This window comes from Eschscholzia californica, unplaced genomic scaffold, assembly GCF_041429995.1.
Source record: "Eschscholzia californica isolate CP2 unplaced genomic scaffold, dmEscCali1.0.p SCAF_1, whole genome shotgun sequence".
In the NCBI taxonomy this organism is placed as follows: Eukaryota; Viridiplantae; Streptophyta; class Magnoliopsida; order Ranunculales; family Papaveraceae; genus Eschscholzia; species Eschscholzia californica.
In genome coordinates this window covers 63387798-63459886 of record NW_028238198.1, presented here as the reverse complement: position 1 = coordinate 63459886, position 72089 = coordinate 63387798, and the positions used below count along the sequence as shown (strand labels likewise).

General features: G+C 36.1%; 2 protein-coding genes, 1 long non-coding RNA gene and 1 pseudogene across 4 annotated transcripts; all 4 read left to right on the top strand.

Annotated features, from left to right (window-relative positions):
* Nucleotides 1-36386: 36386 nt before the first annotated feature.
* On the top strand, nucleotides 36387-38803 carry LOC147568151 (uncharacterized). Its single transcript, XR_015230974.1, has 3 exons — nucleotides 36387-36454; nucleotides 38234-38296; nucleotides 38484-38803. It is a non-coding gene; the product is annotated as an uncharacterized LOC147568151 (long non-coding RNA).
* A 4043-nt stretch (nucleotides 38804-42846) lies between these two features.
* On the top strand, nucleotides 42847-43990 carry LOC147568150 (uncharacterized). Its single transcript, XM_086670587.1, has 4 exons — nucleotides 42847-43168; nucleotides 43271-43468; nucleotides 43578-43642; nucleotides 43719-43990. Exons 1-4 carry the CDS (start codon nucleotides 42917-42919, stop codon nucleotides 43795-43797), a joined length of 594 nt encoding a protein of 197 aa, XP_086526713.1. The 5' UTR covers nucleotides 42847-42916; the 3' UTR covers nucleotides 43798-43990.
* Nucleotides 43991-46116: 2126 nt separating this feature from the next.
* Nucleotides 46117-47007, top strand: LOC147568149 (serpin-Z1A-like). Its single transcript, XM_086659092.1, has 2 exons — nucleotides 46117-46615; nucleotides 46925-47007. Exons 1-2 carry the CDS (start codon nucleotides 46117-46119, stop codon nucleotides 47005-47007), a joined length of 582 nt encoding a protein of 193 aa, XP_086515218.1.
* A 17627-nt stretch (nucleotides 47008-64634) lies between these two features.
* LOC147568148 (serpin-Z1 pseudogene) lies at nucleotides 64635-66579 on the top strand (annotated as a pseudogene). The gene is made up of 2 exons (XR_015234150.1): nucleotides 64635-65000; nucleotides 65202-66579. The product of XR_015234150.1 is annotated as a serpin-Z1 pseudogene (transcript).
* Nucleotides 66580-72089: the final 5510 nt, after the last annotated feature.

The following is a 72089-nucleotide window of genomic DNA, read 5'->3' as shown; positions in this document are numbered from 1 at the left end:
GGAGAGATTCCGTAAACATGAGTACCCCACTCATCTTATGTAAGGAATGTCGAACTTTGGTACCGTCAAACGCCGCGCCGTAAAAGGAGGTTATAAAGGCAGCATACTGGAGGAGACAGGATAGACATGAAGTTAAGTGGGAGTACAAGACTGGATGATGTCCTCCTATTAATTTAGGAATAAGTATCTCCGGGCCACTTGAGGAGAAGCAACTGGAAAATGTGTCATGTACACATTCCTTTGCTAGTAACAGATCATTATGGTCATGCTCTGGGAAACACCAATGTTTCCCTCCTTGTCTGTTTTTCACTTTGAAAAACCTATTTGGACTTAACAGGAACCCTTCCTTTAAGCAAAATAGACCAAGTTCCAAACTTGATTTCAGACATGGATACCATTTTGATCATATGGCTCCAAGCCATGTTTCGGAGTGATTCCGTCACAGCTTCTGTGTAGCTAGCTCATTTTCTTCTTCAGCCGGATCTCCATCATCTGAGACAGATTTATGAGCTTTCAAGGTCTATACGGGGTTTGAACAACTTTGAGACGCTCTCAACTCCTTGAGAGTTCTCCTGCGAATCTAATTCGCTTTATGCGGGAGGATCTTCGAGATCTTCCATCTCTACCTCTATTTCCTTGTCTATAGGCTCTGAATAGATAGGAACCGCAATTTTTGACATTCGTACACCACTGTCAGTTTTGTTGCTCAAATCGAATTTCTTCGATATCTAATATTTCTCCCACTTGTCTTCTTGAAATAACTCTTATTTCAAGGAAGACACCACCACGAGCAACAACCTCCTTGTTCTCTGATGTGGAAGAATCCCTAATATTTATTTATCCCATAAATAGATATTATTTCTTTGATATGCAAACTTGGTTCTCGGAAACCATTTACGTTTCATATCTATAGACCTTCAGAAAAGACCACTTTTGGAACCCTTCCAAAACCCATACTCTTATGGTGTCTTTTCAGCTTTTGACGGAATATGGTTAGCTAGGAAGAACGACCGTGTTTGAGAATATATCCTAGAAAGTGTTCAGAAGATTGGCCTTAATCCATCATGGATCGACTCATGTCTCACATGTTCGATTACTCCCACTAGACTCATCATCCATATGATGTGTTTGTGGAGCAAGGTGAGAAACTATTTCTCAACTTCCTTTTGATGGTTATCAAATTTCTGATTTCAAATATTTATCATCTCGATCCAATCGAATGACTTATATTTTCGTCAAGTGGATTCAGGTTAACTCTTTGAATCCTTTGATTATAGCCTATAGTATCAGTGTTAACGCTCTTGGTTCTCTAAGAACCTTTTGTTAATTTAGCACTATTTTAAAACATCTGATGTTTTAGAAGAACATAATAACGCTTATTAAGTTCTACCTATATTAGTGTCTAAAAGAAGACTTTGATCCCTTTCAGCATCCTTAGCAACTCTTTGCTTCTGCTCCCTCTTGGATCCTTTCTTCTTTTAGTCAAGTATGTAATTCCCTTGGGCTCCCACTAAGCCTCACATCCGGTCTTAAATACCTGATGAAGGGAGTCTACAATATTTGCTAGATTAACTCAGTTAACAAGGATATAAGAATCGGAATTCATAATTCCTTTTCTTTTCTTTTCCAGGTACTCAGGGTAGTTTCCTTGTATGGCCTAGCCAAACTTTTACGTCGACCCTTTAACCTTTTTAATCATAAGAACTCTTCTTATATTCTTTCGGTAACTGAATCTTAAGAACGTTTCTTAGATTCACTTTTCCTCAATGTTCTTTTCAGGACGACTTTCTTAGAGGCACCGTCCTCTCCATTCACGACTTCTAGTGGAACTCTTCCTTTAGTTGTCGAATGGTTGTGTATGCATCCATATCATTAATCTCTACGTGAGAGAAGAATTTTATGGATGTTCACAAAAGACTTTGGATAATCATATCCTCAGTCGTCTGAAGAAACAATGAACATTAGGAATGATATATTCTCGGACGTTTTCTTTATTTCGAATTCGAGAACGCTTCTCGGATTCCTTTCCAATCATGAAAATAATTTTCGTTTAATTCCTTCTGAAGGAATGAATGAAGGTTGGAAAACTATTTTCTAATATTCATATATCCTCTACTTTAAAAAGAAAATAAAACAAAATCCTAAAACTTATTATCATTGCAAAAACAAACAAAATCCATATAGATTTGATCTATTAACTAAACTGTCACCTTTTACTAAGTATGGAGGTAATACTAAGGTCATAGGCATTAAGCTTTCCTGAAAAGCTTAGACTGGTAAACTTGAGGGTGTAAGGAGTTACACGGGAAGGCTCAAGATTTACAAACTCTTATTATCAGAAATAAGTTAGTTATTTCGTCGTTAAATCATGGTTTAGTGTTTAATGACAGTCCAAAAATAATGAGGAATTCCAGGTACGTTTATCAGATACGTGATCTGGTAAATGGAATCCTACTAAGTGAACATGGAATAGATTCATTATTTAGTCCCTAGTCCAGGTCATTGCCTGGACAACAATGACTCAAGAAGACTAGCATGGGAATTGACTGATAGCGCAGTTCCATGGGCTATAGGAATACGGTATTTAAGTCAATTACATGGGTGTAGATTGGGGAATCTACACTGGATAACCCAAAGATGAGAGTTTTTCAAGGAGTTGAAAAAGCGTCACAAGCTCTCATAGGCAAGATTGGAGAGATTCCGTAAACATGAGTGCTCCACTCATCTTATGTAAGGAATGTCGAACTTTGGTACTGTCAAACGCCGCGCCGTAAAAGGAGGTTATAAAGGCAGCATACTAGGGGAGACAGGATAGACATGAAGCTAAGTGGGAGTACAAGACTGGATGATGTTCTCCTATTAAGTTAGGAATAAGTATCTCCGGGCCACTTGAGGAGAAGCAACTGGAAAATGTGTGGCCGCACTCAAATGGATTAAGAGTTAATCTTTTGAATTGACAGTTGTTCTCCAGATCAAGAAAGTCTGAACGGTGTGACGTATCAGATGAGATACTAAGCGACATGGGAATCGAGCATTGCACTTGTTCTAAGTACAAGTGGGAGATTGAAGGATTTATCCGTTCGGTCTGAAGGGGATGTCCTTCTGAAGGAGTGTCCTTCGACCAAGGTGGCAATGCGATCAATTTGTCAGTTAAATAACGATGACCACACGTAAAGATCATCTAGTCCGGTCCAATTAGGGGTCGTAATGCTTTGCTAGAAGCCAACTACAATCGTCGGATCAAGGAGTTGATTCGCGGCTAACATAGACCGGATCCTACAACGGGTTACACATAAGAGTGGTAGCTTGATCGGAGAGAATTGACTAGACGGGAACTGGCTAAAGTTGGATGGGATTCAACTGGAAAGGCCGAAAGGGTCCGAATGGAGATTCGGGACAAGATAGAAGGAAGGCTCATTGGGCCGGCCATGAGATGGCCGACTAAAGTAAGTGGGCCGGCCATGAGATGGCCGACTAGAGTAAGTGGGCCGGCCATATAAGGCCCATGGTGGGCTGCCCTGGCCGGCCACACTTAAGGGATTATCAAAATACCCTAAAAGCGTATTTTGGTAATTATCTTTTCTGTGACCCGAAAATAGAAAACCTAATCTGAATGAGATTCTAATTAGGGTTTGTCTATATATTGGGTCAGTTGAAAACAGAAAAGGTGTGGATTTTTCTCTAGTGGAAAAATATACAGCTCTCTCTCTCTCTGAATATACAACTATTGGAGAGAGAGGAATATAGAGAAAAAGCTCCCGTTCTATCAATCTAATCAAGAAGAAGAGTTCTTCTTAACCTTCTAGTAAGTCCTAGCAGTCTGAAAGGAAGGGAGATCAAGTCTATTCACTCGGTGTCTCAAGTAGAGGAGCTACAATTGGAGCTCTCGATCTTTGCATGCGATTGGAATGGTTCGAGGGAAAAAACGCGTTAAGGTATTTATCCCTCTCTAGTTCATTGATTAGTTTATGCATAATGATCCTGAGCAATCTAGTGTTAAACATGTGATGTTTGAGATTCCGCTTAGAACACTAGTTAGTGTATAGGATACACAAAACCCTACAGAAAATTTTGAGTTTTTGAAAAGAGTTTTCAAAAGAAAATTTTAAAGTGGATGGCTTTTTGAAAAGAGTTTTCAAAATTGCTGGTTTTGGATGAAGATTCATCAAAAACAACAGCAACAGGTGGGAAGAAATCGAAAATTGGATGGGAAGATGGTGCTGTCCAGGAGCCTGACTGACCAGGACGCGTCTGGCCAGTTGCGGACGCTCAGGTCGCAACCCAGTCCTTCCCAGACTGGGAATCCGAGAGCGTCTCGGATAAGGACGCGTCCGAGTTTTTCTCGGACAGGAAGACGCGTCCGAGAGCGTCTCGGACAGGGATCCCGGGAGATCCGCGTCAGGCACTTGAGGCCGCGTCTTCAGGACGCGACCACAGAGAAGTCCGGACGCGTCTCGGATTGAGAATCCGGACGCGACCGAGACTGTTCCTTCCAGAACGCGTCTGGGACGCGTCTGGTGAAACCAGTAGCTGTCTCGGACTGGGAGTCCGAGAGGCATATGCTTGGACAGAGCATCTAGGACGCGTCTGTGGGGCTGGGAAGCGTCTGGCCTAGGGCCAGGACGCGTCCACCCGAGGGACTTGGCACGGCATGGAACGTGCCAATCCGGGTCCGACCTTGGTTCGGACCTTGACCGTGACTTGACTGGGTCTAGTCAAAGGGTTCCTTGACCAAGTTTGACTTAAGTCTTTGGAGTTAGACTCGGGTCTTTTGGGCCTTGACTTAAGTGGGAGGTTTCTATTTTCTTCTTCCAACTTTGACCATATTTTTTCCGAAAGCGACCCAGGCCAACCAAAGCCTGAATCGGAGTTTTTCCAAAACGATTTCAAAATGTTTTAAGATAAAACCAAACGAGCCATTAGTTAGACTTAAGGCAAGTTAGACATAGAGATGTCGGTAGTATCTCCCGAATAGCTATCTAGAACATAGCAAACCTAGATTCGACCTAAGGAAGCGAATCTCATACATACTTGGATGTTTTATGAGTGTCATATTATTATGTATGTATGGATGTGAATGCGAGTTCTAGTATGGCCATAGAATTGTTCTATCTTGTTTTTAAGCACGGATGGGTGCCCGATGTAATTAATTTAATTTCAAGTTTTATACGATCTGCGAATCGTTGAGTCTTGTAATTAGAGTTAAGGGTACAAAAGAGTCCATTGAAGAGCCAAAGGATGAGATCATGGTTCGAGTGGGAGAATTCAATGGATGTTCGAGGATGGAGATCCAGGCGAACGGAGCCTAAACAAGCAAAGAACCTAAGAAGATTAGATCTTTTAGGTTAGGGGCCATACTAGGATCATGTCTGCTTGATTTATTTTCTTGCGCGCATTTACTTATTTACGTTTTGTGTGGTGTATGATTATGTTAGAGTTCACAGTAATGCATGCAAACAAAAACGTAAGAGTCCTCAAAAAGAATTTTGAGTAATGCCTACCCAGATTAAGACACCTGTTGCGCCCTTGTTCATCGATGGTGGGTCATGCCAAAGCAGGGTGCCATCTTTTACCTCGGGACAATACGGGTAGACCTATGAAGAGGTCTACATGTCTAAATGGTTATTCTCAACGAGTCAGCAAAAGGGTTTTGGATTTCGAGGCAAAAGGATGAATTGAACACATAAGTGTTATTCATCAACCAAGAGTCATATGAGATATGATCAGTAAGGAGTTACTCACCCAGGAGGGTGGAGTTAAGGGCAGTGCCAAAGTACGCTTAACTTCACAGGAATGGGATCTTGGAATCGTATTATTCAAAGGGGGACGGTTTTCATTGAATAATATGGCAAAAACTGTTTTTGCAATGATAATAAGTTTTAGGATTTTGTTTTATTTTCTTTTAAAAGTAGAGGATATATGACTATTAGAAAATAGTTTTCCAACCTTCGTTCGTTCCTTCGGAAGGAATTAAACGAAAATTATTTTCTTGATTGGAAAGGAATCCGAGAAAGGTTCTCGAATTCGAAATAAAGAAAACGTCCGAGAATATGTCATTCCTAATGTACATTGGTTCTTCAGACGACTGAGGATATGATTATCCAAAGTCTTTTGTGAACATCCATAAAATTTTTCTCTCACGTAGAGAATAATGATATGGATGCATAAACAACCATTCGACATCTAAAGGAAGAGTTCCACTAGAAGTCGTGAATGGAGAGGATGGTGCCTCTAAGAAAGTCGTCTTGAAAAGAACATTGAGGAAAAGTGAATCTAAGAAACGTTCTTAAGATTCAGTTACCGAAAGAATATAAGAAGAGTTCTTATGATTCAAAAGGTTAAAGGGTCGATGAAAAGTTTGGCTAGGCCATTCAAGGAAACTACCCTGAGTACCTGGAAGACGAAAGAAAAGGAATTACGAATTCCGATTCTTATATCCTTGTTAACTAAGTTAATCTAGCAAGTATTGTAGACTCCCTTCATCAGGTATTTAAGACCGGATGGGAGGCTCAGTAGGAGCGCAAGAGAATTACATACTTGACTAAAAGAAGTGAGGATCCAAGAGGGAGCAGAAGCAAGAGTTGCTAAGGATGCTGAAAGGGATCAAAGTCTTCTTTTAGACACTAATCTAGGTAGAACTTAATAAGAGTTATTATGTTCTTCTAAAAACATCAGATGTTTTAAAATAGTGTTAAATTAACGAAAGGTTCTTAGAGCATTAACAATGATACGATAGGCTATAATCAAAGGATTCGGAGAGGTCAACTCATGTTTTGTCATTGGTCAAATTGACATAAAACACATGAAGAAGATCCAATGGTATGGATTTCTAAGTCTAATGATTTTGAATCATACGACACATGTGAATTTTGTTCAACGTGGCCATTTGACAAAGTCACCTTTTAGAAAGGAAGAAAGGGCTAGTAAACTAATAGTTTTTGTACATACAGATGTACGTAAAACTATTGGTACACTAACTAGAGTCAACCTGAATCCACTTGGCGAAAATATAAGTCATTCGATTGGATCGAGATGATGAATATTTGAATCAGAAATTTGATGACCATCAAAAGAAGTTGAGAAATAGTTTCTCACCTTGCTCCATAAACACATCATATGGATGATGAGTCTAGTGGGAGTAGTCGAACATGTGAGACATGAGTCGATCAGTGATGGGTTAAGGCCAATCTTCCGAACACTTTTTAGGATATATTCTCAAACACGGTCGTTCATCCTAGCTAACCATATTCCGTCAAAAGCTGAAAAGACACCATAAGAGTATGGGTTTGGAAGGGTTCCAAAAGTGGTCTTTTCTTCTATAGATATGAAACGTAAATGGTTTCCGAGAACTAAGTTTGCATATCAAGAAAGAATATTTATTTATGGGATAAATAAATATTGGGGATTCTTCCACAAGCAATCAGAGAACAAGGAGGTTGTTGCTCGTGGTGGTGTCTTCCTTGAAATAAGAGTTATTTCAAGAAGACAAGTGGGAGAAATATTACATATCGAAGAAATTCGATTTGAGCAACAAAACTGACAGTGGTGTACGGATGTCAGAAATTGCGGTTCCTATCTATTCAGAGCCTATAGACATGGAAACAGAGGAAGAGATGGTAGATCTCGGAGATCCTCCCGCGCAGAGCAAATGTGATTCGCAGGAGAACTTTCAAGGAGTTGAGAGTGTCTCAAAGTTGCTCACACCCCTTATAGACCTTGAAAGCTCAAAAATCTGTCTCAGAGGATGGAGATCCGGCTGGAGAAGAAAATGAGCTAGCTACACAGAAGCTGTGACGGAATCACTCCGAAACATGGCTTGGAGCCATATGGTCAGAATGGAATCCATGTCCGAAATCAAGTTTGGAAGTTGGTCTATTTACTTAAAGGAAGGGTTCCTGTTAAGTTCAAATAGGTTTTTCAAGGAGTTGAAAACAGACAAGGATGGAAACATTGGTGTTTCCCAGAGCATGACCCTCGTGGTATGGACCAGAAAAGACCGACCCTCGTGTCACAATGCTCAAGACCATAATGATCTATTACTAGCAAAGGAATGTGTACATGACACATTCAGGAGGAAGTTAACTCTTCTAAAGCTAGTGAGAATGCAAGCTACAAAATCCATCAAGGGATTAAAGCAAGCAAGTTGGAGTTGAAATCTTCGATTCAGCAAAGAATACAAGAGTTGTTTTCTTTGGGAATAAAGAGAAATCTTGAATTTAAGAAGTTCAAGAAGGTTAGTGGGAGTGACCCAGTTTTCTTTGGTCCGGTATGTAGATGACATACTAGAGATTGAGAACAACATTCTGATGTTGAAAACAGTTTAGAACTGACTCAATAAAAGGACCACATAAAGGTGAAATGCTTTTGGGCACCAAAGATCTATGGAGATGGATCGAGAAGGTGATAAGACTTGTTCGAGAAAAGGTCTTGAAAAGTCTAATGTGAAAAACTCAAACGGAGTATTTCTACCCAAGTCTCATGGCACACAGCTTAGCAAGATTTAGAATCTGAAGGATTCTGATGAGCAAGCACGCATGAGAAAGATGGTTATGCAAAAGGCATAAGATCGGTCATGTGAGACATGATTAGCATTCACCTCGACGTCGCAAAGTACTTGGAGTATTTATGGTCGTCACCAATCAAATCCAGATTAGTTGATCTGGATCACACAATGTACTTGAGAAGAACTTGTGAGGTCTCGGTATGAAAATAAAAGGTTCAAAAGTCATATGTTGCAGACTTCTAGAATAAGATGACAATCTTGACTTGGAAGAACAGTAAGCTGGAAGGGTTCCAGGCAGAGACTGTTGCAAACTTTACAAATAAAAGAAAGTAGTTAAAACTTGGGAAGTTTTAATTCGGTATGGCGATACTGAAGATTATCATCGGATGATAACCAGCAAAATCCATATAGATTTGATCTATTAACTAAACTGTCACCTTCGACTAAGTATGGTGGTAATACTAAGCTCTTAGGCATTAAGCTTTAAGCTTAGACTGGTAAACTTGAGGGTGTAAGGAGTTACACGGGAAGGCTCAAGATTTACAAACTCTTATTATCAGAAATAAGTTAATTATTTCGTCGTTAAATCAGGGTTTAGTATTTAATGACAGTCCAAAAATAATGAGGAATTCCAGGTAGGTTTATCAGATACGTGATCTGGTAAATGGAACCCTACTAAGTGAACATGGAATAGATTCATTATTGAGTCCCTAGTCCAAGTCATTGCATGGACAACAATGACTCAAGAAGACTAGCATGGGAATTGACTGATAGCGCAGTTCCATGGGCTATAGGAATATGGTATTTAAGTCAATTACATGGGTGTAGATTGGGGAATCTACACTGGATAACCCAAAGATGAGAGTTTTTCAAGGAGTTGAAAAACGTCACAAACTCTCATAGGCAAGATTGGAGAGATTCCGTAAACATGAGTGCTCCACTCATCTTATGTAAGGAATGTCGAACTTTGGTACCGTCAAACGCCGCGCCGTAAAAGGAGGTTATAAAGCCGGCATACTGGGGGAGACAGAATAGACATGAAGTTGAGTGGGAGTACAAGACTGGATGATGTCCTCCTATTAAATTAGGAATAAGTATCTCCGGGCCACTTGAGGAGAAGCAACTGGAAAATGTGTGGCCACACTCAAATGGATTAAGAGTTAATCATTTGAATTGACAGTTGTTCTCCAGATCAAGAAAGTCTGAACGGTGTGACGTATCAGATGAGATACTAAGCGACATGGGAATCGAGCATTGCACTTGTTCTAAGTACAAGTGGGAGACTGAAGGATTTATCCGTTCGGTCTGAAGGAGATGTCCTTCCGAAGGAGTGTCCTTCGACCAAGGTGGCAATGCGATCAATTTGTCAGTTAGGATAACGATGACCACACGTAAAGATCATCTAGTCCGGTCCTATTAGGGGTCGTAATGCTTTGTTAGAAGCCAACTACGATCGTCGGATCAAGGAGTTGATTCGCGGCTAACATAGACCGGATCCTACAACGGGTTACACATAAGAGTGGTAGCTTGATCGGAGAGAATTGACTAGCCGAGAACTGGCTAAAGTTGGATGGGATTCAACTGGAAAGGCCGAAAGGGTCCGAATGGAGATTCGGGACAAGATAGAAGGAAGGCTCATTGGGCCGGCCATGAGATGGCCGACCAGAGTAAGTGGGCCGGCCATATAAGAGGCCCATGGTGGGCTTCCCTGGCCGGCCACACTTAAGGGATTATCTAAATACCCCAAAAGGGTATTTTGGTAATTATCTTTTCTGTGACCCGAAAATAAAAAACCTAATCTAAATGAGATTCTAATTAGGGTTTGTCTATATATTGGGTCAGTTGAAAACAGAAAAGGTGTGGATTTTTCTGTAGTGGAAAAATATACAGCTCTCTCTCTCTCTGAATATACAGCTATTGGAGAGAACGGAATATAGAGAAAAAGCTCCCGTTCTATCAATCTAGTCAAGAAGAAGAGTTCTTCTCAACCTTTTCGTAAGTCCTAGCAGTCTGAAAGGAAGGGAGATCAAGTCTATTCACTCGGTGTCTCAAGTAGAGGAGCTACAATTGGAGCTCTCGATCTTTGCATGCGATTGGAATGGTTCGAGGGAAAAAACGCGTTAAGGTATTTATCCCTCTTTAGTTCATTGATTAGTTTATGCATAATGATCCTGGGAAATCTAGTGTTAAACATGTGATGTTTGAGATTCCGCTTAGAACACTAGTTAGTGTATAGGATACACAAAACCCTACACGTGGAAGTGCAGTGATGCTGGTGGAAGTACAATGATGGTGATGGTTGTGGTGAAGTGTGGTGGAGGTTTAAGTTGTATAGGTGAAGCTGAGGTAAGCAAGAAATAAAAAGGTGGGCAATACGTGGACAACCAATTTTCTTATATGGACAACTATTTTATGTGAACAACTAGAAAAATTAAAAATTTTATATGGACGACAGTTTTTAAGGGGACAACGCTCTATAATTTTTCACTATAGTCGTCCAAGAATTAGAACTTTATTTTTACTCCTCACTCATTTTTTCATAAACCCTAACTTTAGTCTTCTTCTACTACTTCTTCATCACCACCAACAAATTTTTAGAGAGAGAAAATCTTTTGAGCAATATTGTTGATTATGGCTTCAAAAAAAGGGAAGTAACTTGTTTAAGGATCTTCCCAAAGAGAATAAGAACATATATGTTCAAATCGGTAAGGGTAGTTGAGCAGTGATCAGAGACTACATGTTCCTGCTTCGTACTTATTCCTCCTTGAACATGTTCTCCTGTTCAAAAAACTGAGGAGACATCGGTGAGATATTTGCTTCGCCCAAAATTTGGTCAAAAAATTGAAATGAGAAGTTGATATACGAAGAACATATTTGGTAGAAGAAGAATGATTTTTTGGTGTAACAGACAATTCCAAGACTGGATCTATCTATCTATGAGTCTTTCGGGAACACACAGTTACATGTTTACTAGCCTGGGGAAGAACCGTCTAATCAAATGTCTTTTGGAATATATATGTTCCTTTAAGTCTTTTGGAATTTTATGAAGAAGTTGATGATGAGAGAGAATAGAAGACGCAGATGACGCCATCTCTCTCTCTCTCTCTCTCTCCAAACTGAGAGTGAAAATTGCTTGGGTTTGGTAAGATCAAATTATCATCAACTTGATAAGATCCAAATCAGAGTAGTTTATGAAGAAGTTAGTGTAAGGAATTTTATGAAGAAGTTGGTGTAAGGAATTTTATGAAGAAGTTGATGATGATCATATTACTGATCTTCTGTTAATAGATTATCTTCATTAATAAGATCCAAATGATCATCAATGTGTACCTTGGGTAAACTCGTTGTTGTTTTCTTGATGGAAAATGATGAGCCAATCTCACATGAAGGTTTATTGGCTTTACTTGCCAAAATAGATAACTCATGTTCTCCATCATAACAACCGGGCAATAGAAGAAGAAGATGATGAAGATGACAATTAGTTTGTTTAATTATTGTTTTTGTTGCTCCACAATTTAGTAACTGTTAATATTTAAGGCCTTGTGAAGTTGTCCCCCTATTAAATCAAAGTCAACTAAGTCAAACATAATTGACTAGTACCGGACCCGAAAATGTTGTCCATATAAGAAAATCGGTTTTCCACGTAATGGCCACCAATAAAAATTACTACTAAAATTTGTGTACATATTGAACTTTGGTAATTCAATTTTAATTCAAAAGCAAGAAAATTGAATTTTAAAAGCATATCAAATTGGATTTTTGAGTGAATAGCCCAAAAAGTAGGGGATAAATAAGTTTTATCCCCAGCCCAATACATAAATAAGAACCCAGTCCAAATTGTCACTTTTTTGTTGGGCCCGAGAAAACAAGTACAAAAAAAAAATGTGCCTTTTTTTATCTTACTACCATTAATGCCATTTTTTCTTTATTTTCATTACGTTCTCTATCTCTCTAAAAAAATTTCAGAAGCTCTTTTCTTTCTCTCTCTAAGAAATTTCTTGAACAAATTTAGTGAAGAAATATTGGAATAGTTTAGGGTTTTGGAGTAGTCAGATTCGGTTTGATTTCTTGAACAAATTTGGTGAAAGTTTAATGGTGAAGAAATATTTTGGAAAAACCAGATCTGGAAATATTTTGGAATGGTTTAGGGTTTTGGAGGAGACAGATTCGGTGAAGAAATATTGGTGAAAGTTTAATGGCGAAGAAATTTGGTGAAGAAAGTTTAATGGTAAAGAAATTGGCACAAGAGAGTGCAGTGGCCTGAGAGGCGTTCTTGAACAAATTATGTGAAAGTTTAATGGTGAAGAAATATTTTGAAAAAATCAGATCTGGAAATCTTTTGGAATGGTTTAACGTTTTGGAGAAGTCAGATTCGATTTCAAATTTAATGGGGAAGAAATTTTTCTTTTGAACAGAGATTGATGGGTTTTAGAGAAACTATATCCAGATTTGACGAGATCTAAAGCAACAAATCTGAATCTGAAGCAACTATATCCGGATTTGGCGAGATCTCTTAGTTCTCTTAGATATTGTACCATTTTTGTTATATTTAACGTCATAGATATACGTTTACGTGTTGAAATGTAATTTACATTCCTCAGTTCCCGCTACATTTTATCGTTCTCAATCAATTCCCACGGTTCCTTGTTTTGTGGAAGTTTATTGTACATTTTATAGTTTCCTACATTCAGAAAATCATGTATATTTAAATCAGATCGAAGATCTGTTAGTTTGGTCTACTATTTGTGATCAAACTTGGGTTTCTTTGTAAGAGGTTTGTAAGGTATGTTATTTTGATTTGTATTTCTATCTCACTCTTTGTCTTTACACAATCTTAATCTAAATAGGAAACTATATCCGGATTTGACGAAATCTAAAACAACAAATCTGGATCTAAAGCAACTATATCTGGATTTGGCGATATCTCCCAGTTCTCTTAGATATTGTACCATTTTTTGTTATATTTAACGTTATAGATATACGTTTACGTGTTGAAATGTAGTGTACATTTCTCAGTTCCCGCTACCTATAAAGTTATTCTTAACCTGATCTGCTTTGACTATTTTATTTTTTTACTATAAAATTCCCGGTGCACTAAACACTTCCTGGTACAGAAGTAAATTCCCGGTTCCTAACATCTTAAAGTTTCCTTCGTTTTTTTTTAGTTTCTAGTACATAACCAAATGGCTAGTACATAAGATAATTCCTGGTACACAAGAAAATTCCCAATACAAAAAGTGTCTAGTACATAACCAAATGCTGGAAAATAAAACAATTTCCTACATACACAAGAAAATTCCCAGTACAAAAGTGTCTAGTATATAACCAAATGAGTATTACATAAAACAATTCCAGATACACAAAAAACTTTCCAGTACAAAAGTGTCTAGTACATATAACCAAATGGCTTGTACATAAAATAATTTCCGGTAGACAAGGTAATTCCCAGTACAAAAGTGTCTAGTAAATAAAAAAGGTACAATAAAAGAAAGAGTCCATGGGTATATAGTCCAAAATAATGTTCAAAAAGGGTTTAGGATCCAATCTTTCAAAAAATGGATTTTTAGTCCTTTTACCATATGGACATAAAAACCCTCACTTTCTAAAACAGAGTCCCGTCAATGTCCCACCTTCATATTTGACGGGTTTTTAATTTAGGGGCGGAAAAAATCTGGAAATGCAAGATTTGGATGTGATTTGGGGTTTTAATAGGAAGTAACGGATCAAGGATATTGCCAACAACCCTTGGCTCAAGTGGTAAGAGGTAAGTCTTCCAACTTAAAGTTCAAGGGTTCGAGGCACGCGCTTACCAATTTAAAAAAAAACGGATCAAGGATATTTTCCAAAACAGATTTTCTCTCTCATCCTTTCAGATTTGGAAACCAAATCTATATATCACTTTCTCTCACTTAACTTTCAGATTTGGAAAGAGTATATTTTCTGAGATCAATTAGCGTGATTTGAGGGTTAATATTCAAAACATATATATCAACTTTCTCTCACTTAACTTTCGTTTTTACTCATACATAAACACAAATCGAATACAAATTATGAAACAAGTTCGTAAATTATGTGTTATTTATGACGAGGAAACCATCATTTGTCATGTATACAACGTAATTTATCATATGTATGTGTGTCATGTCCATTATGTACCATTGAATACGTAGATTATTTTCTGACATAAATTACTTATTTTTTACGCGTACATTTCCATTATCTATCATATAAAACAGAAGGGAATACGATGACTGGGACAAACATCCCTTTTTAATAATGAATATTGTTTAGAAACCCTTCTCAAAATTTAAAATATAGTCCTTCGTAGAAATAAAGTTACCTATTTAAAAAACAATAATTGTTTCCTTCTTAGAAATAAATATTCTAATGTAAGAAAAAAAAAGAAATAAAATAAATTTCAAGGGTTAAGAAAAGAAATAAAAATCTCTCTCTCTCTCAATAAAATAATAACTAATTTAAGAGAAAAGAAACAAAAATAAAGAAATTAAAATCTCTCTTTCTCTCAATAAAATAATAACTAATTTAAGAGAAAAGAAACAAAAAAATAATAACTAATAAGAAAGAAATTAAAATCTCTCTCTCTCTCAATAAAAAGATAACTAATTTAAGAGAAAAGAAACAAAAGGTAATACAAAAAAAGAAATAACTAATAAAAATCTCTCTCTCAATAAAATATAACAATAAATTTCGTAACATTTGATTTATACAAGTGTCCGTGCCCTTGTATTACTATATCACAATTTTGAAGCTAAGATAATTTACCATCATTGGATCAATATAACAATATCATGAAAAGAAACAAACATATTATTTTCTCTCTCTATAAAAAAATGGGTAATTCTTTGATTCCTTTCATAATTTTGAACTTACAAAGTTAGTGTTAATATAAATTTTATGTTTTGCCTTTTTTCCCTTCCGTCTCTAATCATTTTATCACCGTTTATACTGATTATATTTATTATTAAACCCAACTCATTTAAAAATACAAAATCTATTTATTTTTTGTTATCATGTGACGCTGGAAAGGTGGTCTTTAAATCATAATTTCAATGTGGACAAAAAGTAAATAGTGAGGTATTTCTCTTTCGACTTTTTCTTTATGCTTATTTGATTTTCTTAGGTTTAATTTTGTGTTGTAAGAATACCCTATGCCAAGTTCAGTAGAAATTTTTACTACTTGCTTCAAATAAGATAAAATTAACAATAAAGTATGAGGATTTAATTTGTTTACCAAGTATATTTAGTTCCATAATCTATTTCCATTAGTAGCAGAGAGGTTCAGACTACACCAACTTTTTTTTGTTTTATACTTTTGAGTTTGCTTTGTATGTATGCAGTTTTCTTTCCTTCACCGAATTATATTTTATTTCTTACAGAAAAATAGAGCTCATTTTTGTGTTACTATTTTTATCTCTTTTGTTTTGTTGGTCTTTAAGCAGGGAGAGACACAAGAATAAGACGTTATTATTTTGATTCTTCAACGCTGGTGAAGTCTGGAAGAGATTAAGAGAAAAAAAAAGGAAAAGTTATTTATTTTGAAACTATGATCTCTACATATATCTTATACCCTATATTTGTTTGATGGTTGTTGAAATGTTTGTTGCTTCCACGGAAAGTGCAAATGGGTTCTCTTGGAGATCAAGTTTAGGAGTGTTACGAAGAGAAAACAACCACCATTTCTCGTACATTGAAAAAGTTATGCAAGAAATTATATTTGTTTTCTTATTTTCTTAATTTACCTACGCTTGACCCATGACTGATGTATTGCGTGATTTTTCTAAATATACCAACCTATATGTTTTTTTCTTAAGGTTCGAAGAATTTGTCACAAGATTGTTGGTTTGTCTTGATATTACTCTTTTGTATGTTTTTAGATAAGATATGTTCATGAAAATTTGATATTCAGTTTGATTTCTTCCATAGTTTTGTAACATGTTAGGAAATGTAATTCTGAAATCATGATTTTTGTTATAAAGTATGTGATTTATCATAAATTATGTGTACTGTATTAGTATATAACACAACCTTTGTACGACTGAAATGAAATTTTATTGAACAATAATCTGTGTTTTATAGTAAATGAAAAAAACATAGTAGACTAGGTAAATTAAAAACAAATAATGTAGAGGAATTGACCGAGAAATACATGGATGAGATCGAAGCGGCCAAATACAAGGGTGACAGTCTAAAACGGCCAAAATCGAAGCTACGGGTGTCGGAATTGGACGAAATTTTGAAAGAAATTTTCTTTGAAAATAATATACGTTTTGGAAGAAATGTCCTATAATTGTCCATCATATAAACATATAACGTTTTAGAGAAAGAAATAAGTTAAGGTTGGAGAGAGAAAATGTTTAAAAAGAAGAAAAAATACAAAGAGAACAGATTAATGGGAAACTACCAAAAAAAAATATATATAGAAACAAATCAATGAAAAACTACCAAAAATGAGGAAAATTTAAATTTAAAAAGTAGAAAATATGGAGAGAAAAATGAAAAGAGAAAGAAATATGTTGAAAATTTATATAAGTAGTGAAAATTTGTGAGAAAAGAAATAGTTAAGGTTTGAGAGAAAATATTTTGATTATTATCAAGAACCTAATGTTAGATAGATATATAAAGTAGTTAGAGAGAAAGAATTTTCGGGAGATAATAAAATTTACTGCGTATTATGAATTTTCAGTGAAGTACTTTACATTTTGGAAGAAATGTATAGGAATTTTTATTATGTACTGTACATAACAAAATTCCCTGTATTTTTTTTTCGAAAATTGTCGAGTAGATAACAAAATGTCGAGTACATAAAAAATCCAGTACATAACAAAATGTCATGTTAATTTTCAGTGAAATATTTTACATTTTGGAATGGATGTATAGGAATTTTTATTGTTTATGGTAAATAACAAAATTGTGTAAAAGATTTTTTTCCGTTCTTTGTAAACAAGGAAACAAATCAATGAGTAATATACGAGAGATAATTAAGTGAAAAATAAAAAATAAAAAGAAAAAAAATTTGTAAATGGAAAATTTATAAAGAAATCAGTTAGAGAGAGAATTTAGGAGAGATAATTATGGATAATTAAGGGGAGAGAGAATCTCAATTAAAATAGTTAGAGAGAGAGAGAATTTATGGGAGATAATTAAGGAGAGAGAATTTACGGGAAGAGATAAGATTGAGAAAGACACGTGTCACGCTAGAAATGGAAGAACGTGGATTTGCACGGATTTTGTAGGAGGGCATATTTTGTAATTTTTGAAAAAGCAAAGCCTAAAACGGTAATTTTGCCCCCTCTTCTGATCTGCTGGACCTGCCCCTCATTGTGTTTTCTGACGTGGGCTGGCATCTTATTCTCCCCTTACTTTTGGGCGTTTTGCCCAACCCCTCTAAAATATTTTAGCCTAAGAGAAGTACAACCGTTTTTTGGCGCTACCAAATTAACTTTGTTATTTTTCTACTAATAAATAAAAAAGTTAATCAATTTTGTTTTGTCCAACAACACCTAAATTATTTTCAAAGTTGTGTAGATATGTTAGGGGAAGAATAAATGGCGGCTAATGTTGTACAAAATCTTCCTCTCTCAGAAGGGCTTTGATTCTTTTGATTACCAATTTTTCCTATCTAGAATGGAAACTCTGTCTATTTTTTTATTTAAGATTTTTCAAAGACGTCATGTGAGTATTTAACTGGTTAAAGCCCTACGATTATTTAGGTTTAAGGCCACGGCTTTGGGACATCGAAAATAGTCTCAAGAGGCATAAAGACTTAGACGATTAAGATTATACTATCTAATTGATGTCTAAAAAAATAATTTTTGTACCCAGTCACATGCCCCAAAATTACCACCTCTTTTAAAATCAATTGAAACTTATCTTCTTTCTCTTAAGAGAAATACCAAATGTTAGAGAATAACATACGATATTGAGTATATAAAAAATGACGAAACTACGAATAATTTTTAAACGGTGAAAATCAGTTGTGATATTATTTAACTTACTCAAAAGTAAAATAAATTTAGAAATAAAAGACAACATATATTAAATATACGAAATTAAAAAACAGACCCAAGCCACACTTTTTTTTAGTCCGACCAGACTAACCCGTCTGGATCAGAATAGAGGCTCAACCCGATACAAAAACTAGACCCGTGTTGACCTGGCCCATTTTTCTTACGGGCCCAACCCTAGACGGAATTTAGTAACTGAGGGAATTTTTAAACATCAACTAAACCCTAAAAAATAGTGTCTAGTCTTAATAGTTGCTAACCGACTCTATTACTTGTTTTTAAACAAAGAACGAAGGAATTAGTAGGAGGATATACCTTTCTCTATTCCCTACTTCTCTTTCTCTTATCTCATTATTTTCTTTTCACCTTAATTAACAAGAGAGAGATTAGTAGTAGTAGTAGTAGTAGTAATTAATGAAGAGGAAGAGAAAACAGTACGGATGAATGAGGTTAAAGATAAAAACTTTGTATTCTTACCCTTTTCTATATACTCTGCTTTATCCTTATTAGCTTCTGGATCAAATGGTCAAACCCTAAAACAACTCTTGGGTTTTCTCAATCACAAAAAACTCAATGATGTTAAAACTTATGTTTATGAAATCCTTAACTCATCAATGTGGGATTATTCAGTCACTACAACTGGGAATAAAGCAAACAGAGTACGACCTATTCTCTCGTTTATAAGTGGGATTTGGGTTAATAATAATAATACTTCATGTGGTGGTGGTGCTCTCAAACCTTCTTTTAAAGAAACTGCTACTTCAATCTACAGAGCTGCAGCTGAAGCAGTCGATTTCAAAACTCAGGTATGATATAAAATCGCTTAACTACCATACTTGTATTTGTTAAGTTTGTGGTTGTCTTAACTCAAAACCAATTAACAATGAGTAGAGAAGACCTAGATATTATATTCTTTGTTATTATTCTCCCACGTGGGACTATTCTCACATTCTCTATCTTTGTTTAGTTTTAATATTATTGTTTGATAATAATTTCTTTGTTTGAAGGCCAAAGAAGTGAGAAACAAGGTGAACAAATGGGCCGAGGAGAACACAGAAGGACTAGTTACAAATCTACTTCCCGACGACGGAGTTATCAATAAAGACACAAACATAGTATTGGCGAATGCACTCTATTTCAGAGGTTCATGGAGGAAAGATCAGTTTCAACCATCAAAAACAAAGAAATTAAACTTCTATCTCCTAAATGGAACCTCGGTTGAAGACCCTTTCATGATTAGCCACTATAATGAATACATTTCATGTTTCGATAGCTTTAAAGTCCTCAAACTTCCTTACAAACAAGCCACCAATGACTCTCAAAAACAACTCATCCTTTCCATGTACATATTCTTACCTAATGAGCGAGACGGACTTTATGATCTGATTGAAAAGGTGGGTTCTGAATCAGATTTCTTGGAATATCATCTTCCAAAACAAATGGTTATAGGGGGGAAACTTTGTGTTCCAAAATTCAATAATCATGAGAAGTTGATAGTCTAGTAAAACTTAATTTTGTCTTGTGGATGATTTGCACTAAAGGCACTTGTAGTGAAGTCAGTAATAAGAGGCATTCCATAATGTGCTAAAAATTAGGAGCCCAAGTGGTAAATCGGTTTGTTTACGAAATCTTTACAATCCGGGAGAGGAGCACCACGTGATATGTTGCACCATTTATTTGGAAGTCATGGAACAAAAGGGTCCCACCACTGAGTTCTTAGGAAATAATAAGTGATTTGGTAAGAGGTATAATCTTCCACCTAGAGGTCAAGGGTTCGATACACACACTGAACAATTGACGAAAAAAAGTGATTTGGTTGAAGTTATGTACTTTAGAATATTGGGTGATGATGACTTGCTAAGGGCAGCAAATAATTTAAAAGAGGAATGGGACCCACCATATTTTTTTTTGGTTAGGAGAGGTAAAGTTTTACTTCCTTATCAGAATAACAAACGATGATGGAAGATTTGGGGTGATCCTATAGCCACTTTCTAGTAATAAAAGAGGGATTTAGAAGGAGCAAAAGGGACACTGGGATTTGAAGGATAACAACTTGAAAGAGAATCCAGGAGGCAGCCGGGACTGAACGATTACATTAAGAAGCAGCCGGAAGAGCAATGCATGTTAAAAAATGTAATTTGTAATTTCTAAGTGTGTTAGAAAAATCTAGAGGGGAGTAAATGAGTTGTGGTGGTCTTCAAGATAGATGGGTCTAGAGAAGTTTGACTAGAGATAAGTTTAGACTAGAGATAAGCTTAGACTATTACTTGTAAGTTCCAATGTGGAAGTCTGTAGGCTTTGGTAGATGAGCTAAATCCTCTACTATAAATAGAGGTGTTTTGTAATGTTGTTGATCAAATATCTTTCTCAAGTTATATAAATGCATAATCTTCCTTAGCACCCAACAAATTTGGTATCTAGAGCCAATTATCCCCTTTATCTATATCAATCTCATGAAGAAATGTCAACACCATCTTCAAATTCCACCTTCAATCTTTCACCTAATTCCAAACCAATTTTTAATGGAATACACTATGATTATTGGAGAATGCAAATGAGGACAATTTATGTATCACAAGATTTATGGGAATTAGTTGATGAAGGTTATGAAGAAGAAGACAAAACAATAGCTCAATTGAAAGAGTTAATTAAAAAGGATGCAAAAGCATTGCGATACATCCAACAAGGGGTTAGTAAATCGATCTTTCATAGAATTATGGGTGCAACTAAAGCTAAAATTGCATGGGATATTTTGAAAAAGGAATTTCAAGGTTCCGAAAAAGTTATTGTTATTAAGCTTCAATCATTGTGGAAAGAATTTGATAATTTGGGAATGAAGGAGAGTGAAAATATTTAACTTTTTTCATCTTGTGTTACTGAACTTATTAACAAAATTAGAAGTCTTGGAGATACTATCGAAGACAAAAAAATCGTGCCAAAAATTCTTCGAAGTTTACCGCAAAAATTCGATCATGTTGTAGCCGCAATTGAAGAATCTAAAGATTTATCTTCTCTCTCTTTTTATGAAATAATTAGTTCTCTTGAAGCTCATGAAAGTAGAATCAATAGATATCAAAGTAGTCCAGTGGAGCAAGCATTTCAATCAAAGATTAATATTTCAAAACAACAAAAAAAAAGTAAGTTTTTTCAAAAAAGAAATTATTTTGAAAAGCATCAAGAAGGACAAGGTTCTTTCAAATCTCAAGGAAAAGAACACAATCGAGGGAAGTTCGTCAACACAAAAAATTCTCAAGGAAATTCTGCTCCTTATTGTTTCTATTGCAAAAAAGTTGGTCATGAATCTAAGGAATGTCGGTTTAAATGCACCAAATGCAAAATTTCCAATCATTCTCAAAGAGATTGTTGGTTTCAAAAAGGAAAAAGTGAAGCTAATTTTACAGAAGAAAAACAAGAAGCACATTTATTTTCTTGCATGAATGTAGAAACACCCTCATTGGATATTTGGTATTTGAACAGCGGATGTAGCCATTATATGACTGGAAATAGAGATTATTTGTAGAACTTGAAAAAAATGTTTCTACTCAAGTAAAGCTTGGTGATGGAAAATTAAAACCTTGCGGAGGAAAAGGTGTGATTGCAGTAGCTACAAATAAAGGTGATAAATTTATTAATGATGTTCTTTATGTTCCCGGTATAACACAAAATCTTTTAAGTGTTGGGCAACTCATGAGGAAAAATTACTCTCTTCATTTTGACAATGGAGAATGTGAGATTGTTGATAAAAGAACAAATCTTATTGTGGCCACTGTCCAAATGACCTCAAATAATGTTTTCTATCTTATTATGCCAAAATGTGAGAATGTTTCATTCAAAAGTAAAGTTGATATGGCTCATATTTGGCATTTGATATATGGTCATTTGAATTATAGAGGGTTGAAATTATTAAAAGAGAAAGATATGGTGGTTGGTCTTCCTTACATCTCAAAAAATGATGAAATTTGTGAAGGGTGTATTTACGGAAAAATGCATAGGCTTCTTTTTCCAAAAGTCTCTTCAAGAGCCCGTGCACCACTTGAATTGGTACATGCTGATATTTTGGGCCGACTAAAACACCTTCACTTAGTAATAAGAGATATTTTCTCTTATTTGTTGATGATTATACAAGAAAGATATGGATTTATTTTCTTGAGCAAAAATCAGAAGCATTTGGTTTTTTTCTAGAATTTTTGGCTCTTGTAGAAAGACAAAGCAAAAATTGAAGACTCTCAGAACTGACCGAGGTGGAGAATTCATTTATAAACCCTTCATGGATTATTGCAAAGAAAAAGGAATTAAAAGAGAGCTCACAGTTCGTTATAGTCCACAACAAAATGGTGTGGACGAAAGGAAGAATCAGACAATTGCAGAAATGGCTCGAAGCATGTTGAAGGGGAAAGGGCTTCGTAATAATCTATGGGCTGAGGCAGTAAATACATCGGTATTCTTATTAAATCGGTCTCCGACAAAAGCAATTCAAAATATTACTCCATATGAAGCTTGGCATGGGAAAAAACCTCAAGTAGATTTTTTTCAAAATTTTTGGTTGTCTGACATATTCTCACATTCCTTTGAGAAAAGAAAAATTTGATGAGAATGGTGAGAAATTCATCTTCATTGGTTATAGTAATGAATCCAAAGGTTATCGTCTTCTTGATCCCATCTCTAATAAATTGGTAATTTCTCGAGATGTTATTTTTGATGAGATGAAATCTTGGGAATGGGGAGAAAGTTCTTCTCAGATTGAAAATAAATCTGATTTTTTCCAAATTAATGATTGTCAAGAAGATCAAAGTTCTCCTTCATCAAATTTATCTGAGATGCCACAAATTTATGAAAATGGAGGAGTTGAAAATTCTCCAAATTTTGATGAGGATTCTACGGATTCCAAATCACCTCCAAGAAAGACACGTTCTCTAAATGATATCTACGAATCATGTGAGTTTTCTTTCTTCACTTATGAACCACAAAATTTCAAAGAAGCAGAAAAAGAAGAAGTATGGAGAAATGCCATGAATGAAGAATTGACAACTATAGAAAAAAATCAAACTTTAGGGTAAGATCATTAGTGAAGAGGTCTTTAGCTTTCACATGAACTTGTTTACTTGATTCATTATGTTTTGACATGCTTAAACCCTTTACTATATGAACCATGCTTACATATGATGTGGTTGTTGGACCCTTGTGTATTTGAAACTCGATGTTTGTGGGTGTCATCTATGGAAACTCTCACGAGACAACACTCGTCCACTAGGGGTAACCTAGGGGTTTAACGGCTTGTTGCATATGCTAAATGCAACCGGGATTCCTCCGAAAGTGAGTTAGGCTTTCATTTTATTTTGTTTGCTCGAGGACTAGCAAAGTTTAAGTTTGTGGATGTTGATGTGACACGAAAATGTCACATTTGGAGAGCCTAACTTAGACTAATTAGTCATTTTCGAGTGTTATCAATAATATTTTATGTGTTTTTCTTGTTTAGGTACCATATTTGGAGCTAAACATGGAATTCGGAATAAAGGGGGCGAATTATCACTATCATTTCATGTGCCCAAAATGAGAGAAAAAGACTTCAAGCAAATCATATGAGAAGAGGAGTCAAAGACGAGCCCAACGGTGAAAACGGAAGTCAATTCCGAGTTCGCACGGGGAAGTTGTGAAAGAAAGAAGTCGAGGTTCGGTCTTAAAACAAGGATTCTATGAAGGCACCCTCCTTTGGTTATAATTCTAGAAGGCACCCTCTTGATTTCCAAGTGAAGTCTAAAACCCAAGCCCAAAGAAGATGAAAAAAGGAAGAGGTTTTGGAGGCACCCAATGGACTCAAGTTTGAGTCAAAGTCAAGGTTGACTAAGTCTAGGGTTTGAGTCAAGTACACTATTCATCTTCTTCCTTCTTGATTCTATCAAAGAACCAAGAGAGAGAGAGAAAAAAGGAGGCTAGGGTTTGGTTCTTCATCACTAAGGGTTGATAGAGAGAGAACAAGAGAGCAAGAAGAAGGAGAATCCGGCCAAAGCATAGACCGGCCAGCACACTAGGCCGGCCGAGCAGCAGCTCGGGCTGCACACGAGCTGCTGCTCGGGAGAGCTGCAAGGGAGCACGGGAGCTGCTAGCACGGGACGGGATGCTCCAGCAGCAAGCTTCCACGAACAGCAGCAACCGGAACGAGCAAGTCGCGGCCAGCAGCTCGGGAAGGCTTCAAGGAACACGGGACAGCAGCTTCCGAGCTCGGGACGCAGCTGCGGGTATCTTGGCCGGCACGGGAGCAACGCTCGGGACGCGACCAAGGGACATCCGGCTCGGACAACAGCATACATGGCCGGATCTATATGATTTTTGGCCGAAATCTTCACTTCTTTGGCCGGACTTTTTTATAGTTTCCGGCAACCTTATTGATCCGGAACCTTAGGGCTTTTGTTTCCCTCATCCTTGGCTAGCTTCCCATGTGGTTTGATTTGATTTTGGGTGAAAAATCTTTAGAGAGAGAAAGCTTGGTGAAGCTTTAATGGTGGATGTTCTTGAGATGGAGGAGATGATGATGGTCGCTATGGGGAACCCAGAAATTTGTTAAGGGGAGATCGGCTGCACCTTAAAGACTCATATTTTCCGACAATCTTAGCCTCGAACCACATCGAAAAGGGGGATTCTCTCATCATTTCCTTTCAATTTCTTATTCAATCACCATGTTTAGCTCACTTTAGTGTGTCGATTATATGAGATGAAATGTGATGAATTCGTGATTATGTCTAATATGATTTGATGTTTTGATTATGAATTGATGTTCATTTAATTCGATTATCGTTTTGATCGTATTTTCATGTGTCTTGTCAAGCACTTCGCATAGTTAATAGACGAAACGAAGTATTCGATATCGATCGTAGTCTAAGTCATATTTTCATGTGTCTTGTCATGCACTTCACATAGTTAGGCGACTAGACAACACTTTCGTTGACTCGGGATTAATCGATTATGATGTTTGTTTGACTAAGTATGATCTCCGGATATACGTAGTGCTTATAGACATCACTTTAGGAGTCGAATATCGATTGTACCTCGACACATCAAATCGGACTACACATAGTCGTAGGTTTATCATTATGGATTCCCGGACTTCGACACCTCTCTCACTTATTTGTTGCCCGAATCGAGTCTTACCGACTCCCGATTCTTGTTCCTCCGAACTCTTCTCTCGAATCTCTCTCGCCCATTTACTTTGTTGTTTAGTTTCGTTTTACTTGTTTTATTCTCTTCTTGTTACTTACTCAATCATAAACCTCCCACTTTTGTCTTGTTCTTTCCTTTTTAGTCTAAGTTAGTGAGTGACTCGTAGACCGGTGGGCTAGACTCTCCCGATAACAGGACTACCAACCTATCCTTGGATCGACTACGGTTTTACCGGTTACTACTTGATACCTCCGCTTGGGTGTGCAACCTTTTCGGGTGCATCAAGTTTTTGGCGCCGCTGCCGGGGATAGGTTTAGTAGTTAGGATAGCGTTTGTTGTTTTGTTCATTAGTCTTGTGTTAGTTGCTTTCTTAGACGTTTTCTCTTTATTTATTTTTGTAGTTTTTTTTTATCTTCTTTTTAGGTACCGTCGAGAAAAGAGCTAAAAGCGACATAAAGACGAGGGAAAAGGAAGGAATCGAGAAGCCAAGGAAAAGGCGAACGAAAGGAGAGGAGCACTCGATAGTATCACATTCTATCTCTTCCTTTTTACTTGTGTGTGATTGTTAGTCTATAAGTGATTGTTCTCATTTTGCGATTGTGTGTTAGTATCCTTGAACATTGTGAGATCATGGCAAGTTGGTCATTTGATGAGAATGACCTGATGCGAACCCTTTCCAACACTAGTCGACCATCTACAAGTCATCAGGACTACTCAAATTTACATAGGAATGTTCCGACTAGTGATAGGAATAGGCGAGCTGAGCCTGACCGACCTAGGATAACCATGGGTGAATATCGACGGATGAATGGAGTCGGTCAGACTCGTCATGAACATGGTTTTATGGATTATGAGCATGAGGGTAATCAACCCCGTAAGAGTCTTCGAGACTATCGACAAGAATTTGAGATGACCACACCTTCATGTATGAAATTGTCATTTGATGAGGACCGTAGTTCTATTAGTAGTGATCGACCACGTCGAAGTCTTCGTGACTATCGACAAGCATATATGAACGGTTCACTTAGTGATGACAATTCCCGACTCGATGATTCCACTCAAAGAGTCGAGTCTATGTATATACATGAAGGTAGTGAAGAAAGGACCATGGAGACCATTAGCCCGGTTTGTGCTATTTGTGCGAGCTTATACCATTTGACCGACTTTTGTCCCATGATCCGTGTTCCGCGAGAGTCTTCGTCTAGTTATACTCATGTGCCTTATTACGAGGAGATGTCTGAAGAGACTCTCCAATTAGTTTTAGAGTATCAAACTAGATTCAATCGAGATATAAAAGAGATCACGGAACGGCTTCTCAACATTGTTGATAGACTTGAGTCAGAGCCTATCATCGACGAGGAAGGGGTTTGCGCACCCCAAACTCAAGAAGAGACTATGAATGATGGTGAGGGTAATACACCTAACTCTAGTCTCAAGTTAAATGTCGAAGAAGCTCCTGATAGACCCATAGAGCATGAATTGACCGATGACCCTTGTTGCTCACTCCCTCAACCATTGTCATCTGACCTTGATCAACCTAAACTAGATTTTGATGTTCGGGATGATAGCTCTACGAGCAAACTTGGGAATCACACAATGTTGAACTTTCCAATTTTTAGCACTTGTGATTACTTGGATGAGTTATGTAGAAGTGAAGGTGTTGCAACCAACTTTGAGGCTCCCGATGCCTTTAAGGATGTCGATAACATAGTAGTTGAAGAGATAGCGGATAGCTTGTTGGATTATTTACCTAAGGAAATTATGGACCTTGACTTGGTCCCCGAGCATATTGTCTTACCCTTAGAGTCTAGTTCGACCTTCCACATGATCTCAGACTCGGTTGTTGACCCCTTATGGGACACTTCGGACGTCTTTCCTAACACATCTAGGGACTTAGTGGATGTTCTATCCACTAAGCTTGAGGATGACCTTTTACCTTCGACTGATTTCCTGACCCTTCATTTGTATGTTGACCCTTTTGATGACTTTTTAGTCATCGCCCCTAGCATTTATGCGCACTTAGTGGACCGTGCATCCACTAAGTTTGGGGATGGCTTCTTTTCGCTTTTAGTCTCACTTGCACTTCTTTCGTTTAATATTCTTGTGAGAATTTTAGCATTTGTATATAGCTTTCTTTGGGTTGACCCCCAAATCTTCCGTCTTTTGTTATATGATCGTTAGGTCGATTGAGATGGGCCTTGATGTTTGTGGGTAGCATCTCTGGAAACCCTCCGCGAGACATAACTCGTGCTCTTGTGTGAAAACAAGAGAATCAAAGGCTGATTGCATAGCTCAATGCAATCGTGTATACCCACGTTAGTGGTAGACTTTTATATGGTCATGTTTTTATGTGCTTCACTCATGATATTTGGTGATATTTCAGGAGCATCTCGTATATGTTTTACTTCTAAGGCGTGGTTTGTTCCAAGTTTGAGGATGGCGCGAGCTTAACATCAACTTGGAACCTCTTTATACATGAGCCTTGGTAGTATCATCTTTATCTCCTTCGGTTATGGTAATATCTCTCCACTCTTCTCTTTAGATTAATGTGCCTCTCTATCTTTTAGTGAGTGTATGCTTAGAACATTGAGGACAATGTTAGTTTTAAGTTTGGGGATGCGGGATATGACCATAATGAATGCATGACCATGGGTTTCAAAGACAAAAGGGTTCAAATTAGGGTTCAAATTAGCTAAAATTTGAAAATTTTTGAACATTTTGAGTAGATTTGCATGTGATTATAGTGATAGTTTTAAGAATGTTGATGCATATGTGTCAAGTTGATGAGTTTTGTGATTGCTAATGGTCTTTGCATGAAAGTCGAGTCTTTGAGTGTTTGTGTTATACTATGGGAGTAACATCTTAGTGAAGAAGAAACATCTCTAAGAGACCTAGAGTAGTCATTAGTGGAGACTTAACCCATGTGAGAGCTCAAAGCCTAAATTGTCCTTCGAGTGTACTCTTCCGCGCTAACTCCGAGTAGAATGAAGAGCTACTCAACCTCGTAACTATCAAAAGAGCTCATTTGATCTCGTGTGCTCAACTTTCTTAGCCACTAGGAGTGACATTAGGATAGCGAATTAACTTTGTCCTTGTAGTCTATGAAACCCGATGAGAATGCCAACTAGAGGGAGGCGGATACTCCATTACCATCATCATCTTATATCCCGAGAATGAAGACATGAGAAGAAAAGAACGAAGAATGTCAAAAGCAAGTATGAAAGGAAAAAAAGTTGATTGCAAGAATATAGTATTGTGAGTTATGTTTGTTTTATGTGATTTTGTGTTATGAAAAAAAAAGTGATATGAAAAAAAAAAGAAAAACAAAAAAAAAAGTGACATGAAAAAAAGAAAGAAAGACAAAAAGAAAAAAAAATGAATGATGAATAAAGTTGTTTATGTTATGTTTGAGCATGTTAGCTCTTTTGTGTGAGTGATGTGATTGTATATATGTGTGTTTGTGTGTATGTTCATGAATAAGTATTCGAAGCAAGAAACGAATGTGGAAGTGCTTAAGAGGTTCTATCATGAAGAGTTCGACATTCTCGGGAATCCTCCATCGTCATCCATCTCTAGTATCCGTTAACCTTTGGAAGGCATTCTTAGAGGGTAGAATGGGTGAGAAGGGTGAGTGAGCTTCCCCACTCCGTTTAGTGGCTAATTCCTTTTCGAAGATCATTCGTTCCAAAATGTTGACCTCACCCTTTTTTTTATGTGTTGAGTCCATGTTAGTGATCACACTCACACATACGAGCGAACCATTCTTGAGTGATTTCATATTTGGAGTGTATGTCCGTGAGGCCGAAGTCGAGGCGAAATGTACTAAACTTAGGAATCAAAGTTTTGTGACTTCGGAACATAGATGTTGCTCATTATGGTATGACACTTGCACTTTAGGGTAAGATCATTAGTGAAGAGGTCTTTAGCTTTCACATGAACTTGTTTACTTGATTCATTATGTTTTGACATGCTTAAACCCTTTACTATATGAACCATGCTTACATATGATGTGGTTGTTGGACCCTTGTGTATTTGAAACTCGATGTTTGTGCGTGTAATCTATGGAAACTCTCACGAGACAACACTCGTCCACTAGGGGTAACTTAGGGGTTTAACGGCTTGTTGCATATGCTAAATGCAACCGGGATTCCTCCGAAAGTGAGTTAGGCTTTCATTTTATTTTGTTTGCTCGAGGACTAGCAAAGTTTAAGTTTGTGGATGTTGATGTGACACGAAAATGACACATTTGGAGAGCCTAACTTAGACTAATTAGTCATTTTCGAGTGTTATCAATAATATTTTATGTGTTTTTCTTGTTTAGGTACCATATTTGGAGCTAAACATGGAATTCGGAATAAAGGGGGCGAATTATCACTATCATTTCATGTGCCCAAAATGAGAGAAAAAGACTTCAAGCAAATCATATGAGAAGAGGAGTCAAAGACGAGCCCAACGGTGAAAACGGAAGTCAATTCCGAGTTCGCACGGGGAAGTTGTGAAAGAAAGAAGTCGAGGTTCGGTCTTAAAATAAGGATTCTATGAAGGCACCCTCCTTTGGTTATAATTCTAGAAGGCACCCTCTTGATTTCCAAGTGAAGTCTAAAACCCAAGCCCAAAGAAGATGAAAGAAGGAAGAGATTTTGGAGGCACCCAATGGACTCAAGTTTGAGTCAAAGTCAAGGTTGACTAAGTCTAGGGTTTGAGTCAAGTACACTATTCATCTTCTTCCTTCTTGATTCTATCAAAGAACCAAGAGAGAGAGAGAAAAAAGGAGGCTAGGGTTTGGTTCTTCATCACTAAGGGTTGATAGAGAGAGAACAAGAAAGCAAGAAGAAGGAGAATCCGGCCAAAGCATAGACCGGCCAGCACACTAGGCCGGCCTAGCTTTGGCCGGCCGAGCAGCAGCTCGGGCTGCACACGAGCTGCTGCTCGGGAGAGCTGCAAGGGAGCACGGGACGGGATGCTCCAGCAGCAAGCTTCCACGAACAGCAGCAACGTGAACGAGCAAGTCGCGGCCAGCAGCTCGGGAAGGCTTCAAGGAACACGGGACAGCAGCTTCCGAGCTCGGGACGCAGCTGCGGGTATCTTGGCCGGCACGGGAGCAACGCTCGGGACGCGACCAAGGGACATCCGGCTCGGACAGCAGCATACATGGCCGGATCTATATGATTTTTGGCCGGAATCTTCACTTCTTTGGCCGGATTTTTTTATTGTTTCCGGCAACCTTATTGATCCGGAACCTTAGGGCTTTTGTTTCCCTCATCCTTGGCTAGCTTCCCATGTGGTTTGATTTGATTTTTGGTGAAAAATCTTTAGAGAGATAAAGCTTGGTGAAGCTTTAATGGTGGATGTTCTTGAGATGGAGGAGATGATGATGGTCGCTATGGGGAACCCAGAAATTTGTTAAGGGGAGATCGGCTGCACCTTAAAGACTCATATTTTCCGACAATCTTAGCCTCGAACCACATCGAAAAGGGGGATTCTCTCATCATTTCCTTTCAATTTCTTATTCAATCACCATGTTTAGCTAACTTTAGTGTGTCGATTATATGAGATGAAATGTGATGAATTCGTGATTATGTCTAATATGATTTGATGTTTTGATTATGAATTGATGTTCATTTAATTCGATTATCGTTTTGATCGTATTTTCATGTGTCTTGTCAAGCACTTCGCATAGTTAATAGACGAACCGAAGTATTCGATATCGATCGTAGTCTAAGTCATATTTTCATGTGTCTTGTCATGCACTTCACATAGTTAGGCGACTAGACAACACTTTCGTTGACTCGGGATTAATCGATTATGATGTTTGTTTGACTAAGTATGATCTCCGGATATACGTAGTGCTTATGGACATCACTTTAGGAGTCGAATATTGATTGTACCTCGACACATCAAATCGGACTACACATAGTCGTAGGTTTATCATTATGGATTCCCGGACTTCGACACCTCTCTCACTTATTTGTTGCCCGAATCGAGTCTTACCGACTCCCGATTCTTGTTCCTCGGAACTCTTCTCTCGAATCTCTCTCGCCCATTTACTTTGTTGTTTAGTTTCGTTTTACTTGTTTTATTCTCTTCTTGTTACTTACTCAATCATAAACCTCCCACTTTTGTCTTGTTCTTTCCTTTTTAGTCTAAGTTAGTGAGTGACTCGTAGACCGGTGGGCTAGACTCTCCCGATAACCGGACTACCAACCTATCCTTGGGCCGACATCTTCACAAAAGCTATTACAACGGGAAAATTTCTCAAGTTCAAGAACCACATGCAAATTACAAATTAAGAAGGGGTGTTAAAAAATGAAATTTGTAATTTCTAAGTGTGTTAGAAAAATCTAGAGGAGAGTAAATGAGTTGTGGGGGTCTTCAAGATAGATGGGTCTAGAGAAGTTTGACTAGAGACTAGTTTAGACTAGAGATAAGCTTAGACTATGACTTGTAAGTTCCAATGTGGAAGTTTCTAGGCTTTGCTAGATGAGCTAAATCCTCTACTATAAATAGAGGTGTTTTGTAATGTTGTTGATCAAGCAAAAAACAAGGTAGAAAAATGAGTAAAAAACTATTAAGTTATCTAGCAATCAAATATCTTTCTCAAGTTATATAAATCCATAATCTTCCTTAGCACCCAACAATGCACAGTAGCCTATAATTTTCTTGGGGATCTAGAGAACAAAGGATTTAGTACAAGGAGATTTGAGGAAAGAGGATGAAGAAACAAACATCTTCGGTGAAAGTTGCTCATTTTTTTCTCTTTCATCCAGGTCTATTAATTGAGTGGGTTGTTTATTTATACTTACATCGGCCGTTATTTCGTTTGATCCAGGTTAGATTATTCACATTAGTTTTCTGATTTGTGTATTAGTTTGACTGTTTTTTCTTTTCATTCAGTTAAAAGTTGCTCTTTTTTTTCCTCTTGCTTAGGAGTTAGATTTCTCTCTTGCTTGGGTGTAATAAAATCTTAAGTGAATGACTTCCGATTCTGAACAACTGCTGAGTCCACTAACAGAAAGAAATGAAACACGTGCAAATATAAGTATAAACATCACTCTATCTCGCCCTCCCTCTTTCCCCCTTTCAGTCTCTCTCACTCACTCTTTAGCTATTAATATTTTAGTTATTGGTTTAACTGGTTAAATTTTGATTGTTGCCAGCTCTCAAATTTATTTGTTTGTACTACGTCTGGTCAAGTTCCTCAAGAAATTAGGAATGTTTGTACTATGTCTGGTGAAGTTCCACATAGAATTAAAAGATTTACACGAGAAGAGAAAGGAAAAAAAGAAAAACAACAGATTCTGATGTAAGGATTAACTATAATGAATTTAATTTAATTTATTTTGTTTAATATTACACAATATATATGATGTGAGTTAATTTACATTCAAACATTTTGGTAGGATATTCTGTTATCACCGCACACATTATCCCAACGAAGACGACGTGAAAGAGAAATCTTACAAAGTAGAAACCATTTTCCTTGACAATTCGTGAACCAAACGAAGCATCTGTACTAACTTCCCGAGCTTGTATCAACAACGAAACTTTTGAAGAGGTTTTAACTTAAAATTGAAAACACATATATCAATTTGTAACTTCGAATTATCACAATTTATGGCATGCACGTTAGTTACATGTAATTATAAACTTTTTCTTATTTCTTATAGATGATAACAGATTTTCATGTTAATAATGATATTCCTGAAGAGGTGCCGACTATGCATAATTTTCCAAATTCAGAACATGGGAATGGAATTAATGAACTATCATCGGTCGCCCCTGAATTAAACTCAAGTCCAAATAGTGATGACAATTCAATACCTACTGTTACCCCAAACATCTCCCGACACTCGAATGAACGTCATTTCCTCGGTGCAATGGACATAGTTTGTCCTCATTGTCAGTCTTTACATTGGATTGACGAAAGATTGGTGAGGTCGTTTATTGTTAGACCAAAATTTGGAACATGTTGCTTGCAAGGTAAAAATATGTCTTCAGAGTCTCTTAGAGCCACCTTTAGCTCTAAAAAGATTATACGAAGGAAATGATCATCTTTCGTCCTCATTCCGATCAAATATACGACGTTACAATGCGGCAAATACGTTTACAAGCCTTGGATGCTCATTGCAGCCGAGAATGCTCGAAAACACTTTACTCGTAAAATCAGGACGTAATAAAACCACAACGACGTTAGCCAAGAGGGATCTACCGCGCATGTAGGTAGCAGTGGCAACCTTGTGGGGTTACAATTAAAATCATTTATGCCAAAAAAAGAATCATTTTAACTCATTTGTTGCTTAAAAATAATAGTGGTAGTTAGCGGGATAAATGGGAAAAATATAAGATCCATAACAAAGTTGTCTCAATGAAGTCCATACATACATATATGTTGTTAGAGCATCTCCAATGCAAAACTCAAAAAAATTTCTATTCGTCCTATTTGTCAAGTTTCAATTAAGATTCTCACTCCTAGGTGTCGAAAATAGAGATCCTCAATTCTGATATGTCTCCAATGCAACACTCTAAACTCTTTTATTTTACTCACGTGTCATGGTTACTTTTGTAAAAAACTAATTAGTTATTTTAGAAATATACGAAGACTTGATTTCACTCTTGAGATATCACATCATCTTTGAGATCTTAGAGCATCTCCAATGCAACACTCAACAAAAACTCTAAAATTCCTAGGTGTCAAGTGCCAAAAATGGATCTCTAAAGTTTCTCTATCTCAGGTGGCTCTTAAGAGATCCTCAATTTAACAAGCTTCTCCAATGCAACACTCTAAATATAAAACTTTTACTTATGTGGCATTTATTTTTCAATTTAAAATTATACTCACAAAATAATAATTAAAACCTATAAACTAATCCCGTCCAAAAAGAAAAAATCGAACAGTGCTTTGGCGGGGAGGACAACCCAATTTCTTTTGGCGGGAGAACAAAACTTTGTGAGAGGGAACAAAATCTGCAATAAAAGGCATTGATTTTGGTAAGTTTTCCTTGTGGATTCTTTGTAGATGTCTACAAGAAGATTATTCTAGGGTTTATTCAGACTTTTTGCTCTTATTTGCTTTTTATCAGAAGGGAGAATATCAAGTAGCTAGGGTTTTCTTGTTGAAGGAAGAAATTTGATTTTTATCTCAGTTTCTTGTTAATCTCTAAGTGCAAATCATCTCAGGTACTTTGATCTTCTTCCCTAATTTTGTTGACATTTTAATTTGGTTGGTTTTGTATTTGATTGTTCTTGTACTGGATATGTTCATCTTTTTGTTGAATTTTTTTGTCATTTGTAATTTCCCTCTTAGTACTTTGGAATACATGTTTAGTTTGAGATGAAAAATGAATATCAACAACCTTTTAGTTTTATTAATTTGTTCTTGATACAAAAAGTGGAGAGATATCAATGTTATTTATGCATAAAAAATGATAATTGAATATGTTTGACACCCTAAAATTCAATTAGGTTAGCCTTTTGCTTATAGTAATTAGATTCTACCAAAGTCAGGAGAAAGTGAAAACTGATTACTTGTAGAACTTGTCTAGTTGTCTTCATCTCTTCCATTGTCACTAATGGAGCAAGTATATTTTTCAGCAAACTCTATGTAACTTCTATACTTCTAATATCCTTTTCTTTTCTTGTTGCTTCTTTATCTTCCTCCATTAATACGAATATTGCTTCGATGGTATTCTCACAGTCTTTAACAAGCTTCGAGACGTAATGACTCTTGAAGAAAGGTTTTTCAAACACTTTATGTATGAACAATAGGCGTAAACATCAGCTTGTTCTCTTGCCATACTTAAGTATTTATTATGTTTCTGCATACCCAAGTTCTTAATCATGTAATATTTTGACTTATTATTCAATTATTTTAGAAGGCCATGGATTCACAAGGCTACAACATCACGGAGTCTCAACTATCCGGTAAGGAGAATGAATGTTTAAATGTTAGCGATTATGTTCACGGAGAGAACCATAACACAAGTTTGAACCATCAACCACATCCTATCCTCTATAATAAGTTTCTTAATTCAAATCAATTGAACTCATCACAACATCAATTTCAACCATATTTTGCCTTGAATCGTGTAATTGCTCCATATTGTCCTCCTGTTGAAAGGTTATATGGTAATGGATGTTCGTTCCAAGGCCTTTTGAACGCTTCGTTACCTAATTTGAATCCTCAAACTGCTATTTCTTCTAAAGGAGCCAAAAGAATTAATAATAATTCCAGTCGTCGTTGGACAATAGATGAAGATATTGCACTTACAAAGTCATATTTGTATGTCACCATGGATGCAATTGTCGGAAAGGATCAAACGAGTCAAACAATGTGGAATCGCATCTTTAATGTTTGGAAGGATAACATGGGTACATACGATGAGATAAGAAATGCAAAAGGCTTGCAATGTCGTTGGGGGACCATACAAGGAGCTGTCAACAAATTTCACGGGATATACGAATCACTTGAGAGGGCTCCACAAAGTGGAACCACCATTTCAGATATGGTACGACTGATTTCTTTTCTTTTTTAACTTGTGATTTTATTATTTATGTTAAATGCTATCACTTTAGAGAATGAAACCCCTGTACTTGTTAATAGTTCATGCGTTTCGCGGTTTCTCTTTTTCAGATTGCAAAACAATTGATGATTCTATACGAAGTGTTCTTGGAGGGGAAACGTGAATCAAATATTGAAAAACTAAGGGAGGCGGTTAAAAAACTTAGGGAATCAGCCTACCATGGAGCAAGACTCGTGCCTCCAAGCGTTTGGGTAACTCAGTTTGATCATTATAATATCCTAATAATTGAAAAAATACATGTCTGTTACTCATAAAGTTTGTTAATGCTCTCATGTAAACTCGTTGGAAAGTACCTAACTTCAACTAGAATTCAAAAAAATTCCGAAACATGTGAATAAAACTGAAATAACTTATTTATAATGCTGGAAAATAAAGATAAATGTCGGTTTCACTCTTTAGGGCTGAAGATAACTCATCCTTCAACTTCTCTAACTTAAATTCGTCCTAGGAGCTCTTTATATAGATAACTTTATGCAAAACCAATGTATGAAAAGCCCCTGAATGCTTGGATTACCCGCCGAGTAGTCCTCAGTCCCAACTCAGCCGAGTCGACTAGTTCATAAGAAACTAGTCGGAAGGAATTCAGTCCAACTCTTTTTCTGTCTAGAATGAAGATGTTGTTTATTTTTTTTTATTTAAAAACTCAAATAAATGTTATTTTTTAGTGTTCCATACTTCATTAATGTTGTAAAACTTGTTTATAATTATATGTATGCTTATTAGGGATGAATTTAGTGTCTATATGAACAGGTTTTGTTGTTTTTCTTGGCTGATTTGAGCCAATAAAACCTAATTTGACATGTAAATCTTGTCATTATAGTTTATTAATGTTTGAAGCAAGTTTGTGATTAGATTTATGCTTTAATGTCTATATGAACTGATTTTATTTTGTTTTTGACAGATTTGAGCCAATAAAACTCAAATTTGACATGTAAATCTTGTTTTTACGTATATTTATCAGGGTATGCATTCTCTTCAGGGTATGTAAATATATCTGTATATATACACAAAATATATAATATATTTATCAGGGTATGCATTCTCTTCGCGAAACGTTCCCTAAAATGAGATTAGGTGCACGAAATAACACTTACAACTATTTCCTGCATAGTTTCAACCGAAATTGTTGGAAATATCGAAATTTCCACTGACATGAGGGCAACTTTGACCGACATAGTAGAAATCAAGCAAAAAAATCGAAAAAACTAATTACTAGAAACATATCCCTTTCTTCATCATCTTCATTTCTCTTAGATCTCTCTTTATTATTATGTTATGTTTTTCATGGTTTCTAAATCTATTTGAATGATTTACGCTTTCAATTAACTGCCTAATAATATCTTAGTATCGCTCCTGATATAACTGTGTGATTCACGGTACCTTCTCAAACTATTTTGTGAACTATTAACTATTATCAGTAAGAATGTTATCTTTTGAGTGTTCTAGCCAGAAAGTTATTCAATTTACCCCCGGAAGTAACTGTGTAATTGTTAATACTCTTCAAACTAATAGATATTGTTAAACATCATTTTATGCTTCATTATTGTTTAATAGTCTTGTTATACGTAATTGCATTATATTTTTATCATTTCTGTAGATCTATAAGATTTCCACACTGACCGAAACATTTCTACGAAATGTTTCCACTTTTGGGCCGACCAGAATTTGTACCGAAACCGAAATTTCATTCCTTGATTTATATTATCTGACTCGTCCCGTGTAAATATGATTAGTAGCGACTAAGCCTAGTCCCGTGTAAAAGATACTTAAAAAAAACAATTTATGCCCTGTACATTCGAAAATCATGAAAAACAAAATAATAATTCATAATTCTAATTACATTTTAGTAAGGAAACTACCTAAAATTTATACCAAGTCATTAAGCAATTAAAGATGAAATTAAATTGACTTTCTCGATTCACATCATGGTCCCTTGGGTGTTTATTGATATATGTGATTGAGTTTTGCAGAAATCTGACTTGATCACGAAGAGAAGGGAGATGAAGAGAACTAAGAAGAAGAATTCCAACAAGGTTTTTTTTTGTCCCCTCTTGATGCATGACAGATATAGTTTTATGGGTTTAGTTCACTCTTCTAATTGTAGAACTATTCACCATCGAATTTACATTTACATACACACACACACACACATATAATATATATATATATTATATATATGGTGCTTATTGGAGAGTTATGGTCCTTTCCCGAAATCCACAGGAGGGTAGTCTCCATGGAATTATGAAGCCTAAGTCCATGAAAGTGATAAGGGGGAAAACACGAGAAAGTGGTCTCACTCTAGGCAAGTGAATGAAAGAGGTGAAGATACCGAACAACTATCATATTAGAGTTTGCTGTCCCCATCCATCAAAAAGGTATTTCTTTTCTTTTTTCCTTTTCGTATTTTGTTGAAATAGCCATTTCATTTCTTACATAATGTTAATGTTAGTACAAACAACAATAGTAGCGAAAAAGGACCAGCCCTTCTGATAAATAGTAAACTGCATGACTTATTTTTTGTATGACATATTTATATTTGTAGGGGAGTTCACTGTTAAAAGTTTATTGTAAATAATAGTCATATTGAAATTTAAATCTCGAGGGTAAATAATAGTCATATTGAAGTTCCTCCTTGCTTGATTATAATAATGTCATAACATACTATAATTTACCGTGATGTATATGCATTATGGTATTAACATTTTGAGTTAATTCCTATTTGCCCCCTCCCCCCCGTACTTTGTGACCAGCTTCCTTTATGGCTTCCTTTTTTCCGTAAATTCAAATATGGTCTCTTTTTCTTAACACAGTCAGTCAATTCTTATGGTTAGTCTTTTTGTTTCCATTATTACCCTTGTTTATAAAAGAGATTTTGGAAATTCAAATTTGACCTCCTTACAAATAAATATGGGTTGGTTCCCAAATAATCTTAACTTGTTTAGAAAAAAATTAGGGACCAAAATAGAATTTCTTTTAAAAATACTAAACACACTTCTCTCACCTCCATCTCATCACCAATCTGCCCACGTCATCACTCACCTGCCACGTCACTATCTTCTCCGATGATGGTCGCCGGCCGGAAAATTCCGACTACTATTTTTTTTTCTTTTTCTTCTTTCTCTCTCTTTTTTCTTCTTTATTCTCTCTCCCTCCTTTCTACTCTCTCTCTAAAGTTCCGGGGAAGAGGAGGACCCCTTCGCCGGAGCACTGATTTCCAGACGAAAGAAGAGAGAGAAAGAAGAAGAAAAAGAGAAAAAAAAAAACGGTCGCTAGAATTTTTTCGGCTGGCGACCATCGCTGGAGAAGATGGTGAGGTGGCAGGTGAGTGATGACGTGGGCAGATCTATGATGAGATGGAGGTGAGAGAAGTGTGTTTAGTATTTTAAAAGAAATTCTATTTTGGTCCCTAATTTTTTTCTAAAGAAGTTAAGTTTATTTGGGAATCAACCCATATTTGTAAGGGGGTCAAATTTGAATTTCCAAAATCTCTTTTGTAAAAAAAGTAATAAAGGAAACAAAAGAGTTAACCACTAAAGTTAATTGACGATGTTAACAAAAGGGAGGTCATATTTGAATTTATGAAAACAAGGAGGTCATAAAGGAAGCTGATCACAAAGTAGGGGGCAAATAGAAATTAACTCTAACATTTTTTGACTTGACAAATAATTAGGTGATAAACATGGTATTTGCAAGAATAGAAATGGTTATTTGGGATAAAGAATTACTCATAATAAGTGAAAAACAAGTAATATTTTATATTAATTGAAAATTGTCAAAATATTATGGGTATTAGCAATCAGGTGGTTTTCTAATATTTTTCTCTCTTGAAAATTGGGAAATTAGAATTTCTCTCTTTAATATGAGTTTAATTTCCCTTTCCCTCTGAGCAACTCCACAATTGGTTTGTTTTTCCGCAAATTTCTTTGTAAGCACAAAAAAGAAGAAGAAGAAAAAATATACAGTATATATCTAGAACTCTTTTGATTAGCGGCTTTTATTATTATGCCACGAAGATAGAGTTCTGCTATTAGGTATATGTTTCAGTTTCTACTATTGGGTATATGCATATGAGGGTAAATAAGTGATTTTTTTTGCCACGAAGATAGAGTTCTGCTTAAAGATAGGATTTGAAAATTGAGAATAGATGCCATTTGAGATGCTTTAATGTATTAGCTTAATAAGAATAGTAATTTCATAAAAAATAATAATAATAATAATAATAATAATAATAGTAAAACCAATAATTAATAATCGTTGGTAGAGAAGTGATTCCACAAAAACACCTAACATGCATGAAAAGTTGAGGTATTACTAGAACTCTTTTGACTAGCTTAGAAGCTTTTATTAGTATATTATTAGAAAGTGTCACGTACCTAATTTTCTTTACAAAAAATAAAAAAAAGATAGTTAGACCAAAGTAATTATAATTAGATAAGCCCAAAAAGAAAGGTTGATCCAACATAAGGACCAAAATGAAACCACCCATCAAACAAGATGAAAGTCGAAGCTTGGCGGCCTTGAGAATTGGTTGGTTGAGGTCTTGAGGAGCAAGGAAGCCCATCTCAGAGTGAAATATATATATTTCGGTACTAATGGGTATAATATAATATGAAGAGTAAATAAGGAATAAGTCATTCAACAATTTAGTGATCCCAATTTACAAAGATAAGAATTTTGGGTAAAAAGTATAGGATTTGACAATTGAGAATATATGCCATTCGAGATGCTTTGATGTATTAGCTAAATAAGTATAGTAAAACGAAAAACCAATAAACATAAGTTAAGAGTAGTGATTCAACCAAAGGAGCTAACATGCATGAGTAGTTCAAATATTACAAAAGAAAATGCAAAAATTGCAACAAGGAGTTTTGAACTGCTTACCAATCTTCTTTACTATATTTTTTGGGTTGTAGGATCTTTTATTAGTGATTTAATTTAGACAGTTATCGTGCACATTACATCGTAGTTAATTTTTTCAAAAAAGAAAAGTTGGTGGAATACTATGGAGTAATATACGTTGCTAAGAAGACACTTGTTTAACTTACAAGAATAACAAAACTCACGTGCCACTCAAACCAAAAGATCAATTATCGGCCACCCATTAAATCCTAGGAGACGGACAAAATCAATAATCAAACGAAAAGGAAATATGAAAAGTAGATAAATAAGTGAATATATAAAAGGTTAAAAAAGGTACTAAAATAAATTTAGACTGCCTTGAGATTAGATAAGATTTTCATTTGCTTTTAGAAGTATATTTTTGTTTCCAATTTTTAAGGGTGGCTCTAAAGGCACCCGGCCAAAAGACTGTTAGCGAGCGACCATTTTGTTAGCTCGGGGCAGTGACTATTGACCCGAGTTTTTTATAAGCACCCGGTCAACTAATTTGGGAGTGAAGTTCACCTTCGTTTTTTTCTTTTATCTTCTTCTTCCAAAACGAAATTTTTTTTTTTCAAACCAAAATCCTAGGTTGTGCACTACTACCTATATTCTCTAGAAACGACATTGACACCTACCGGCGGCCACTCAAATAAACGGAACCATCAATCCGAGTGAGATGTTCATCTTTCAACTATGTTATATCATCTTTTTAAAAGAAGTAAAAGTTCAATCATCGATATTCTTAGGTCCCAGATCAGCTGATCCGTTTTGTCCTCTTAGGTTCCGGATTAGCTGATCCATTTGACCTTCTTAGATCACGGGTCAGCTGATCCGTTTGGTCCTCTTACGTCTCGGACTGGTCCAGTCCGTCTGATAGATTTTTAGGGCAAATTAAAATGTTCATCTTTCGTCACTATCCGTCTTCACCAAATGATTTGTTGATTATAACACTTAGAGAATGAATGGATTGATTGAGAGCAAAATTTGAGAGAGATTCGTGAGATTATGAGTAATTTAGGGAGGAAAGGTGCGGTTACTCCCAAAATTAGAGAGAGAAAATCTCGATTTGAGAATTTCGTTTGGTTTTGTGAGAAACAGATGGAGGCGTTAGGGTTAACTCATTTGGACCGTTGCTTACAGATGTGGACGGTGGTAATAGATGAAAGAGTCGTTGGGCCTATTTCTAATAGAGGAAAGAGTTGTTGGGCCTGGTGCTAATAAAGTCGCCCGCTAAAAGCTGTTTGGCTTGGTACTTATAGAAGCACCCAATTTTTAATTACAATGGGCCTTAGACCTTATTTCTTATTTGGACCCTTTATTTAGACTTTTCTCCAATTTTTCTTTAGCTTCCTCAATCATCACAATTCTTTTACTGGTCTAACTCACCCAAGTTTTTTTTTTTTTGCATGGATAGCTCTTCAATAACAAAAAGAACTAACCTAACTGTTGGTAGAAAAGTGATTGCCCACGTTTTAACTGTGGGCAAAAACTACATAATTATGTGTAAACTTCAACAAGAAAAATAAAATTACTATTGTGTGAACTTCAACCGAAAAGAAAAGTGAATTTTGTGTGATTTTTAGGATGATAATTGCTGGATATAACACATCCCCCATTTTTGTTGGCCAAATCAGAACCATTAGATTTATGATTTTATGTCAATCTTGGAGGCAACAAAAAAAAATATAACCTAAAAGCAATTGCAAATTTTATTTAACATCACATATAAATAATATACATTACCCTCATTTCTTCTGGTACCAAACTACACAATGAGTTCTGGATGCGATTACAATCTTGGTAACTATAACAAAAACGAAGTAGAAGATGGTCGTCAATCCGAAGATGATACTCTTGATGTTAGTAATAATGATAATAATGATAAGCCTGAAAGTGAGAATGATAGTGAAAGTGAGAGCGATAAAGAACCCATGATCGACTACATTTGCAACAACTGTCACGTTACAAACAATGTGTGGAACGATAATGATGTAATTTGCCACCAAGAAGATTATTATGATGAGGTTTAAAATTTATTTTATTATATAGTTTGTTGATTTATTAATCATATAATGATATAAATATATAATTTAATCTAATACTACACTTGGTTAATCAAATTTTAGTATGTCATTGATGAAAATGATGTGAGGTATTATCGATTCGCTGATGCTTCACAATATCTGCTCGAAGCTGGGGAAGAGACTGAATTTTTTTTCCCAGACGAAGTAGTAGTCGAAGAAGAGAAGGTCGACATATTGATCGTGCACAGAGGAAGGATTTTACTATGCAACAATTGTGAATCTTCTTTGGGTTGGATATGCGTAAGTTGAATTTTGTTTTGTTTTAGTATAATTTTTTTTTTCATCCACTCCACAATATATGTAATGATTTTGTCCATTAATTACCGGATTTTTTTATTATTATTTTCAGACGGCAATAGATCAAAGAGAACATCATAATAATGGCATCAAAGTGCATAACTACTTAATTATGGGGTAAGAATTTTAAGGAAAATTAGGTTAATTTATTTTTAAATTGCAAATCTTAATATTATTATTCATATAAATACAGCACAAGTATTAGACGTAGCGAGAGCACTGATGGTGGTGAAAGTTACGAAGACAAAGGTCAAATTCCTCCGGATGATTAGTCTCATAATTTAATTTCGCTTCTTGTTTTGGATGACTGTGGTAAATTTATTTTTTCGAACTTTTTATTAAGGTTTCTATAGCTCTGCTTAAACTTCTATTAAGAGTTTTATTAGACTTTATACTTATGAATTTTATTAAGGTTTTTATTGGACTTGATATTATATAAACTCTTATTAAAGTGTTTTATTATAATTGCATGATAAGTTAATCTATAATTTAAAATTAGTATTATGGATTACTGTTAAAATTTCTTTGAATTATTATAATTGCATGATAAGTTAATATATAATTTTGTGTTAGAATGCCTGTTGGATTAGATAACATTACTTATATTTATATATCCACGTGAGTCTACTTGAATTTTTTTTTAAAAAGAAAACTTTTTTAACTTCGCCAACGTTTTATAGTTGCCGGTCCCAAGCCCGGAATAAGAAGGAGGGAAAGAGAATTACTAATTTTGATTATAAGCTTTCTTTTTAGTTTCAAAAATTAGTTTTCAATAATTACGAACAGGTCTTCTTTTAGATTTCTTATGATGTACTATTTGAGGAGTTAAATGACAATTTCTCAACTGATTTTGGTTTGTTAGAATCGGAGCCGATTCAAGATTGGTTCGGATAGTCAAACTCTAGATATAGACATATCATTGTGTTTGTCTCGTCGAGCTCTTCAATTTAGAATTAAGAATCGCTCAAATCTGATTCCGGATGAATGAGATATTCTCGATCGAAGTTTGACAGAGTTATGATTTGATTTAGGCGCTAAGTGGGCTCAATTCGGGGTCATCCTGCGGATGACGTTCATCCCTCTCTTTGCACTCTCGATCCAAGAGATCTTGCTGAACCGTCACTTCCAGAGTGCAAACCACCACCAATAGTGTCCCAAGTCCAACAAACATGTCCCTAAAGCATGGTGTTCGTTAGTTTTCAGGCATTCGAAGTACCTTCATCGTCAAACTGAAAGGTAAAGCCGTTGTATCCTGGGAGACAAACACCATACTGGTTTCGGTACTAATACCATGGTGTTCATTGCCTTAAGAAAAGAGACAACTTGTCTCGGCTATTTCTTGTGTATCGGAAATTGTTCTGTGTATTGGCCCTTTGGTTATGTAATACTCATTTTTGTACAGGGAATTTTTTTGTTTTCAGGAAATTGTTCTGTTTATTAGTAATTTGTTATGTACTAGACATTTTTGTATTGGAAATGTTTTTGTTTCCTAGAAATTGTTCTGTTTCCTAGCCATTTGGTTATGTACTACACATTTTTGTACTGGAAATTTTCTTGTTGCGTGGAAATTGTTCTGTGTACTGGTCATTTGGTTATCTACTAGACATTTTTGTACTGGAAATTTTTCTTGCTTTTTGAAAATTGTTTTGTGTACTGACCATTTGGTTAATGTACTAGACATTTTTGTACTGGGAGTTTTCTTGTGTACCGGAAATTGTTCTGTGTACTAGCCATTTGATTATGAACTACACATTTTTGTACTGGAAATTTTCATATTTTCCCTCTCTCTAAATTTTATTCATTTTTCATATTTTCCCCCTCTCTATTTTTTTTTTTTCTTTTTTCATATTTTCCCTCCATCTTTTTCTCTCTCCATATTTCCTATTTTTTTCTTTTTAATTCTGTTTAAACATATTTTCTCTCTTCAATAATACTACTTTCTTTTTCTCAAGCATTGTTGCCTTATATGTCGGTAATCTTTCAAAAAGATTTTTAATGAAAACAATAGATTTTCAGAACTCGATAATCTTTCAGAAAGATAAATCGGACAAGAATATAATTGATTTCGGAATATTTGTATAGAGATGGAGAAGATAAAATGTGAAATAAAATAAGAATGATGAAGAAGATCTTTGGTGTATAAATAAGAAGAAAAGAAACTTTCAGAGTGAAAAAACTGAAAACTTTGATGGTTTTAGAGATTGAAAAAGATGAAGAAGATGAAATGTAAGATATTCGTTTGTCCATATATCGGTCACCTTCCTTATTTCAACAAAAAAAACATAGATAGCTGATAAATAGGAACTTCGCAGATAACTTCCTTCTTAATCCATTAGATATTGCAGTAAATTAGCTAAGTCTAAAACGTATTAAGGAGGAAGTTCATATTGCAATCCTTAAAAAAAAGGTCTAGACATACATTCTATGTGGTTTGCTGTGATTCGTGTTTTTGATGATTCTAGTTCACTAGACAAAGAATCACGGCAAGCCACATAAGATGTATGTCCAGAGTATGTCTGGATTTTCTTGTTCTCTATCATTATTGTTTATTCTTCCCCATAATCTCCTTCTTCCCTCATCTTTCTCTCTCGATGGAGTTGGATTTTAACTGCAATTCATCTTTGAGAAAACTGGTTAAACATGTTTGGTTGAATGAGGCTAAAGATCAAAACTTTGCATTATCTCCATTTTCCATCTACTCTGCTCTTTCCTTGTTGGCTTCTGGATCAGATGGTAAGACCCTAGAACAACTCGTGGCTTTTCTCAATCGTAAAGATCTCAATGATCTTAACACTTATGTCTCTCAACTCATTCAATCTTTTGATTCCTCCTCAACCAAGAATACCAATAAGAAGAAGGATGATTACGACGGACCCATAATCTCATTTGTAAGTTGTCTGCTAGTTGATAATTCATGTACTTTACAACCTTCTTTCCAAGAAACTGCTATTTCATTTTATAAAGCTCAAACCAAAGCTGTTGATTTTAAAACTAGGGCAAAAGAAATTAGGGAGAAAGTTAATGCATGGGTTGAAAAGAGAACAAAAGGACTAATCAGTGATTTACTTCCACAAGGATCTCCTTCTGAAAGTACAAGGTTATTGTTAGCCAATGCACTTTACTTTAAGGGTTTATGGAAAGAAGATCAATTTAGTCCAGAACTAACTGATAACTCAGATTTCTATCTTCCAAAAAACAGAGTTAGCGTGTATCGTTTTAAGATTCCAAAATTCAAGATTTTGTTTGGTTTTGAAATGTCTAGAGTTCTAAAAGATGATTTGGGTATTGATTTGCCTTTCGACCCTCTATAAGTGGAGTTGAATAAGATGGTAGGTGGGGAAGATGGGAGTGTTCAAAGTCTCTGTGTTTCGAATGCCATACACAAATGCTTTGTTGAAGTTGATGAAGAAGGAATTGAAGCTGCTGCTGCTACTGTTGATGATGGTTTCTCTCTATTTGACGATGGTGATTACCATGAGTAGATTTTGAAGCAGATTATCCTTTCATATTTATGATCAGAGACGATGTCAATGGGGTGGTTTTGTTCTTAGGGCATCTCCTTAATCCCTCTTTAGATTGAACATTGATCTTTGATCAATTCATAATACTTTGTGTTTTAGTTTATTTTTAATTCTAGTGACTTGATGCACTCATGGGTATATTCCATTGTTTAGGTGACTAATATTATTCTTTTCGAACTATAGAAAGACTAAAACACACCTTGTCTTATTAGAGGGAGTGCACGAGGAGTCCCTGTATCAGCTTTCTTCTTTAAGTTTTGAAATCTGGTAAAGAGCCAAAATAAAATTTGAGTATGGATGAATGAATTATGATAATGGAATTCTTGTTTTTAAGTTTAGAAATGTCTCTCTGCCCAGCACTTATTTGGCCGGGATAAGTGCATGGCAGAGCATCATGGTTGCTTAACTTTACCTCACTATATCTTTGAGGAAAGGGAGATTTAATAAGCAATGCATTTTCTTGTTAATGACAAGTCCACTAAAGGCAATCTCACACTTAGTTAAATGCAATGCGGACAATAGGAAGCAATGTCCATCTTCTTCTTCTTCTCGGGTGAATCGTCGCCAATCCACAACTTCCTGACGATCTGGATTCAGATTTGCTGGCACGATGTTTTCCCGGAGAAGAAGGAAGCTAGGTGGGCGTTGCTTCTAATCATACTTGTTCAACTTTCTTCGACAAGGTCTTGAGTGAAAAATTCATTGCCCTTAAAACTTTTCTTCACTAAATAACAGAGAATAGGCGAAAGATATCTAATGTCATTAGTGTATGCTTCTTTCAGAATGAGCATGGACTGTTGACTCCATGAGCATGCACAAGCTATCGTTTATATCCATCTTCATCAATGAAAGTAACAGGAGGACGAATCGAACAATGTTCGGCTCGACTCAACTAAAAAAACAATCAACCATCATTGTTTGGTTTGGCTTTGGCTTCAACTTTGAAAACCACCAAAACCGAACTATATATAATTAATCTGTATCTAATTATATATCATTATATAATACTATGAAAGAATTACCATTACTTAATATGGATTGGTAAATTAAGAAAAAGATTTTTAGGTATTCAAAAGATAATAGTTTAAAAAGTGACATTGAATTTTAACCTTCATTCTTCTGGCTTTATTTCACTTTTTCTCCTCACGTGTTTATTTGGTTATGTGAGTCGGACCGACCAACCGAACTCAATCGAGTCGGACCAATCGGGTCGAAAGAAGTTGGTTAACGATTTGATCGGCTTGACTTCGGCCGACCAAACCGTTATTGATTGGTTCGGCTTCGGCTTGACCCTAAATGGTCAACAACCGTCCGCTGCTCACCCTTAAGTTCGGTGGTACGGTGGTAGTAATGTGCTGGTAGTGGTGGTTGAGGTGGGTGGTGGTGGTGGTGAATGGTGGTGAGGGTGGAGACAGTGGTAAATAAGGTGCAGTGTTCGTGGTGGTGGTGGTAGTGGTGTTGGTAGAGGATAATGAACCCAACACCTACAAAGAAGCTATGACGAGCCCAGACTCCGAAAAATGGCTGGGAGCCATGAAATCCGAAATGGAATCCATGTCTGAGAATCAAGTTTGGAACTTGGTGGATTTGCCCGATGGAGTAGAACCTATCGGATGCAAATGGATTTTCAAGATGAAAACAGACAAGGATGGAAACGTGAGCGTTTTCAAAGCTAGACTCGTGGCAAAAGGTTACAGACAAGTCCAGGGTATAGACTACGAAGAAACCTTTTCCCCTGTCGCGATGCTTAAGTCCATTAGGATTATTCTAGCAATTGCAGCTCATTACGATTATGAGATTTGGCAAATGGATGTCAAAACCGCCTTCCTGAACGGTAAACTGGAAGAGGATGTGTACATGACACAACCTGAGGGTTTTGAGGATTCCAAGAATGCTGGAAAGGTTTGCAAGCTTTAAAGGTCCATCTACGGGTTGAAGCAAGCAAGTCGGAGCTGGAATCTTCGATTCGACGAGAAAATCAAAGAGTTTGGTTTTCTGAAGAATGAAGAGGAATCTTGTGTATACAAGAAGGTTAGTGGGAGCAACCTAGTTTTCTTGGTCCTGTATGTGGATGACATACTGATCGTTGGAAATGACATTCCTATGCTTGACTCCGTGAAGGAGTGGCTTAGGAAGTGTTTTTCAATGAAAGACCTAGGAGATGCAGAATATATATTGGGCATCAAGATCTATAGAGATAGATCAAGGTGGATGATTGGACTTAGTCAAGAGACTTATATCGATAAGGTTCTTGGGAGGTTCAAGATGGAAGACTCTAAGAGAAGATTCCTACCCATGAGGCATGGTACGACGCTAAGCAAGACTCAGTGTCCCCGAGATCCTGATGAGCTAGCACACATGAAGAAGGTGCCTTATGCTTCGGCAATAGGATCTATCATGTACACCATGGTCTGCACTCGCCCAGACGTCTCATATGCTCTGAGTATGTGTAGTCATTACCAATCTAATCCAGGTGAGAAACACTGGACCGCAGCCAAAAATATCCTGAAGTACTTGAGAAGGACTAAGGATCACTTCTTGGTTTATGGCGGGAAAGACGAACTAATCGCGGAAGGCCATGTGGATGCGAGCTTCCAAACGGACAGAGATGATTTCCTATCGCAGTCGGGTTATGTCTTTTGTCTAAACGGAGGAGCAGTAAGCTGGAAGAGCTCAAAGCAGACTACTGTAGCAGACTCTACCACAGAAGCAGAATACCTTGCCGCTCCGGAAGCAGCCAAGGAAGGAGTTTGGATAAAGAAGTTTATCTCCGAACTTGGTGTAGTTCCTAGCATAGAAAATGGGGTTACTCTGTATTGTGACAACAATGGAGCTATCGCCCAAGCTAAGGAACCAAGGGCACACCAGAAATCCAAACATATCCTAAGGAAGTACCACGTGATTAGGGAAATCACTGAGCGAAAGGATGTGGTCATTTGCAAAGTCGATACGGACGACAACGTTGCCGATCCGTTAACTAAACCACTGCCTCAGCCCAAGTATGAGAGTCAAAGAAGGGGCATAGGTATAAAGCGCATCGATGAATGGCTTTAAGTTGTAATTGGATTAATGAAAAGGGGTTTTCATGTAATCAATTAGCTACATTCAATAAAAGAAATAAATAAGTTATTTCTGTCATTAAATAATGGTTTAGTGTTTAATGACGGTCCAAAATAATGAGGAATTCCAGGTAGGTTTATCAGATACGTGATCTGGTAAATGGAACCCTACTAAGTGAACATGGAATAGATTCATTATTGAGTCCCTAGTCCAGGTCATTGCATGGACAACAATGACTCAAGAAGACTAGCATGGGAATTGACTGATAGCGCAGTTCCATGGGCTATAGGAATATGGTATTTAAGTCAATTACATGGGTGTAGATTGGGGAATCTACACTGGATAACCCAAAGATGAGAGTTTTTCAACGAGTTAGGATAACGATGACCACACGTAAAGATCATCTAGTCCGGTCCAATTAGGGGTCGTAATGCTTTGCTAGAAGCCAACTACGATCGTCGGATCAAGGAGTCGATTCGCGGCTAACATAGACCGGATCCTACAACGGGTTACACATAAGAGTGGTAGCTTGATCGGAGAGAATTGACTAGACGGGAACTGGCTAAAGTTGAATGGGATTCAACTGGAAAGGCCGAAAGGGTCCGAATGGAGATTCGGGACAAGATAGAAGGAAGGCTCATTGGGCCGGCCATGAGATGGCCGATCAGAGTAAGTGGGCCGGCCATATAAGGCCCATGGTGGGCTGCCCTGGCCGGCCACACTTAAGGGATTATCAAAATACCCCAAAAGGGTATTTTGGTAATTATCTTTTCTGTGACCCGAAAATAGAAAACCTAATCTGAATGAGATTCTAATTAGGGTTTGTCTATATATTGGGTCAGTTGAAAACAGAAAAGGTGTGGATTTTTCTCTAGTGGAAAAATATACAGCTCTCTCTCTCTCTAAATATACAGCTATTGGAGAGAGAGGAATATAGAGAAAAAGCTCCCGTTCTATCAATCTAGTCAAGAAGAAGAGTTCTTCTCAACCTTCTAGTAAGTCCTAGCAGTCTGAAAGGAAGGGATATCAAGTCTATTCACTCGGTGTCTCAAGTAGAGGAGCTACAATTGGAGCTCTCGATCTTTGCATGCGATTGGAATGGTTCGAGGGAAAAAACGCGTTAAGGTATTTATCCCTCTCTAGTTCATTGATTAGTTTATGCATAATGATCTTGGGCAATCTAGTGTTAAACATGTGATGTTTAAGATTCCGCTTAGAACACTAGTTAGTGTATAGGATACACAAAACCCTACAGAAAATTTTGAGTTTTTGAAAAGAGTTTTCAAAAGAAAATTTTAAAGTGGATGGTTTTTTAAAAGTGTTTTCAAAATTGCTGGTTTTGGATGAAGATTCATCAAAAACAGCAGCAAAAGGTGGGAAGAAATCGAAAATTGGATGGGAAGATGGTGCTGTCCAGGAGCCGGACTGACCAGGACGCGTCCCAGGACGCATCTGGCCAGTCGCGGACGCTCAGGCGGCGTCCCAGCCCTTCCCGGACTGGGAATCCGAGAGCGTCTCGGATAAGGACGCGTCCGAGTTTTTCTCGGACAGGAAGACGCGTCCGAGAGCGTCTCGGACAGGGATCCCGGGAGATCCGCGTCAGGCACTTGAGGCCGCGTCTTCAGGACGCGACCACAGAGAAGTCCGGACGTGTCTCGGATTGAGAATCCGGACGCGACCGGGACTGTTCCTTCCAGAACGCGTCTGGGACGCGTCTGGTGAAACCAGTAGCTGTCTCGGGCTGGGAGTCCGAGAGGCATATGCTTGGACAGAGCATCTAGGACGCGTCTGTGGGGCTGGGAAGTGTCTGGCCTAGGGCCAGGACGCGTCCACCCGAGGGACTTGGCACGGCCTGGAACGTGTCAATCCGGGTCCGACCTTGGTTCGGACCTTGACCGTGACTTGACTGGGTCTAGTCAAAGGGTTCCTTGACCAAGTTTGACTTAAGTCTTTGGAGTTAGACTCGGGTCTTTTGGGCCTTGACTTAAGTGGGAGGTTTCTATTTTCTTCTTCCAACTTTGACCATTATTTTTCCGAAAGCGACCCCGGCCAACCAAAGCCTGAATCAGAGTTTTTCCAAAACGATTTCAAAATGTTTTAAGATAAAACCAAACGAGCCATTAGTTAGACTTAAGGCACGTTAGACATAGAGATGTCGGTAGTATCTCCCGAATAGCTATCTAGAACCTAGCAAACCTAGATTCGACCTAAGGAAGCGAATCTCATACATAATTGGATGTTTTATGAGTGTCATATTATTATGTATGTATGGATGTGAATGCGGGTTCTAGTATGGCCATAGAATTGTTCTATCTTGTTTTTAAGCACGGATGGGTGTCGATGTAATTAATTTAATTTCAAGTTTTATACGATCTGCGAATCATTGAGTCTTGTAATTAGAGTTAAGGGTACAAAAGAGTCCATTGAAGAGCCAAAGGATGAGATCGTGGTTCGAGTGGGAGAATTCAATGGATGTTCGAGGATGGAGATCCAGGCGAACGGAGCCTAAACAAGCAAAAAACCTAAGAAGATTAGATCTTTTAAGTTAGGGGCCATACTAGGATCATGTCTGCTTGATTTATTTTCTTGCGCGCATTTACTTATTTACGTTTTGTGTGGTGTATGATTATGTTAGAGTTCATAGTAATGCATGCAAACAAAAACGTAAGAGTCCTCAAAAAGAATTTTGAGTAATGCCTACCCAGATTAAGACACCTGTTGCGCCCTTGTTCATCGATGGTGGGTCATGCCAAAGCAGGGTGCCATCTTTTACCTCGGGACAATACGGGTAGACCTATGAAGAGGTCTACATGTCTAAATGGTTATTCTCAACGAGTCAGCAAAAGGGTTTTGGATTTCGAGGCAAAATGATGAATTGAACACATAAGTGTTATTCATCAACCAAGAGTCATATGAGATATGATCAGTAAGGAGTTACTCACCCAGGAGGGTGGAGTTAAGGGTAGTGCCAAAGTACGCTTAACTTCACAGGAATGGGATCTTGGAATCGTATTATTCAAAGGGGGACGGTTTTCATTGAATAATATGGCAAAAACTGTTTTTGCAATGATAATAAGTTTTAGGATTTTGTTTTATTTTCTTTTAAAAGTAGAGGATATATGACTATTAGAAAATAGTTTTCCAACCTTCGTTCATTCCTTCGGAAGGAATTAAACGAAAATTATTTTCTTGATTGGAAAGGAATCCGAGAAAGGTTCTCGAATTCGAAATAAAGAAAACGTCCGAGAATATGTCATTCCTAATGTTCATTGGTTCTTCAGACGACTGAGGATATGATTATCCAAAGTCTTTTGTGAACATCCATAAAATTTTTCTCTCACGTAGAGAATAATGATATGGATGCATAAACAACCATTCGACATCTAAAGGAAGAGTTCCACTAGAAGTCGTGAATGGAGAGGATGGTGCCTCTAAGAAAGTCGTCTTGAAAAGAACATTGAGGAAAAGTGAATCTAAGAAACGTTCTTAAGATTCAGTTACCGAAAGAATATAAGAAGAGTTCTTATGATTCAAAAGGTTAAAGGGTCGATGAAAAGTTTGGCTAGGCCATTCATGGAAACTAACCTGAGTACCTGGAAGACGAAAGAAAAGGAATTACGAATTCCGATTCTTATATCCTTGTTAACTAAGTTAATCTAGCAAGTATTGTAGACTCCCTTCATCAGGTATTTAAGACCGGATGGGAGGCTCAGTAAGAGCGCAAGGGAATAACATACTTGACTAAAAGAAGTGAGGATCCAAGAGGGAGCAGAAGCAAGAGTTGCTAAGGATGCTGAAAGGGATCAAAGTCTTCTTTTAGACACTAATCTAGGTAGAACTTAATAAGAGTTATTATGTTCTTCTAGAAACATCAGATGTTTTAAAAAAGTGTTAAATTAACGAAAGGTTCTTAGAGAACCAAGAGCATTAACAATGATACGATAGGCTATAATCAAAGGATTCAGAGAGGTCAACTCATGTTTTGTAATTGGTCAAATTGACATAAAACACATGAAGAAGATCCAATGGTATGGATTTCTAAGTCTAATGATTTTGAATCATACGACACATGTGAATTTTGTTCAACGTGGCCATTTGACAAAGTCACCTTTTAGAAAGGAAGAAAGGGCTAGTAAACTAATAGTTTTTGTACATACAGATGTACGTAAAACTATTGGTACACTAACTAGAGTCAACCTGAATCCACTTGGAGAAAATATAAGTCATTCGATTGGATCGAGATGATGAATATTTGAATCAGAAATTTGATGACCATCAAAAGAAGTTGAGAAATAGTTTCTCACCTTGCTCCATAAACACATCATATGGATGATGAGTCTAGTGGGAGTAGTCGAACATGTGAGACATGAGTCGATCAGTGATGGGTTAAGGCCAATCTTCCGAACACTTTTTAGGATATATTCTCAAACACGGTCGTTCTTCCTAGCTAACCATATTCCGTCAAAAGCTGAAAAGACACCATAAGAGTATGGGTTTGGAAGGGTTCCAAAAGTGGTCTTTTTTGAAGGTCTATAGATATGAAACGTAAATGGTTTTCGAGAACCAAGTTTGCATATCAAGAAAGAATATTTATTTATGGGATAAATAAATATTGGGGATTCTTCCACAAGCAATCAGAGAACAAGGAGGTTGTTGCTCGTGGTGGTGTCTTCCTTGAAATAAGAGTTATTTCAAGAAGACAAGTGGGAGAAATATTACATATCGAAGAAATTCGATTTGAGCAACAAAACTGACAGTGGTGTACGGATGTCAGAAATTGCGGTTCCTATCTATTCAGAGCCTATAGACATGGAAACAGAGGAAGAGATGGTAGATCTCGGAGATCCTCCCGCGCAGAACGAATGTGATTCGCAGGAAAACTTTCAAGGAGTTGAGAGTGTCTCAAAGTTGCTCACACCCCTTATAGACCTTGAAAGCTCATAAATCTGTCTCAGAGGATGGAGATCCGGCTGGAGAAGAAAATGAGCTAGCTACACAGAAGCTGTGACGGAATCACTCCGAAACATGGCTTGGAGCCATATGATCAGAATGGAATCCATGTCGGAATCAAGTTTGGAAGTTGGTCTATTTACTTAAAGGAAGGGTTCCTGTTAAGTTCAAATAGGTTTTTCAAGGAGTTGAAAACAGACAAGGATGGAAACATTGGTGTTTCCCAGAGCATGACCCTCGTGGTATGGACCAGAAAAAACCGACCCTCGTGTCACAATGCTCAAGACCATAATGATCTATTACTAGCAAAGGAATGTGTACATGACACATTCAGGAGGAAGTTAACTCTTCTAAAGCTAGTGAGAATGCAAGCTACAAAATCCATCAAGGGATTAAAGCGAGCAAGTTGGAGTTGAAATCTTCGATTCAGCAAAGAATACAAGAGTTGTTTTCTTTGGGAATAAAGAGAACTCTTGAATTTAAGAAGTTCAAGAAGGTTAGTGGGAGTGACCCAGTTTTCTTTGGTCCGGTATGTAGATGACATACTAGAGATTGAGAACAACATTCTGATGTTGAAAACAGTTTAGAACTGACTCAATAAAAGGACCACATAAAGGTGAAATGCTTTTGGGAACCAAAGATCTATGGAGATGGATCGAGAAGGTGATAAGACTTGTTCGAGAAAAGGTCTTGAAAAGTCTAATGTGAAAAACTCAAACGGAGTATTTCTACCCAAGTCTCATGGCACACAGCTTAGCAAGATTTAGAATCTGAAGGATTCTGATGAGCAAGCACGCATGAGAAAGATGGTTATGCAAAAGGCATAAGATCGGTCATGTGGGACATGATTAGCATTCACCTCGACGTCGCAATGTACTTGAGGTATTTATGGTCGTCACCAATCAAATCCAGATGAGTTGATCTGGATCACACAATGTACTTGAGAAGAACTTGTGAGGTCTCGGTATGAAAATAAAAGGTTCAAAAGTCATATGTTGCAGACTTCCAGAATAAGATGACAATCTTGACTTAGAAGAACAGTAAGCTGGAAGGGTTCCAGGCAGAGACTGTTGCAAACTTTACAAATAAAAGAAAGTAGTTAAAACTTGGGAAGTTTTAATTCGGTATGGCGATACTGAAGATTATCATCGGATGATAACCAACAAAATCCATATAGATTTGATCTATTAACTAAACTGTCACCTTCGACTAAGTATGGTGGTAATACTAAGCTCTTAGGCATTAAGCTTTAAGCTTAGACTGGTAAACTTGAGGGTGTAAGGAGTTACACGGGAAGGCTCAAGATTTACAAACTCTTATTATCAGAAATAAGTTAATTATTTCGTCGTTAAATCATGGTTTAGTATTTAATGACAGTCCAAAAATAATGAGGAATTCCAGGTAGGTTTATCAGATACGTGATCTGGTAAATGGAACCCTACTAAGTGAACATGGAATAGATTCATTATTGAGTCCCTAGTCCAGGTCATTGCATGGACAACAATGACTCAAGAAGACTAGCATGGGAATTGACTGATAGCGCAGTTCCATGGGCTATAGGAATATGGTATTTAAGTCAATTACATGGGTGTAGATTGGGGAATCTACACTGGATAACCCAAAGATGAGAGTTATTCAAGGAGTTGAAAAACGTCACAAACTCTCATAGGCAAGATTGGAGAGATTCCGTAAACATGAGTGCTCCACTCATCTTATGTAAGGAATGTCGAACTTTGGTACCGTCAAACGCCGCGCCGTAAAAGGAGGTTATAAAGGCGGCATACTGGGGGAGACAGGATAGACATGAAGTTGAGTGGGAGTACAAGACTGGATGATGTCCTCCTATTCAATTAGGAATAAGTATCTCCGGGCCACTTGAGGAGAAGCAACTGGAAAATGTGCGGCCACGCTCAAATGGATTAAGAGTTAATCATTTGAATTGACAGTTGTTCACCAGATCAAGAAAGTCTGAACGGTGTGACGTATCAGATGAGATACTAAGCGACATGGGAATCGAGCATTGCACTTGTTCTAAGTACAAGTGGGAGACTGAAGGATTTATCCGTTCGGTCTGAAGGAGATGTCCTTCCGAAGGAGTGTCCTTCGACCAAGGTGGCAATGCGATCAATTTGTCAATTAGGATAACGATGACCACACGTAAAGATCATCTAGTCCGGTACAATTAGGGGTCGTAATGCTTTGTTAGAAGCCAACTACGATCGTCGGATGAAGGAGTTGATTCGCGGCTAACATAGACCGGATCCTACAACGGGTTACACATAAGAGTGGTAGCTTGATCGGAGAGAATTGACTAGCCGGGAACTGGCTAAAGTTGGATGGGATTCAACTGGAAAGGCCGAAAGGGTCCGAATGGAGATTCGGGACAAGATAGAAGGAAGGCTCATTGGGCCGGCCATGAGATGGCCGACCAGAGTAAGTGGGCCGGCCATATAAGGCCCATGGTGGGCTGCCCTGGCCGGCCACACTTAAGGGATTATCTAAATACCCCAAAAGGGTATTTTGGTAATTATCTTTTCTGTGACCCGAAAATAAAAAACCTAATCTGAATGAGATTCTAATTAGGGTTTGTCTATATATTGGGTCAGTTGAAAACAGAAAAGGTGTGGATTTTTCTGTAGTGGAAAAATATACAGCTCTCTCTCTCTCTCTGAATATACAGCTATTGGAGAGAGAGGAATATAGAGAAAAAGCTCCCGTTCTATCAATCTAGTCAAGAAGAAGAGTTCTTCTCAACCTTTAAGTAAGTCCTAGCAGTCTGAAAGGAAGGGGGATCAAGTCTATTCACTCTGTGTCTCAAGTAGAGGAGCTACAATTGGAGCTCTCGATCTTTGCATGCGATTGGAATGGTTCGAGGGAAAAAACGCGTTAAGGTATTTATCCCTCTCTAGTTCATTGATTAGTTTATGCATAATGATCGTGGAAGTGCAGTGATGCTGGTGGAAGTACAATGATGGTGATGGTTGTGGTGAAGTGTGGTGGAGGTTTAAGTTGTATAGGTGAAGCTGAGGTAAGCAAGAAATAAAAAGGTGGGCAATACGTGGACAACCAATTTTCTTATATGGACAACTATTTTATGTGAACAACTAGAAAAATTAAAAATTTTATATGGACGACAGTTTTTAAGGGGACAACGCTCTATAATTTTTCACTATAGTCGTCCAAGAATTAGAACTTTATTTTTACTCCTCTCTCATTTTTTTCATAAACCCTAACTTTAGTCTTCTTCTACTACTTCTTCATCACCACCAACAATTTTTTAGAGAGAGAAAATCTTTTGAGCAATATTGTTGATTATGGCTTCAAAAAAAGGGAAGTAACTTGTTTAAGGATCTTCCCAAAGAGAATAAGAACATATATGTTCAAATCGGTAAGGGTAGTTGAGCAGCGATCAGAGACTACATGTTCCTGCTTCGTACTTATTCCTCCTTGAACATGTTCTCCTGTTCAAAAAACTGAGGAGACTCCGGTGAGATATTAGCTTCGCCCAAAATTTGGTCAAAAAATTGAAATGAGAAGTTGATATACGAAGAACATATTTGGTAGAAGAAGAATGATTTTTTGGTGTAACAGACAATTCCAAGACTGGATCTATCTATCTATGAGTCTTTCGGAACACAAAGTTACATGTTTACTAGCCTGGGGAAGAACCGTCTAATCAAATGTCTTTTGGAATATATATGTTCCTTTAAGTCTTTTGGAATTTTATGAAGAAGTTGATGATGAGAGAGAATAGAAGACGCAGACGACGCCATCTCTCTCTCTCTCTCTCCAACCTGAGAGTGAAAATTGCTTGGGTTTGGTAAGATCAAATTATCATCAATTTGATAAGATCCAAATCAGAGTAGTTTATGAAGAAGTTAGTGTAAGGAATTTTATGAAGAAGTTGGTGTAAGGAATTTTATGAAGAAGTTGATGATGATCTGATTACTGATCTTCTGTTAATAGATTATCTTCATTAATAAGATCCAAATGATCATCAATTTGTACCTTGGGTAAACTCGTTGTTGTTTTCTTGATGGAAAATGATGAGCCAATCTCACATGAAGGTTTATTGGCTTTACTTGCCAAAATAGATAACTCATGTTCTCCATCATAACAACCGGGCAATAGAAGAAGAAGATGATGAAGATGACAATTAGTTTGTTTAATTATTGTTTTTGTTGCTCCACAATTTAGTAACTGTTAATATTTAAGGCCTTGTGAAGTTGTCCCCCTATTAAATCAAAGTCAACTAAGTCAAACATAATTGACTAGTACCGGACCCGAAAATGTTGTCCATATAAGAAAATCGGTTTTCCACGTAATGGCCACCAATAAAAATTACTACTAAAATTTGTGTACATATTGAACTTTGGTAATTCAATTTTAATTCAAAAGCAAGAAAATTGAATTTTAAAAGCATATCAAATTGGATTTTTGAGTGAATAGCCCAAAAAGTAGGGGATAAATAAGTTTTATCCCCAGCCCAATACATAAATAAGAACCGAGTCCAAATTGTCACTTTTTTGTTGGGCCCGAGAAAACAAGTACAAAAAAAAATGTGCCTTTTTTATCTTACTACCATTAATGCCATTTTTTCTTTATTTTCATTACGTTCTCTATCTCTCTAAAAAAATTTCAGAAGCTTTCTTCTTTCTCTCTCTGGGAAATTTCAAAAGCTCTCTTCTTTCTCTCTCTAAGAAATTTCTTGAACAAATTTAGTGAAGAAATATTGGAATAGTTTAGGGTTTTGGAGTAGTCAGATTCGGTTTGATTTCTTGAACAAATTTGGTGAAAGTTTAATGGTGAAGAAATATTTTGGAAAAATCAGATCTGGAAATATTTTGGAATGGTTTAGGGTTTTGGAGGAGACAGATTCGGTGAAGAAATATTGGTGAAAGTTTAATGGCGAAGAAATTTGGTGAAGAAAGTTTAATGGTAAAGAAATTGGCACAAGAGAGTGCAGTGGCCTGAGAGGCGTTCTTGAACAAATTATGTGAAAGTTTAATGGTGAAGAAATATTTTGAAAAAATCAGATCTGGAAATCTTTTGGAATGGTTTAACGTTTTGGAGAAGTCAGATTCGATTTCAAATTTAATGGGGAAGAAATTTTTCTTTTGAATAGAGATTGATGGGTTTTAGAGAAACTATATCCAGATTTGACGAGATCTAAAGCAACAAATCTGAATCTGAAGCAACTATATCCGGATTTGGCGAGATCTCTTAGTTCTCTTAGATATTGTACCATTTTTTGTTATATTTAACGTCATAGATATACGTTTACGTGTTGAAATGTAACTTACATTCCTCAGTTCCCGCTACATTTTATCGTTCTCAATCAATTCCTACGTTTCCTTGCTTTGTGGAAGTTTATTGTACATTTTATAGTTTCCTACATTCAGAAAATCTTGTATGTTTATATCAGATCGAAGATCTGTTAGTTTGGTCTACTATTTGTGATCAAACTTGGGTTTCTTTGTAAGAGGTTTGTAAGGTATGTTATTTTGATTTGTATTTCGATCTCACGCTTTGTCTTTACACAATCTTAATCTAAATAGGAAACTATATCCGGATTTGACGAAATCTAAAACAACAAATCTGGATCTAAAGCAACTATATCTGGATTTGGCGATATCTCCCAGTTCTCTTAGATATTGTACCATTTTTTGTTATATTTAACGTTATAGATATACGTTTACGTGTTGAAATGTAGTGTACATTTCTCAGTTCCCGCTACCTATAAAGTTATCCTTAACCTGATCTGCTTTGACTATTTTATTTTTTTACTATAAAATTCCCGGTGCACTAAACACTTCCCGGTACAGAAGTAAATTCCCGGTTCCTAACATCTTAAAGTTTCCTTCGTTTTTTTTTTTAGTTTCTAGTACATAACCAAATGGCTAGTACATAAGATAATTCCTGGTACACAAGAAAATTCCCAATACAAAAAGTGTCTAGTACATAACCACATGCTGGAAAATAAAACAATTTCCTACATACACAAGAAAATTCCCCGTACAAAAGTGTTTCGTACATAACCAAATGGCTAGTACATAGAATAATTCCCGGTACACAAGAAAATTCCCAGTACAAAAGTGTCTAGTATATAACCAGATGAGTATTACATAAAACAATTCCAGATACACAAAAAACTTTCCAGTACAAAAGTGTCTAGTACATATAACCAAATGGCTTGTACATAAAATAATTTCCGGTAGACAAGATAATTCCCAGTACAAAAGTGTCTAGTAAATAAAAAAGGTACAATAAAAGAAAGAGTCCATGGGTATATAGTCCAAAATAATGTTCAAAAAGGGTTTAGGATCCAATCTTTCAAAAAATGGATTTTTAGTCCTTTTACCATATGGACATAAAAACCCTCACTTTCTAAAACAGAGTCCCGTCAATGTCCCACCTTCATATTTGACGGGTTTTTAATTTAGGGGAGGAAAAAATCTGGAAAGGCAAGATTTGGATGTGATTTGGGGTTTTAATAGGAAGTAACGGATCAAGGATATTGCCAACAACCCTTGGCTCAAGTGGTAAGAGGTAAGTCTTCCAACTTAAAGTTCAAGGGTTCGAGGCACGCGCTTACTAATTAAAAAAAAACGGATCAAGGATATTTTCCAAAACAGATTTTCTCTCTCATCCTTTCAGATTTGGAAACCAAATCTATATATCACTTTCTCTCACTTAACTTTCAGATTTGGAAAGAGTATATTTTCTGAGATCAATTAGCGTGATTTGAGGGTTAATATTCAAAACATATATATCAACTTTCTCTCACTTAACTTTCGTTTTTACTCATACATAAACACACATCGAATACAAATTATGAAACAAGTTCGTAAATTATGTGTTATTTATGACGAGGAAACCATCATTTGTCATGTATACAACGTAATTTATCATATGTATGTGTGTCATGTCCATTATGTACCATTGAATACGTAGATTATTTTCTGACATAAATTACTTATTTTTTACGCGTACATTTCCATTATCTATCATATAAAACAGAAGGGAATACGATGACTGGGACAAACATCCCTTTTTAATAAGTGATATTGTCTAGGAGCCCTTCTCAAAATTTAAAATGTAGTCCTTCGTAGAAATAAACTTACCTATTTAAAAAACAATAATTGTTTCCTTCTTAGAAATAGATATTCTAATGTAAGAAAAAAAAAGAAAAAAAATAAATTTCAAGGGTTAAGAAAAGAAATAAAAATCTCTCTCTCTCTCAATAAAATAATAACTAATTTAAGAGAAATGAAACAAAAAATAAAGAAATTAAAATCTCTCTCTCTCTCAATAAAATAATAACTAATTTAAGAGAAAAGAAACAAAAAAATAATAACTAATAAGAAAGAAATTAAAATCTCTCTCTCTCAATAAAAAGATAACTAATTTAAGAGAAAAGAAACAAAAGGTAATACAAACAGATAACGTTTTAGAGAAAGAAATAAGTTAAGGTTGGAGAGAGAAAAATGTTTAAAAAGAAGAAAAAATACAAAGAGAACAGATTAATGGGAAACTACCAAAAAAAAATATATATAGAAACAAATCAATGAAAAACTACCAAAAATGAGGAAAATTTAAATTTAAAAAGTAGAAAATATGGAGAGAAAAATGAAAAGAGAAAGAAATATGTTGAAAATTTATATAAGTAGTGAAAATTTGTGAGAAAAGAAATAGTTAAGGTTTGAGAGAAAATATTTTGATTATTATCAAGAACTTAATGTTAGATAGATATATAAAGTAGTTAGAGAGAAAGAATTTTCGGGAGATAATAAAATTTACTGCGTATTATGAATTTTCAGTGAAGTACTTTACATTTTGGAAGAAATGTATAGGAATTTTTATTATGTACTGTACATAACGAAATTCCCTGTATTTTTTTTTCGAAAATTGTCGAGTAGATAACAAAATGTCCAGTACATAAAAAAATCCAGTACATAACAAAATGTCATGTTAATTTTCAGTGAAATATTTACATTTTGGAATGGATGTATAGGAATTTTTATTGTTTATGGTAAATAACAAAATTGTGTAAAAGATTTTTTTCCGTTCTTTGTAAACAAGGAAACAAATCAATGGGTAATATACCAGAGATAATTAAGTGAAAAAATAAAAAATAAAAAGAAAGAAAATTTGTAAATGGAAAATTTATAAAGAAATCAGTTAGAGAGAGAATTTAGGAGAGATAATTATGGATAATTAAGGGGAGAGAGAATCTCAATTAAAATAGTTAGAGAGAGAGAGAATTTATGGGAGATAATTAAGGAGAGAGAATTTACGGGAAGAGATAAGATTGAGAAAGACACGTGTCACGCTAGAAATGGAAGAACGTGGATTTGCACGGATTTTGTAGGAGGGCATATTTTGTAATTTTTGAAAAAGCAAAGCCTAAAACGGTAATTTTGCCCCCTCTTCTGATCTGCTGGACCTGCCCCTCATTGTGTTTTCTGACGTGGGCTGGCATCTTATTCTCCCCTTACTTTTGGGAGTTTTGCCCAACCCCTCTAAAATATTTTAGCCTAAGAGAAGTACAACCGTTTTTTGGCGCTACCAAATTAACTTTGTTATTTTTCTACTAATAAATAAAAAAGTTAATCAATTTTGTTTTGTCCAACAACACCTAAATTATTTTCAAGGTTGTGTAGATATGTTAGGGGAAGAATAAATGGCGGCTAATGTTGTACAAAATCTTCCTCTCTCGGAAGGGTTTGATTCTTTTGATTACCAATTTTTCCTGTCTAGAATGGAAACTCTGACTATTTTTTTATTTAAGATTTTTCAAAGACGTCATGTGAGTATTTAACTGGTTAAAGCCCTACGATTATTTAGGTTTAAGGCCACGGCTTTGGGACATCGAAAATAGTCTCAAGAGGCATAAAGACTTAGACGATTAAGATTATACTATCTAATTGATGTCTAAAAAAATAATTTTTGTACCCAGTCAGATGCCCCAAAATTACGACCTCTTTTAAAATCAATTGAAACTTATCTTCTTTCTCTTAAGAGAAATACCAAATGTTAGAGAATAACATACGATATTGAGTATATAAAAAATGACGAAACTACGAATAATTTTTAAACGGTGAAAATCGGTTGTGATATTATTTAACTTACTCAAAAGTAAAAGAAATTTAGAAACAAAAGACAACATATATTAAATATACGAAATTAAAAAAAAGACCCAACCCACACTTTTTTTTAGTCCGACCAGACTAACCCGTCTGGATCAGAATAGAGGCTCAACCTGATACAAAAACTAGACCCGGGTTGACCTGGCCCATTTTTCTTACGGGCCCAACCCTAGACGGAATTTAGTAACTGAGGGAATTTTTAAACATCAACTAAACCCTAAAAAATAGTGTCTAATCTTAATAGTTGCTAACGGACTCTACTACTTGTTTTTAAACAAAGAACGAAGGAATTAGTAGGAGGATATACCTTTCTCTATTCCCTACTTCTCTTTCTCTTATCTCATTATTTTCTTTTCACCTTAATTAACAAGAGAGAGATTAGTAGTAGTAGTAGTAGTAATTAATGAAGAGGAAGAGAAAACAGTACGGATGAATGAGGTTAAAGATAAAAACTTTGTATTCTCACCCTTTTCTATATACTCTGCTTTATCCTTATTAGCTTCTGGATCAAATGGTCAAACCCTAAAACAACTCTTGGGTTTTCTCAATCACAAAAAACTCAATGATGTTAAAACTTATGTTTATGAAATCCTTAACTCATCAATGTGGGATTATTCAGTCACTACAACTGGGAATAAAGCAAACAGAGTACGACCTATTCTCTCGTTTATAAGTGGGATTTGGGTTAATAATAATAATACTTCATATGGTGGTGGTGCTCTAAAACCTTCTTTTAAAGAAACTGCTACTTCAATCTACAGAGCTACAGCTGAAGCAGTCGATTTCAAAACTCAGGTATGATATAAAATCGCTTAACTACCATACTTGTATTTGTTAAGTTTGTGGTTGTCTTAACTCAAAACCAATTAACAATGAGTAGAGAAGACCTAGATATTATATTCTTTGTTATTATTCTCCCACGTGGGACTATTCTCACATTCTCTAACTTTATTTAGTTTTAATATTATGGTTTGATAATAATTTCTTTGTTTGAAGGCCAAAGAAGTGAGAAACAAGGTGAACAAATGGGCCGAGGAGAACACAGAAGGACTAGTTACAAATCTACTTCCCGACGACGGAGTTATCAATAAAGACACAAACATAGTATTGGCGAATGCACTCTATTTCAGAGGTTCATGGAGGAAAGATCAGTTGCAACCATCAAAAACAAAGAAATTAAACTTCTATCTCCTAAATGGAACCTCGGTTGAAGTCCCTTTCATGATTAGCCACTATAATGAATACATTTCATGTTTCGATAGCTTTAAAGTCCTCAAACTTCCTTACAAACAAGCCACCAATGACTCTAAAAAACAACTCATCCTTTCCATGTACATATTCTTACCTAATGAGCGAGACGGACTTTATGATCTGATTGAAAAGGTGGGTTCTGAATCAGATTTCTTGGAATGTCATCTTCCAAAACAAATGGTTATAGGGGGGAAACTTTGTGTTCCAAAATTCAATAATCATGAGAAGTTGATAGTCTAGTAAAACTTAATTTAGTCTTGTGGATGATTTGCACTAAAGGCACTTGTAGTGAAGTCAGTAATAAGAGGCATTCCATAATGTGCTGAAAATTAGGAGCCCAAGTGGTAAATCGGTTTGTTTACGAAATCTTTACAATCCGGGAGAGGATCACCACGTGATATGTTGCACCATTTATTTGGAAGTCATGGAACAAAAGGGTCCCACCACTGAGTTCTTAGGAAATAATAAGTGATTTGGTAAGAGGTATAATTTTCTACCTAGAGGTCAAGGGTTCGATACACACACTGAACAATTGACGAAAAAAAGTGATTTGGTTGAAGTTATGTACTTTAGAATATTGGGTGATGATGACTTGCTAAGGGCAGCAAATAATTTAAAAGAGGAATGGGACCCACCATATTTTTTTTTTTGTTAGGAGAGGTAAAGTTTTACTTCCTTATCAGAATAACAAACGATGATGGAAAATTTGGGGTGATCCTATAGCCACTTTCTAGAAGGAGCAAAAGGGACACTGGGTTTTGAAGGATAACAACTTGAAAGAGAATCCAGGAGGCAGCCGGGACTGAACGATTACATTAAGAAGCAGCCGGAAGAGCAATGCATGTTAACAAATGTAATTTGTAATTTCTAAGTGTGTTAGAAAAATCTAGAGGGGAGTAAATGAGTTGTGGTGGTCTTCAAGATAGATGGGTCTAGAGAAGTTTGACTAGAGATAAGTTTAGACTAGAGATAAGCTTAGACTATTACTTGTAAGTTCCAATGTGGAAGTCTGTAGGATTTGGTAGATGAGCTAAATCCTCTACTATAAATAGAGGTGTTTTGTAATGTTGTTGATCAAATATCTTTCTCAAGTTATATAAATGCATAATCTTCCTTAGCACCCAACAAATTTGGTATCTAGAGCCAATTATCCCCTTTATCTATTTCAATCTCATGAAGAAATGTCAACACCATCTTCAAATTCCACCTTCAATCTTTCACCTAATTCCAAACCAATTTTTGATGGAAAACACTATGATTATTGGAGAATGCAAATGAGGACAATTTATGTATCACAAGATTTATGGGAATTAGTTGATGAAGGTTATGAAGAAGAAGGCAAAACAATAGCTCAATTGAAAGAGTTAATTAAAAAGGATGCAAAAGCATTGCAATACATCCAACAAGGGGTTAGTAAATCGATCTTTCATAGAATTATGGGTGCAACTAAAGCTAAAATTGCATGGGATATTTTGAAAAAGGAATTTCAAGGTTCCGAAAAAGTTATTGTTATTAAGCTTCAGTCATTGTGGAAAGAATTTGATAATTTGGGAATGAAGGAGAGTGAAAATATTTAACTTTTTTCATCTCGTGTTACTGAACTTATTAACAAAATTAGAAGTCTTGGAGATACTATCGAAGACAAAAAAATCGTGCCAAAAATTCGATCATGTTGTAGCCGCAATTGAAGAATCTAAAGATTTATCTTCTCTCTCTTTTTATGAAATAATTAGTTCTCTTGAAGCTCATGAAAGTAGAATCAATAGATATCAAAGTAGTCCGGTGGAGCAAGCATTTCAATCAAAGATTAATATTTCAAAACAACAAAAAAAAAAAAGTAAGTTTTTTCAAAAAAGAAATTATTTTGAAAAGCATCAAGAAGGACAAGGTTCTTTCAAATCTCAAGGAAAAGAACACAATCGAGGGAAGTTCGTCAACACAAAAAATTCTCAAGGAAATTCTGCTCCTTATTGTTTCTATTGCAAAAAAGTTGGTCATGAATCTAAGGAATGTCGGTTTAAATGCACCAAATGCAAAATTTCCAATCATTCTCAAAGAGATTGTTGGTTTCAAAAAGGAAAAAGTGAAGCTAATTTTACAGAAGAAAAACAAGAAGCACATTTATTTTCTTGCATGAATGTAGAAACACCCTCATTGGATATTTGGTATTTGAACAGCGGATGTAGCCATTATATGACTGGAAATAGAGATTATTTGTAGAACTTGAAAAAAATGTTTCTACTCAAGTAAAGCTTGGTGATGGAAAAATAAAACCTTGCGGAGGAAAAGGTGTGATTGCAGTAGCTACAAATAAAGGTGATAAATTTATTAATGATGTTCTTTATGTTCCCTGTATAACACAAAATCTCTTAAGTGTTGGGCAACTCATGAGGAAAAATTACTCTCTTCATTTTGACAATGGAGAATGTGATATTGTTGATAAAAGAACAAATCTTATTGTGGCCACTGTCCAAATGACCTCAAATAATGTTTTCTATCTTATTATGCCAAAATGTGAGACTGTTTCATTCAAAAGTAAAGTTGATATGGCTCATATTTGGCATTTGATATATGGTCATTTGAATTATAGAGGGTTGAAATTATTAAAAGAGAAAGATATGGTGGTTGGTCTTCCTTACATCTCAAAAAATGATGAAATTTGTGAAGGGTGTATTTACGGAAAAATGCATAGGCTTCCTTTTCCAAAAGTCTCTTCAAGAGCCCGTGCACCACTTGAATTGGTACATGCTGATATTTTGGACCGACTAAAACACCTTCACTTAGTAATAAGAGATATTTTCTCTTATTTGTTGATGATTATACAAGAAAGATGTGGATTTATTTTCTTGAGCAAAAATCAGAAGCATTTGGTTTTTTTCTAGAATTTTTGGCTCTTGTAGAAAGACAAAGCAAAAATTGAAGACTCTCAGAACTGACCGAGGTGGAGAATTCATTTATAAACCCTTCATGGATTATTGCAAAGAAAAAGGAATTAAAAGAGAGCTCACAGTTCGTTATAGTCCACAACAAAATGGTGTGGACGAAAGGAAGAATCAGACAATTGCAGAAATGGCTCGAAGCATGTTGAAGGGGAAAGGGCTTCGTAATAATCTATGGGCTGAGGCAGTAAATACATCGGTATTCTTATTAAATCGGTCTCCGACAAAAGCAATTCAAAATATTACTCCATATGAAGCTTGGCATGGGAAAAAACCTCAAGTAGATTTTTTCAAAATTTTTGGTTGTCTGACATATTCTCACATTCCTTTGAGAAAAGAAAAATTTGATGAGAATGGTGAGAAATTCATCTTCATTGGTTATAGTAATGAATCCAAAGGTTATCGTCTTCTTGACCCCATCTCTAATAAATTGGTAATTTCTCGAGATGTTATTTTTGATGAGATGAAATCTTGGGAATGGGGAGAAAGTTCTTCTCAAATTGAAAATAAATCTGATTTTTTCCAAATTAATGATTGTCAAGAAGATCAAAGTTCTCCTTCATCAAATTTATCTGAGATGCCACAAATTTATGAAAATGGAGGAGTTGAAAATTCTCCAAATTTTGATGAGGATTCTTCGGATTCCAAATCACCTCCAAGAAAGACACGTTCTCTAAATGATATCTACGAATCATGTGAGTTTTCTTTCTTCACTTATGAACCACAAAATTTCAAAGAAGCAGAAAAAGAAGAAGTATGGAGAAATGCCATGAATGAAGAATTGACAACTATAGAAAAAAATCAAACTTGGGAACTTGTAGATCCTCCAAAAGAAAAAGATGTTGTTGGATTAAAATGGATCTACAAGACCAAATTTGATGAAGATGGATCAATTAAAAAACATAAGGCTCGCCTAGTTGCAAAGGGTTATTCTCAACAACCCGATATTGACTTTAATGAAACATTTGCTCTGGTATTAAGAATGGAGACAATCAGAATTGTTCTTGCATTAGCCGCTCAAATGAAATTACAAGTTTTTCAACTTGATGTTAAATCAGCATTTTTTAATGGAGAATTGGAAGAAGAAGTTTATGTTGAGCAGCTGGAAGGATACAAAATAAAAGGAGAAGAAAATAAAGTACACAGACTAAAGAAAGCCTTATATGGCTTAAAACAGGCCCCCCGAGCATGGAATAGTAAAATTGACGGATATTTTCAGCAAATTAATTTTCACAAAAGCAAAAGTGAACCATCTTTATATGTGAAGAAAGAAGGAAATAATTTTCTAATTGTCTGTTTATATGTAGACTAGGGTATATCCCGTGTCCTAGGGCACGCACACTTGTATCAATCAAATGTTACGAAATTTATTGCTATATGTTATTAAGAGGGAGAGATTTTTAAGCATTATTATTTTTTTATTTATGTTCTCTTAAATTAGTTATTATTTTATTGAGAGAGATTTTCATTTCTTTTTTTAACCCTTGAAATTTATTTTGTTTCTTTTTTTCTTAAATTAGAATTTTTATTTATAAAAAAGAAAGGATATTGCTTTTTAAATAGGTAACTTTATTTCTACGAAGGACTATATTTTAAATTTTGAGAAGGGCTTCTAGACAATATGCATAATTAAAAAAGGATGTTTGTCCTAGTCATCGATTTCCCTTCTGTTTTATTATATAGATGATCTAATTTTTACAGGGACAAATCTAAGGATGGTTGAAGAATTCAAGAAATCCATGATGAAGGAATATGAGATGACAGATTTGGGTCTCATGAAATACTTTCTCGGAATTCAAGTTCGTCAATCAAAAGGAGAAATCCTTATTTCCCAAGAGAAATATGTTGAAGACCTACTAAAAAGATTTCAAATGTCAAATTGCAAGTCTGTTGCTACACCTATTGGTGTAAATGAAAAATTGCAATTAAATGACGGAGCACCTAAGGTCGATCCTAAAATTTATCGAAGTCTGGTTGGGTCTCTTATTTATCTTACAAATACAAGGCCAGATATTGTTTATCCCGTCAGTCTCATCTCTAGATTCATGAGTGAGCCGAGTAAAATTCACTTTGCCGCTGCCAAGCGTATTTTACGCTATATTCAAGGAACAAAAAAGCATGGAATAAAATATGTGACTGAAGACGAAAACAAATTAGTCGGTTTTACTGACAGTGATTGGGCTGGTTCTCTTGATGATAGGAAAAGTACATCCGAATATGTTTTTAAGTTGGGATCTAAAGTTATTGCTTGGGCATCAAAAAAGCAAAAGACTATTGCTTTATCATCCGCAGAGGCTGAGTATATTGCCGCTACCGATGCATCATGTGAAGTCGTTTGGATAAGGAGAATACTAGAAGATTCATTTCAAAAGGAACTAGGTCCGACAACTATCTATTGCGATAATATGTCCGCAATAGCAATGACGAAAAATCCGGTTTTTCACAACTGCACAAAGCATATTGAACTTCGTCATCATTTCATTCGCAATTTGGTACAACAAGAAGAAATTCAACTTCAATTTGTCAACACCAATGAGCAATGGGCCGACATCTTCACAAAAGCTATTACAACGGGAAAATTTCTCAAGTTCAAGAACCACATGCAAATTACAAATTAAGAAGGGGTGTTAAAAAATGAAATTTGTAATTTCGAAGTGTGTTAGAAAAATCTAGAGGAGAGTAAATGAGTTGTGGGGGTCTTCAAGATAGATGGGTCTAGAGAAGTTTGACTAGAGATAAGTTTAGACTAGAGATAAGCTTAGACTATGACTTGTAAGTTCCAATGTGGAAGTTTCTAGGCTTTGCTAGATGAGCTAAATCCTCTACTATAAATAGAGGTGTTTTGTAATGTTGTTGATCAAGCAAAAAACAAGGTAGAAAAATGAGTAAAAAACTATTAAGTTATCTAGCAATCAAATATCTTTCTCAAGTTATATAAATCCATAATCTTCCTTAGCACCCAACAATGCACAGTAGCCTATAATTTTCTTGGGGACCTAGAGAACAAAGGATTTAGTACAAGGAGATTTTAGGAAAGAGGATGAAGAAACAAACATCTTCGGTGAAAGTTGCTCATTTTTTTCTCTTTCATCCAGGTCTATTAATTGAGTGGGTTGTTTATTTATACTTACATCGGCCGTTATTTCGTTTGATCCAGGATAGATTATTCACATTAGTTTTCTGATTTGTGTATTAGTTTGACTGTTTTTTCTTTTCATTCTGTTAAAGTTGCTCTTTTTTTTCCTCTTGCTTAGGAGTTAGATTTCTCTCTTGCTTAGGTGTAATAAAATCTTAAGTGAATGACTTCCGATTCTGAACAACTGAGTCCACTAATAGAAAGAAATGAAACACGTGCAAATATAAGTATAAACATCACTCTATCTCCCCCTCCCTCTTTCCCCCTTTCAGTCTCTCTCACTCACTCTTTAGCTATTAATATTTTAGTTATTGGTTTAACTGGTTAAATTTTGATTGTTGCCAGCTCTCAAATTTATTTGTTTGTACTACGTCTGGTCAAGTTCCTCAAGAAATTAGGAATGTTTGTACTATGTCTGGTCAAGTTCCACATAGAATTAAAAGATTTACACGAGAAGAGAAAGGAAAAAAGAAAAACAACAGATTCTGATGTAAGGATTAACTATAATGAATTTAATTTAATTTATTTTGTTTAATATTACACAATATATATGATGTG

Coding starts and splice junctions, on each gene's coding strand:
- LOC147568150 (XM_086670587.1), top strand. CDS start 42,917: ATGAGTTCTGGATGCGATTACAATCTTGGTAACTATAACAAAAACGAA. Junction 43,169..43,270: donor AAGAAGATTATTATGATGAG/GTTTAAAATTTA, acceptor ATCAAATTTTAG/TATGTCATTGATGAAAATGA. Junction 43,643..43,718: donor CATAACTACTTAATTATGGG/GTAAGAATTTTA, acceptor ATATAAATACAG/CACAAGTATTAGACGTAGCG.
- LOC147568149 (XM_086659092.1), top strand. CDS start 46,117: ATGGAGTTGGATTTTAACTGCAATTCATCTTTGAGAAAACTGGTTAAA. Junction 46,616..46,924: donor ACAAGGATCTCCTTCTGAAA/GTACAAGGTTAT, acceptor GCTTTGTTGAAG/TTGATGAAGAAGGAATTGAA.